At 41.7% G+C, this 72,089-nt stretch overlaps 1 protein-coding gene across 1 annotated transcript; it reads left to right on the forward strand.

Moving 5' to 3' along the window:
- The first annotated feature begins 17,339 nt into the window (after window positions 1-17,339).
- Agr3 (anterior gradient 3, protein disulphide isomerase family member) lies at window positions 17,340-35,143 on the forward strand. Its single transcript, XM_028878405.2, has 8 exons — window positions 17,340-17,410; window positions 19,967-20,105; window positions 25,966-26,029; window positions 32,697-32,749; window positions 33,313-33,389; window positions 33,591-33,654; window positions 34,056-34,139; window positions 34,921-35,143. Exons 2-8 carry the CDS (start codon window positions 19,997-19,999, stop codon window positions 34,968-34,970), a joined length of 501 nt encoding a protein of 166 aa, XP_028734238.1. The 5' UTR covers window positions 17,340-17,410; window positions 19,967-19,996; the 3' UTR covers window positions 34,971-35,143.
- Window positions 35,144-72,089: the final 36,946 nt, after the last annotated feature.

The following is a 72,089-nucleotide window of genomic DNA, read 5'->3' on the forward strand; positions in this document are numbered from 1 at the left end:
ATTAGAACGACGACGACACTGGGCGTGCATACAATACCGGCAGTGAATGGTACAGCCACCAATGGGAAGAGTTAGGCAATTTTCACTGACTCAGACTTTGACAGAGCAGCATCGTTAGAACAGAGCAGCACATGGCCACAAAGTCTGCTCCTACGTCTATTCCCAAAAAGTTACAGACGAGGTATTCAAATGAGACCTGTACAGCACTCAGAGTGTTGTTATACTCCATCCTATAAAGTGCCAAATGACAAAAACATCCACGAGTGCGTAGACAAGGTTCGGCACAGTCATGCAGTGGAGTGTGCCTTAACTGTGAAGAGATGAGAAACAGATACACACCGCCGAATGAATGAACCCTAACACTGCTATGGGAAGAAACCAGCCACAGAGGGCCACACAGTGTGTAATCCACTTCCATGTGACATCAGTAACAGGCACATTCACAGAGACACAGAGCTGGGGACCACAGCATTAGCCAAGGAAACAACTGTTCATGGGTATGTGCTTTAATTTTGGGGTGGTACAACGTTCTAGAAATAGGTCATAGATACAGCTGCACAATACTCTTTTGTTGTTGTTGTTGTTTGGGTTTTTCGAGACAGGGTTTCTCCGTGTAGTTTGGTGCCTGTCCTGGATCGTGCTCTGTAGACCAGGCTGGCCTGGAACTCACAGATATAGGCCAGGCTCTGGCTCCCAAGTGCTGGGATTAAAGGCGTGTGCCGCCACCACCCAGCTGCACAATACTCTTAAGTACTAAATGTACAAGTGCTTAGAATGATACATTTTATGTTACATGAATTTTATAATAATCAAACAGTGTATGGGAAATTACTTCATGAGATTTGCTTATTTATTTCCTTATATTTTGACACATGTATACATACATATGCATGCCTTTGTGGTAGCATAAACATAAATTGAAATGATATATAAAGCACATACAGAAAACATGCAAACATACATATCAATGGTATACTAATAGTTAATACATATTTAAGTGGTTTCTGTATAGATGCATATGTAATAACCATGTCCATAATTTGTATTGTATAATTACCTATAATTTAGAAGACTTACATAGCCTTGGTTATAAATAACCACTTCAACTTGCAGCTTTGCTACAGACACAGTAGGCAGACACTGCACATCTGGCTGTGCTCTTGGTGCGTTTGGCAGCTGGCCTGTTCTTGTCCCACAAGGTCCAGTCTGGGGTGAACAACAGCCCGATCACCGTGTGCTCTCCAACTTCATATGAATTCTGTGCTTAGCCTGGAGCTTAGAGTATGTTTCCTCTGTGGCGAAAAAGCCAGTGATTAGCATGTGTCTGTCTGTCCTGGCCTCTGAGTGAAGAGAGATGCTCAGTGCAGACCATCTGGCCTTCTGTGTCACTAGTTAATGTGATACTGATCATTTAAACTGATCCAATGATGGGAGCCAGTCAGTAAAGAGATCAATGTATTGACATTTGATACTTCAAAAGAACATCACAGGGCACTGAAAAAATAATGTAAATTTCTAAAGCAAATAACAAAGTGGCCATCTGTACTGGAAAAGACATCAAAGGAAATAGTCTTTGCATAAAATAAATTTTATTTTTGCTTATCGAAAGTCCAGAAGTGGCTCTTCCCCTTGACCAGCAGGTGGCGCTGTGAACATAGCTTTGAAATTACAAAGGCTGTTTTCTTAAATCCCTCAACTATGTAGGACATTTGAAATGATTTGTTTTAATTGAAATAAATGTCACTGTTCTTGACATTAGATGTTCCTACAATTCTGAAATCCCCCCCCCATATTAACTCAATTACTTCATAGAAACAGCTTTTAAAATATTATCTGTAAGCTTAACGAACAAAGACTGGGTGGCTTTCTTGTAGATCGCTCTTGATCACATCTTCACACACAGCTACCTACTTAGTCCTGGCAAACTCAGAGGTTATTATCCCACTTTTCAAAGAGGAAACTGGTTCTCACACGATTACATTCTTTACCCAAGTCACACACCCCAATGAGGAAAAAGAAAAAATCAGATCTGGCTTCCCGGTGATGGACTGTGGCAATACCACTGCGCTAGAGCATTTCAAAAGCGGGACTCCTCGGGGAAAGTCTAGGTAGATTGTCCTAAGTACCGAGCAAGCACAGCATTTAAAATGTTAATTTCATGCAACTCTAGATGCCGTCTGTATTCAAATCCCAGAAATGGTTTAAAACTAAGACAAGTCTGACCTTTTTTCTCTCTGGGGAAAGTTTAGGCTGAAAGGTGATATCTGGGGAGTCCAGCCTGCTGCACAAGGACCTGGAGCCACACGGCCACACTCTCCAGGATCCGTCAGAGGCCGGTGGCTGTGGAAAGGAGAGTCTCAAGCACTGAGCTGGGCTACTCAGCAGTGAAGGGGCTGTGTCATCTGCATATCGAGAATTTGACCTTTCTGTCATCAGGTAATTTTCCACACTATGAAACAGAAAAGTCAGTACTTTGCCAATTGTGAGCTCATTCTAACTTAAAAAAGAAATACAGAATGCGAATTTGAAAGATGTGTGTGAAGCAGGGGCACCCAAGCTTTCTAAACCCGATACACAGATCCAATGCGGAGAGTTATAAAGGTTATCTAGTTTTTGCTTTTTTAAGGGGTTTTGACACATTGCCCTTTTCTTTTACTGTTACTCGTGTCTGAAGGGTAACTGAGGCTCATCAGCTCCTGGCACTGCAGTTTCCCACTGTGAGCCAAACACCACTTGTCATCTGAGAGAAGGAACGCTGGGCACATGACAGCAGTATTTCGGTCTGTTGTGTAGTCTTTATTCCAGGCTCGTAGGATGGGCAGTTGTGAGCTGGACGGTTTCGTGGTGTCCCTCTGGCCAAAGCTCTCCACAGCCACACCCAAACATCAGTCCTCTGACATCTGTGCTGGCTAAACTGCCCACATAACAATCTGGAGTCCTGGGAAGAGATTCTTAACAAGGGCTGTCCAGATCGGGTTGGCTTACCAGCTCAGGAGGGGAGTCGGGGAGCTGCTAAGTCACTGAGCCAGTTTCAGGTGGTACCATTCCCTAGGCAGGTTCCCAACAGTAGGTGGGAGGAGAAGGCTAGCCGAGAGCAAGCAAACAAGCAAGCATCTGTTCTCCTGCTCTTGACTGTGGGTGTGATATGGCCAGCTGCCTTGACTTCCTCCACAGCATGAGAGCTAAAATAAACACAGTCTCCCCTAAGCCACTGGTTGTCGGGGTATCCGTCCTAGCAACAGAAATAAAATTAGAACATCTTACCTCTGTGGGAAGTCAGGACAGATTCAAGAAGAGAAGAACACCCCAGGCTGTCCTGGGACAGGGATGGTGGTCTCCTGAGCGCTTTTGAGCGAGCACAAGGACAAGGCTACCCCAAGAGTCCCTGGACCAGGAGCACAGCTTCTCACTCCATCCACACGCTGTGCCCCATAGGCCATCGTTTTCCTTCCCACTAATGTCCTTTCTGGCATAGCAACCAAGTAGGACTCATTCACAACACTACTGTTGCCTCTCTAAGTCAGTAGACATTAGCTTCCTGGAACTCCTGGGTGACAAGGTGTCACCGGGCTCACCCTCCACTCACCCTCCACAACAGCCCCTGGGACTTCCGTAGACAGTACACACTTGGATAAATGTTAGAAGCTAACACACAGCCGAATTGCAAATATTAACACATTTGGCCCAATTAAACATCAAAACCGGATCCCACCAGCTGGCTCATGTTTTCTTCACACCTAAGTTTATCTGGAACTTTCTTCCTCCTGTCTCCATCTACTTCCTAGTAAGTTGCTCTCTCCAGAGGGCTCAGTAAGGAGGAGAAGACGTGAGGCACAGAAGCTGGACAAGGAATGCCTTGCCTCAAGAGCTGCCATTTCCAGTCAGATCCAGCACCCTGGGTCTGGCAGAAGCTAAGACTGAGTATTTTATAGACTTCTGCATAGCTTCTTCAGAGAGGCCCAGCCTTAGGAGTCTCTCCTGAAGCTCCCTTGACAAGGCCGATTTGTCGCCGTGCTCCACCTCTGTGTCGCCGTGCTCCACCTCTGGGCTGTACCCCAGCTGCGGCCAATCTTCCTTGACCCATAAGAATTAGGCCTAATCTTCCAGCACCTCGCCATTCTCTTTCTGGTCATTCTCAGCAGAAATAAAATTGGCCCTGTCAGGACAGGTCCACAGGTAGCCTCTGCTGACCCACATCTCCCCCGTCTCACTATCGGTCCTCAAAATAAGTGTGGAATGTCCCGTGAAGTGGGCATATTAGAAAAGGGAGAACTGGCCCAGACAGTCTCCGCTATGTCCTCATTTCTCCCAGGATAGGAGGGCAAGAGCAAGGTGCTTTCTGAGGCCCTGGGCTGCACCAGGGTGTGATGTGCACATGTAAGATGCTGTCTGCCTAGGGCAGCCTTCCTGAGCCTTGGGGGGACCCACTCTCCAGGAATCCCAGGCAGTGAGCAAGGACTGTCCCACTGGACTCACGAAAGTGGCACAGCACATCTGTCCCTCCATCACAGCCCACATCTACACCATGTGCAACAACTGCCTCCAATGAAGCCAGGCTCGGCAGCTCTCCTGCTCTCGTCGGATGTGCAGAAAAGTCACGAGCAGCTGACGGTGAAGACACTCGTGTGCCGTGGAATCATCCTTCGTACACTGAGAAGATGTGTTGCTCTCGTTGTTAACAAAGAGCCAACTGACCAATCACTAGGCAGAAAGAGGTTAGGCGGGAGAGCCAGACTGAGAGAACTCTTGGGCATATATCCATGGATGCACAATCATTCCACAAGGACACTTGTTGTATTTTAAAAACAGCTCGGCGGCCTTGGCAGCTGGAGCCAAGGGGCACGGTGGAAAGTCACTCACACCATGTGGGCGGCACTCATGTGGAAAGTTTTACTAAGTGGGGAGTGAGAAGGGAAGAGAGAGAAAACAGGTGGGGTCTGAGGAAAAAAGAAGAGAAAGAGAAAAGGGTAGAAAGGAAAGGAGGAGGTGTGTGCTACCTCATGGCAAGAGAAGGGAAAAGGGGGGATTTCCTAAAGAGGACTTGACATAAGATGACATTGTCAGGAGGCTGGGCAGGTCCCCAAGGGGCGGGTCTGAATGCTAACAACACTTGCTCAACCATGTTCATAGCAGCATTATCTGTAATAGTCAGAACCTGGAAACAACCTAGATGCTCCTCTATGAAAGAATGAAAACTTGGTCTTGCCATGGTTGGCATCGTTGGTCTTTTCTGGCAGGCAGGCTGCTTGTCTGTGGCTAAACCTGCCTCTGCCACCCTGTCTGGAGAGTTTGGTCAGAGGTTCATTGACCAAAATACAGTTGTAAAGTTCACTTGCAAAACATGAATGTGTTCTTTATCACTTTAGCTTTAAGAACCAATGATTGTCACACCATGACTAAGGACTTTGTCCTATCAGTGTCAGGCAGTTATTGACGTCACAAGCTATACTGTGTCATTGTCTTGAGAATTACTACCTTCTATTTAAAAAAAAAAAAGGTTTATTGATTGATTTTATGTGTATGAGTGCTCTATTGACTTTATTGCCAGAAGAGGGCACCAGATCTCATTGCAGATGGCTGTGAGCCACCATGTGGGTGCTGGGAATTGAACTCAGGACCCCTAGAAGAGCAGCCAGTGCTCTTAACCACTGAGCCATCTCTCCAGGCCCCACTATTCTTACGCATTCTCATTGTATATCTGCTTCTATTTCTATCTGAATTTTTCTCTCTATATTTTATAGGTATATGTATAGTTTTTGCTTTGGTCTTGATCCTCTGTCTCTGGTGTGTGTGTGTGTGTGTGTGTGTGTGTGTGTGTGTGTGTATGTGTGTATGTGTGTGTGTGTGTGTGCTTGCGTGTGTGTGGTATATGAGTGTGTGTGTGGATGTGTTCGTGAATGTGTGTGGTACATGAGCATGTGCATATGTGTGCACATACATGCATGTGTGGGGTGTATGAGTGTGTGCTTGCGTATACACAGGTGCACTCACACATGCAGACACATATGGAGGTCAGAGCCTGAGATCAGGATGCATCTTCCATTGCTCTCCACATTATTCTTTGAGGCAGGGTCTGTCACTCAACCTCAAGTTTGCTGGTTTGGTAGACTGGGTGGCAGGTGAGCACTCAGGACCCCTGTCTCTCCCTCCTGACTGCCAGGGTTATAGGTGCACACCCCCATGCCCAGCTTTTTCGTGGGCACTGGGGATGCAAACTCAGGTTCTCATGCTTGCTTCACCCACAGAACCGTCCCCCAGCCCTGTCATGTACTTCTTCATAGGAGAATTTCCCAAATTCAACTTAATTTTGTTTATAGACAGCAGGCTGTAGAGGCTGTCTGTTGCAAAAATTGTAAAATGAAACAAAATAAACAAAAAACTCCACTCCCAATCGTAAGGTCTTGCATTTTCTCAGATAATAGAGGAATCTCCATTATCCTATACAGTTGGCTCTGTCTTCCGTAATAAGATAATAGCAAACCCATGGTATGAGAGCCTCCACTGTCCATCCCATACCGTCCATCTCACACCATCCATCCCACACCGTCCATCCCACACCGTCCATCCCACACCATCCATCCCACACCGGTGCAGACACGGCTTCCTAACCAGGGCCTCTATTGATATTGCCAGGGGGAGCTGCCACACCAACTCCAGTGTCGTCCTGTGACATGAACAATTATGTCAATAATAGCAGACAGGAGATACGTGTCCCACAGGACTAAGCTCCCTGGAGGTCCCTGGCAGAGTGCCCGTGTTATGCCTCCTTCTCGGAGGAGACGTGCTTCACAGATCATGAGCTCCCTGGGCTATGGGTTCTGTATAACTGCTTTTCTGATAATGTTCTAATTAATCTATGAAGCACAGCCAAAAATTAATGAATGCTTGGGTTGTGAACTATGGAGGAAAGGGAAAGCTGGACATGGATTTTAATCAGATATAACAGAATGAGCTATTTTTTAAGACCTCAAGCCGCTAGATAAAATAAGTATAAACACTCACCCACTAGGAATCCTTTAGGAATCCCAACTAAAGCGATTTATGACAAAAGACGTTATCTCATAGGAGGCAGATGGTGGGCCCTCCATTTAAGAAGTTCAACATGAAAAACTTAAGGACTACAACAGAACCCCTTCCCCTTACAGGTGTAAAAGTATAAGAGTCCATATTCCAACAGGTAAAAAGGTTTTGTATTAAAAGAGATATGTGATAAAAAAAAAAAAAACTTAAAGAGGGGCTATAACATCCAAATTAGCTAAATGGGTCATAAAAACAAAAAAAGTAAAAATATATAATAAACTAGATAAGATAAAAAACACAGCTACAACCACAAAAAAGTCTACTCATGTCTAGGGACTGTACTAAATTTAGAAAACACAGGCTGCTCTTTGGGTCATAAAGTTCTTGTGGGTAAAGGGATATGTCTAGCACCAATTAATAATTGTGTGCTTGCTGTTTTTTTAAAGATGTAATTAAATTATTGCCAAGCTCTTGTTGTTTTTTGTATGACTTGATAGTTTTCTTTTCTATATATAAACTACTGATTTACAAAAGTAAAATTACAACAGATTCAAACCACTTCTGAGTGTGTTGTCTGTCTGTCATTAGCCGAATCTTTGCCTTCCTGACTACCCAAGCCCTGGTCCTCCTATGGTTGTGGTACCCCCAATGGGCCAGTCCATGCTCCATTATGCAGAGGTGGCATGCTAGCATCCACGCTGGCATCCACATTGGCCCCTTTCAGGCCCTCCTTGGCTTTAACTCTTCATTCTAGTCCCTCCAGCATCCTGAAACCACTAATAGATGCTCCCGAGGTATCCTGGCTTTAGAAAACCCTGCTGCAAGATTCCAATCAGGGACTGAATATGGAAGGGGAGGAGGATTCACGAAAACAACTAAACAGCAGATCAGGTTTGACCTGTGTGAACCTGTGGGTACCACTACCTGAAATGAAATTAAGATGTTGGTATGTAGTATGTGGTGAATAAAAATCACAAAAATCTATAAACTACAGGAACACAATGTGGAGTGAAATTAAATGTAGCTTGGGTAAAGGTAAATAGGGGAAACTCTTTCCTCCAGCCCATTTATGAGAAATATTCTAGTATGTTAAATAGGGCACATCAGATTGTCCAGAAACTAGAGATTCACACTTGAAAACTAACTTTAAACTAATTCATTGTTAAAAATAACAAAGCAGGTGCTTACTAGTTAGGAGTCACCAGTGACCACAGAAACTTCTGAGACTGTGTGACCCTACACTTTCACCAGCAAGTTAGAAAGAGAGAGAAGTCAATTCTGTCTAGAATTAAAATAAATTTAGTACTTAAAACATTTCACATTACAAACTTAATAACTATAAATCAACCTAGCTACCTCTCATCTTGAGAGTACAGTACCTTTACAAAATCATGTGATTTGGGAAAATTCCTAGGGTAACATCTGCCTGCCCCCTAGTTTCTAGGCTGAGTGGGCTCCCCTTAACAGTAGTCCTATTAATAATAAGAGCTGATAAGTAACGTGACTTCATTATCAACTGTCATTTCACAGACATTTATTTCTTTTGCTCTTACAAAAGGAGCACAACTTGGCTTTGGTATTCTGTCTTGTCTCAGGAGCTGACATAAAAGCCTGATGGGAAGCCCAGCCCCATGCTCCAACTCCAACCCATCATGTACCTGGGAAGTCTCTATCTGCTTCCTGTAACTTTTTTCGTTTCTGTCTATAATCCCGAACCCTTCTGTCTGAGGCACAGTGTGAATGTCTCTGTTTACAATAGCAATCGTCTGGGGTCACAGTGACTACCAAGATTAGGACTTAAACTCAAAAGTCCTGGTCCTGACACAGAAGAAGAGCAGGAGACTGGAGGCCCAGGGGCGAGGTCCGTGATCACTGCTCCTCACACATTTCCCACAGCCACACGCTGCTATGGACCCGTGATGATAACAACAGAGAAGGATTCATGCCTGTGCTCACACTGCTCTGTGTGCAGGTGAAGAAAACTCTTCTCTCTTGTTCATGCTGTCCTTCCAGTCAGTGCTGCAGAATCTGTCCCCACAAAGGTCCACCATGAGCCACACTCAGGAACTAACCGTTCCATTTCACAAGGGCATCTATGACACACTGCTGTGTGCGTATTCCTCTCCGTAGTGAAAGTCTGGATTATCACATTTATAGACAAGCCTCTCATAGTTACCGTGAGCTTGAGCAAGTCACCCAGACCCAAGGCTGGGCTCACAGGAATGAGGTAAATGCTCGCTTTCAGTGAGACATAGCACTCTGCTCACATTCTTCTGAAGTCTCCTTTGTGAAAATCATACCTCCTGTGCTGGCTAGTTTTGTGTCGCTAACACAAACTAGAGTCATCTGAGAGGAGAGAACTTTAACTGAGAAAATGCCCGCATAAGATTGGGCTGTAGTCGATCCTGTAGAGCAATTGCCTGAGGTTGGAGGGGCCAACCCACTATGGGTGGGGTCACTCCTGGGGGATGGTCCTGGATTCGGTATGAAAGCAGGTTGAGTTAGCTGTGCGGAGTTAGCCAGGAAGCAGCTCCCCTCCACAAACTCCGCATCAGTTCTTGCCTCCAGGTTCCGGCCCAGCTTGGGTCCCTGCCCTCACCGCTTTCAATGATGAACTGTTATGTGAAAGTGTGAGTGAAATAGATCTTTTCCTCCCCAGTGTGCCTTTGGTCATGGTGTTCCATAAAGGAATAGTAATCCTGACCAACCACACTCTCTTCGAAATATAGAAGAGTATGTGTAGCCAAAGTGCGAATTCTGGGATCTCTGTAAGATAATAGAGGCTCCATCAGAGTTAGAGAGATCTGTAATGTAATACTTACATAAGGACATTCAGGAGACATAGAAGGGACCATGAAACATAGGATGGTCTGTGAGAGAAAGTGAATCCTCTTAAGAGCTCCTAGAGAGAAAATTACACCTTGAGTCTGTGCAGTCATGAAGTACAAAGCCATCCATACTGTAAATGGATGCTAGCACAGGAAACTGAGCTCATTCTCAAGGCTTAATGCTGGCTACATCCTTTACAGTGGCATCTTAGCACAGTCATAGGCCATGGGGCTTGTGGGATGGCTCCGTCACTAAGGCACTTGTTTTGCCATCACTGAGACCTGGGTTCAATATCCAACATCCATGTGAAAATCTAGAATCGAATGAGTTAGTTAGAAAAACAGCTTCAGAAATGCAGGATTCTGATGAAGATACTGAAGACTGAAAATTACAACAAATTCATAGACAATTATCACAGACTTCTAGTACATTCTCCAGAAAAACAAAGCTGAGCCATGAAAATCAATAACCAGCTGTGTAACAAGAAAAAGCATTTCTGGGAACTAAGGACAACAAATTTACTGAGTTCAGGGAAAAGGAAGGAGTGCTAACATAATTTCAGTAGCTGGATGAATCTTTAATTTCAAGAGCGAGACAAGCATCCTACAAGCACTGAGGAAACAAAAGTCATACAGTAAAGATCGCAAACTGGTCCCAAGCCCTCTTCCACACCAAACAAATGAGCCACCGGCCAAGCAGAGTGGGATGCACTGGACCACAAACCACTCAACACCAAAGCAACTGCCCCTTCTAAGACCTTCATCCTTAACATCACATGACCAGTTTCGGCTGCATTATGAGCACCATGCAGATGAGAAAGCCAACAAAAGTAAACACATAAACGGTTGAAACAAGCAAGTACAGCATTTCATCACTTTTGATGTTGCTGTCAAAAACCAGCAGAAAATCTCACTCAGCTGAATAAATATTGAAAAATATTTTCCTCTCTCTCTATCCCCCAGACCCAACCCCTCAGGCCTGTCCCCAGTGCTGCAACAAAACACCAGCTTCAGGCTCTTTTCCCCCTGCCCACAACTCCTGTGGATCCCACAGAGCATCCCCTCCTGGCCTCCCTCCCCCTACTCATCCCTGCATCCCAGCTTCCAATACCAACAGGCATTATCTGTGAACCAACCAGCTGAACAGGCCAGAAAAATGGTCAACACACAGCCAACACACTCTGAAAATCCAGAGAGGAAACAGAAAATAAGGAACTAAACACCCATCTAACCAGGTAAACTCAGAAATCAGCACCAAGGCCTATAATCACCCCCAAACCCAGATGTCTAGACGTCAGCATAAAAACACAATCAACAACAGTCAGGACAACATGTCTCCACTAGAGCCCAGCCATCCTACCAAAGGAAACCCTGAATATTCCAACATAGCTGAAGCACAAGTAAAAGACCTTAAAACCAACTATATGGAGATGATAGAGGCCCTTAAGAGGAAATTAATAAATACCTTAAGGAAAACACAAACAAACACTTGGAGGAAATGAATAAATCCCTTAAAGAAAACCAAGAAAAAACAAACAGTTGAAGGAAACACATAAAACTGTTCAAGATCAGAAAATGGAAATAGAAACAATTACACACACACACACACTGAGGGAATCTTGAAAATAAAAATTTATGAAATCAAACAGGAACTACAGAGGCAAACTTCAACCACAGAATATAAGAGGTGAAATAGGGAATCTCAGTCATTGAAGATACAATAGAAGAAATTGATAACTGTCAAAGAAAATGCTGACTCTAAAAAATTCCTGACACAAAACATCAAGTTTTGTGGGACATTACAAAGAAAAAAAAACCCTTAAGAATAATAGGAATAGAAGAAGAAGAATCCCAGCTCAAAGGCCCAGAAAATATTTCCAACAATATCATTGAAGAAATTTTTTGTAACCTAAAGAAGGAGATACCTATAAAGATACAAAAAGCAAATAGAACACCAAATAGGTTGGAGCAGAAAAGAAAGTCCCCTCATCACATAATAATCAAAACACAAAACATATAGAACAAGGAAAGAAAATTAAAAGCTACAAGGGAAAAAGGTCAAATAACATATAAAAGTAGGTCCTATTAGAAATACACCTGACTTCTCAATGGAGACTCTAAAAGCCAGAAGAGCCTGGACAGATGTGATGCAGACTCTAAGAGACACTAGATGCCAGTCCAGACTAATATACCCAGCAAAATACCCAGTCACCATTGTGGAATAAATTAGGTATAAAACTTAAGAGTCATAAAATGGAAACTGAAGAAATATTGCCCAATTCATTTTATGAGGTCACAGTTACCCTGACACTCAAACCACATAATGACTCAACAAAGAAAGAATTACAGACAACTTTTCTTTATAAACATTGATGCAAACATACTAAATAAAATACCTGCAAATCAAACCCAAGAACACATAGAAAATATCATCCACCATGATCAAGTAGGCTTTATCTCAGAGATGCACCAGATGGTCAAGCATATGAAAATCTGCCAATGCAGTCTACCATATAAACAAACTGAAAGAAAAAAAAACCACATGGTCATCTCTTTAGATTTAGAAAAGGCATTTGACAAAGTCTAACACCCCTTCATGATAAAAGTACTGGAAATATTAAGGATACAAGGGACATACCTAAACATAATAAAGGTAATTTACAGCAAGCCAACAGCCAACATCAAATTAAATGGAAAGAAACTCAAAGCAATTCCACTAATATCAGGAACAAGACAAAGCTGTCCACTCTCTCCCTATCTATTCAATGTAGCACTTGAAGCAATAAGACAACTGAAGGAGATTAAGGGGATACAAATTGGGAAGGAAGAAGTCAAGTATTGTTATTTGAAGATGATATGATAGTATATATACATAAATGACCCAAAAAAATCCAGCAGGCCACATCTATGTTTTTATCCCATAGCTGATAAACTCTTTCAGTGAAGTGGCTGAATACAAGATTAACTAAAAAAACAAAACAAAATAGTAGCCCTTCTATATACAAATGACAAATAGGCTGAGAAAAAATCAGGGAAACAACACATTACACCTTTCATAATAGCCTTAAACAATATAAAATATCTTAGGGTATCTCTAACCAAGCAAGTTAAAGACTTGTATGATAAAAATGTCAAGCCTTTGAACAAAGAAACTGAAGAAGCTATCTGAAGATGGAAAGGTCTCCATGTTCATGGCCATCCTACCTAAAGCAATGTACAGATTCAAATCCTCATCAAAACTCTAACACAATTCTTTACAGACCTTGGAAGGACAATATCCAACTTCATATGAAAACAAAACAAAACAGGATAGCTAAAACAATCCTGTACAATAACAGAACTGCTGGAGGTATCACCATCCCTGACGTCCAGCTGTACTACAGAGCTATAGTGATAAAAACCACGTTTTTGGCATAAAAACAGACAAGTGGATCAATGGAATGTAGATGCAGACATAAATCTACACACCTATTATGGACATCTGAATTTTTATAAAGAAGCCAGAAATACACACTGGAAAAAAGACATAATTTTCAGCAAATGGTGCTGGTCTAACTGGATGTCTGCATGTAGAATAATGCAAATAGATCCATATGTATTACCCCACACAAAACTCAAGTCCATGTGGATCAAAGGCCTCAACATAAAACCAGATACACTGAACTTGATAGAAGAAAAAGTGTAGAGCAGTCTTGAACACAACGGCACAGAAACAACTTCCTGACAGAACACCAATAGCATAGGCACTAAGATCAACAATTAATAAATGGGACCTCATGAAACTGCAAAACTTCTGTAAGGCAAAGGACACTATCAATAGGACAAAGTGAGAGCCCACAGAATGGAAAAAATCTTGATCATCTCCACATCTGACAGAGGAGTGATATCTGAAATATATAAAGAACTCAAGAAACCAGATATCAAAAAAACAAATGATCCAACAAATAATCCAATTAAAAAGTGTAGGTACAGATCTAAACAGAGAGTTCTCAATAGAGGAATCTCAAATGGCTGAGAAACACTTCAAGAAATGTTCAATATCCTTAGTCACCAGGGAAATGCAAATCAAAATTACTTTGTGATTCCATCTTACACCTGTCAAAATGGCTAAGATTAATAACACAAGTGACAGATCATTCTGGTGAGGATGTGGAGCAAGGGGAACACTCCTCCATTTCTGATGGGAGTGCAACCTTGTACAGCCACTATGGAAATTATTATGGCAGTTCCTCAGAAAATATGGAATCGATCTACCTCAAGACTCAGCTTTATCACTCTTGGGCATATACCCAAAGGTCACTTCATCCTACCACAAGGACACTTGCTCAACTTTGTTCATAGCAGCTTTATTCACAATAGCCAGAAACTGGAAACAACTTAGAGGTCCCTCAACCAAAGAATGGATAAGGAAAATATGGTACATTTATACAACAGAGTATTTCTCAGCTGTTTAAAGAAAATGACATCATAAAATTTGCAGGCAAATGTATGGAACTAGAAGAAAAAATCATCCTGAATGAGGTAACCCAGACCCAGAAATACAAACATGGTGTATATTCACTTATAAATGGATATTAGCCATTAAGTAAGTGATAACCAAGCTACAATCCATAGGCCCAGAGAGGTTAGGTAAAGAAGTGGCATTTAGGGAGGATGCATGTATCTCCCTGGGAAGGGGAAATAGAATAGATTATGTGGGTAGACTGGGGACAGTTGGGAATAGGAGTAGGAGGGATCAGGTCGGGGGTGATGGGATGGAAGGAGAGAGTATGGGGGTAGGTGGTTGGAAGTGGGGGCATTTGGGGTGTGGTATGGAAACCTAGTACAGTGGAAACTTCGTGGAATCTATGTGGGTAATCCTAGTGAGGACTCCTAATAATGGGGATTACTGAATCTCAACTGGCCATTTCTTATTGTCAGGCAAGGCTTCCAGTGGTAGGACTGGGTTACATTTGATTGAGTTGTTGGCCAAGAGGATCCCATGGAGATCAGCAAACATTGCAGCATGATGTTTTAGGACAGAAGGTCATACTCTGTAAACTGCCAGTGGGACCCCATTGCTGAGGACAGCATGCGCACAGCTCACAGAACATAGAAAGATCAAGCCGGTGCCTGCATGAAGCCTTCATCCTTATGTTCCAGTCCCCTTGGTATGGGAACGTGCACTTCAGGCTACCAAAAGAGAAACATGGACACCAACCTAGACAGACACCTTTGACCAACAACCTGCCCTGCCTGCAAGATGGGCAGCAGTGGTGCAGAACTTGTGGGAGTGGCCAACCAATGTCTGATTTAACTTGAGGTCTACTCCAGGAGAGGGAGTCCATGCCCTATGTTGACTGGATGGCAGGAACCTGAGACTAGCTACACCAGAGACTTAGGGTAGAACCAAATAGGTCTGGCTTTTGAAAAAAAACAGCAAATCAATGAAATGATTCCTAATGATATTCTGCTATACTCATAAATCATCCAGTCATCATCAGAGAGACTTCCTTCAGCAGCAGATGGGAGCAGGTACAAAGACCCATGGCCAGAGATTATGCAGAGAGAGAGTCTAAATCAGAGGTCCCCATTGGGTCCCACCCCTCAAAGCTCAGGGACTACTGCAGAGAATGGGTGGGAAGGTTGTGAGAGTCAGAGGGGATGGGGGACACCAGGAAAACATGGCCCACAGAATCCACTAAGCAGACCATGTATGGGCTCACGGAACCTGCATAGGTCTGCACTAGGTCTTCTGTGTATATGTTAGGGCTGTTGGCTTGGTGGTTTTGTTCGACTCCTAACAGTGGGAGCAGTGTCTCTGACTCTTTTGCCTACTCTTGGGACTCTTTTCTTCCTGTTGGTTTGCCTTGTCCAGACTTGGTGTGAGGGCTTCTGCCTTGTCTTACTGTATTTTGTTTTGTCATGTCAGGTTGTTGCCTCTTGGAGGCCTGCTCTTTTCTGATGAGAGATGGAAGGGTAGTGGATCTGGAAGAAAGGGAGGTGGTAGAGAGCTGGGAGGAGTGAGGGAGGGAAAATTGTGGTTGGGGTGTATTGTATGAGAGAAGAATCTGTTTTCAATTTTTTAAAAAAAAGGAAAACAAAAAATATTTCCCTTTAAAACCTCCCCCACTTCTCTCTCAACTAAAACATCTTTGTTTTCCTAGACACCCTTGTGATAGCAAGATGGCTGCCAGCGTTCCACACATCCCATCCAGACATGAGTCTATTCAGTAGATAAAATAGACTGCTTTTCTTTTATTTGTTGGTGTATAATAAGAAGAAGTTTTCCTAGATTGCCCCTCATAATTAATTTACCAAAAATTATACCGCATGTGTATGCTTAAATTAACAAGAGACGTAATCCCCATGACCGAGTTAACACAGACTTGGGGTTTCTTACCTCAGCACTATGAACATTTCAAGATACATAATTTGTTTGGGGGGGGGGTTCTGTCCTCTTCCCAGGAGTTGATCAGTGAGGCCCCAGAGGCTTCCCATGTAAAACAGACTATCACCATGGGTTGTCCACTAGAACTACACAGTAAAACCCTATTGCTGAAAATACCACATACTGGTATTTCCAAGATGTGGAAATCAAGCTAGAACTGAACTGGAAGCCTCTACCCAAAGATCCCTGAAGAAAGTTCAGCAGCAAGCAGCACTTCCAAGACTTACTGATCACCTTGCCAATGTTAGAAGGTGGACAGTGTCATCCTACTAGAGGCTGGAGGTGTGGGCAGCACTCGGGAGCTAACTTGCCCCAACACAGGAGATCCCATTATTAAACTCTCAGAAACGTCACTGCAAGTCCGTGAAACACAGCCATTCTCTAAAACTAAATGACATAAATTCAGGAATTGGGTCCACAAATAGTATATAACAATACCCAAAACAAACAAACAAAGATTGCACAGAATAACCAAATCAGGAAAATATTAAAAACATCTCTCTCTCTCTCTCTCTCTCTCTCTCTCTCTCTCTCTCTCTCTCTCTCTCTCTCTCCTCAAATTAAAAAGAAATCAAGCCTGATCTCTTTAGCTCTTTGTTATATTCCTGTAATCTGAGTCACCTAGAAGAATTTCTACTTGCTTTGTGTCTAATCCCAAAACTCACTGAACTCTCCCACTGGGAACAATGGTGTTCACAGAGTTTCTCCAGTCATCCCCCACCCCTGCTGGTTTCCCCTCTGTTTTCTTTCCTTTTTCTTGCAGTGTTGAAATCTAGCCAAACGTCCAATTACCTTGGAAAGTAAACTGTAGAGGAAAAAGAAGCACAAAGTCTTCGGTGTCGTTTTATGAAGACATGCAATCTTACTTTAGAGCGGGGAGAGGAGAGCTTTCTCACTGCAGGGCATGAGAACTGGGAAGAAGCCAAGTTCTTTGGACAAGCCCGTGTTTGTGAGCGCACAGGTGACAGCACTCTTGTTGCCATGCAGGGGAAGTTGTAGGTCAGGTGTGTGTGTGTGTGTGTGTGTGTGTGTGTGTGTGTGTGTGTGTGTGTGCACGCGTCTATAAATCCACGCCCCTTTGCCACGGGAAACATCCAGAATACATTTCTAACAAGATCGCCGGGCAGCTCAGGTAAGCAAGCAAAACTTCCAGACTACTCAGTATTCAATCTCTCAACCTCTGCTATGTTCAAATGATCACGTAATTGTTTTGCTATTTAAAAGTGAGGCTCTTGGTTAAAAGTGGGAAACATGAAATGTAGCTATATTTTGCTGCTGCTACTGACCTGGTTTCCTGTACTGGCTTCAGAGTTTTACTCTTAATTCATATTAATAATAGAATAAGCTAGAATTAGCCTAAAATGACATCTTTAAAAAAAAAATCTCTGGGTGCTAACAATAGTTTTTTGTTTTGTTTTGTTTTGGTGTTTTAGTCTTATTTTGTTTTTAAAATAACTTGTTTTATTTAATTCATTTACTCGTTTCATATTCATTGGTGCTTTACCTGCATGTATGTCTCTGTGAGGGTGTCAGATGCCCCGGAACTAGAATTACAGACAGTTGTGAGCTGCCGTGCTGGGAATTGAACTCAGGACCTCTGCAAGCAGCAGCCAGTGCTCTTAACCACTGAGCCATCTCTCCAGCCCCCAAAAGTTTTATTTTGGATTATAGAAGTTTTCAATATTGAAGTAAATGGCTTATGTTAAACTACTTTTCAAAAGCACAAGCCTAGTGTCAGGAAATACTAACTGGTCAGTGTTGATAAAGCTTGTTGGTAGACAGGACAGTTGGTGCTTCCCAAAGGCGTCAGATGCTGCTGTAATGTAATAATCTTCTGAATTCCTCCAAATATCTGTCCCTTGCAGCTAGAACTTAAGGACTGTTAGTAAATCACACTCCAACTAGGGAACAATATACAAGCTATATTGCTTTGAATACAGCAGTATCTTTTTTGTAACATCTAACAAAGGTTTTTAATTTTGAATACAAAAAGGTGCTTGACAATAGTACATAAATATATAATAAGTACGTAAATACTTGAAATTAAGACTTATGGGTTCCTCCTCAATCCTGAACTTGGTGTGAAAATACCACAGATGACGGAGTTGCACATCTCTCTCTTCTTGATGTAGAGTCCACCTGTCCATCTCTGTTCCTAACATCAAGGACTTTCCGAATACTTTCGCCAGCTTAACTCTTCTTACCTCTTCCCTCTAAGACCCCAGAAGAATCTGAAGCAATTTTTAACCTTCTCAAGGAAGGTGAAGCTTTACAGACAATCTCCAGGGTTTTTTAAATTTATGTTTTTATTATTTTTTGCCACCTGTAGCTCATCTGGAGACCTTCTAGAAGCTGATAGGACTCTATTGTAGGTGGTTCTTCAACTTCTCTACTGCAACTTTCAGCCTGACTGAAGCTGACCTTCCAAGTTTGGTTTGTGACCCCAGGCTGCCCACATTCCCTGCTAAACCTGCCTTAGCTTTCCCTCAGTCTTCCAGGCACAAGACAGCCGGACCTAAGGGGAAAAGATGACATTCTAAATGTTTTATGACTTAATAAACTACAAGAACTGAAACGGACAGTGTTATCGGACATGGTTACTGTTTAACAGGATTTTTAGAGCCTGGGCACAAAGAGGTAATAAAATGGTTCTCCTGGAGATTGTGGATGGAAGTAATTCCAATAAGACTAACTGAGGATGGCAAACTTCATCAGTTCAGGGAGGGGACAGAAGAGACATCCCTGAGAATGAGAACATACTGGAAAAGAGGGATAAGAAAGCATCTAGAGAAACCAGGTTCTAGAAACTCCACTGTGCTGTTGTCCTCCAAGATCTCAGATGCCACTTTACATTAACGGTCACCAGGGGTTTTGCTGGGACCAAATTGTTATGTCTTTCCATTTCCCACAATTCCTAAGAGAGCTAAATACAGCCAACCCAAGCAGAATCAGTAAGCAACCATTCATTAAATTTGGGCTAGGAAATGTCATTATTATGATGGAATTCACTGCCAAATAACACACATCTGCAGCAAAAAAAAAAAGTCTTAAGAAATTTTAAAATAACAAGAAGACTATCTGTATATTTACTTCTACTATGTTATCCAAATGTTTAATTTTAGCAATGTGACAATACATGGTAGCTTCTAAAGAGAAGAGCCATAAATGGAAGGGAAAAGCTAACTGGCTGTTGGAAAGCTTCAGGAGGTTATGTGACTCCAGAGCACTGAAGAACAAGGCTCCTCCACATTCTAGTTCGCTTCTTATTTGCAGCTGAAGCAGTGTTCTTTCTTATCTAATCTCACTTTGCCATAGAGTTCAGATGTTGTTTTCAGCTACCAGGCCCAGAAAGATGGAGAGACAAAGAATCCCTGTGCATGCTGAGTCAGCTCTGGTTTGCATATTGTATTTTGACGATGATTAATGAACAGGATCCTGTTTAAGTTTCACTGTGGAGCTACACACACCTGCTCCCCAATGTCACTCTGTGCCAGAATATCCAGAACCTTCAAAAACTTAATATCTACTAAGATAGCTCAACATTTTTAAATGTTTTAAAAAACGATCTTGGAAGATCTCTAATGTGACATCAAAAGAAGCACCTGTCAGCATGGGGTTTGTCCAAATAGCCTTTACTAGCAGGCTGTTGAAAATGGCCAGATTCTGAAAATTATTTTCTGCCATCTAGCTGCCTCTGAGTGACTTTCTAGAAGACACGATGATGCTACAGTCCACTTTGGCCCTCTGCGTCTTGCTGATCACGGTTTCTTCCAACCTTGCCATTGCTATCAAAAAAGAAAAGAGACCTCCTCAGACACTCTCAAGAGGTACTGTAATCTCACTGGAGTTTCTAAACTAAGTCATTTCAACTGTTCTCAAAATAGTTAGTATAGCCATCTATAGTCTGATTGTAAGCAAAAAAAAAAAAAAAAAAAAAAAAACCCTAGACATTTGCTATGTGACTTTAAAATAGACATTTCTTAAGAAAGATCATCCATTTTAGACAGTAAATAACCAAATTTCAAAGAAATAATAGCCCTTGGGTTGGGGTGTTTGTTTTGTTTGTTTGCTTTGTTTTTGAAATAGGGTCTCATTAGAACTTGTTATGTAGACCAGGCTGGCCTAAAACTCAGATCTGTCTGCCTCTGTCTCCCAAGCATTGGGATTACAGGTGTGCACCACTCTGCTAGCTCAATAAGAGCATGTTGATGCACCTGTTGTAGACATTATAAAGAATTGGCTTGATGTCCATAGCTTCGATTGACTTAGACGTTTGCCTTTCTCTTCAACTCCAGAAAATTCTATTTTTTTTTATATACTTACAGTTTTACTTTGGTCTAAGAAACAAGCAAACCTTCATATCCAAAAGGATGATGAAGAGACAGTTCTCAAAATTGGTTTTTATATTTACAAGGAGCAGAAAAATGCTGAGAATTATTTGCCCCCACACCACTGATTCAAATAATCAGGATAGCCATGCAGTGCTTGGCTGCTCTTTAGAATGGTGCTCTGAGCAGAATGAACAGTGACAATAATACCCTGCAGATGGCTTCCACGATGTTCATTTCTTCAGCTCTACCGAGTGCCAGCTGTGTGTCCATATTGTTTACCTAAGTGGATTAATTCAACTTTAGCCTGGCAATCACAATCTATGTCTAGAAAGGCAATATACACTGCAAAATAAATAAAGGATGGCAACATTTCCCTGGATATAATTTATCACATAACTCTCCATACAAACTAATAGTTATAAAGTAAGTAGCTTAGTGACCGTCAACAACCCAAGCCAAACTACTCACTGCTCTTCAAGCCCTTCTATAGTGGAGCTGGGTGGCATTGCTATAACTGTATGCCAATGTCTTCATTGGCATCCTGGGAGCCCATGTAGATGTTGATCTAAACTCTGCAGCAAGGTTTTATTACATCTATCTATCTATCTATCTATCTATCTATCTATCTATTCATTCACGTGTCAAGATCAGAAGACAACTTGATGAACTTGATGAACTAGCTCTACTCTCTCTTTCCACCATTTGAGTCTAGGGATCAAACGCCAGTCATCAGTTTTGGCAATATGAGCCAGTGCCTGCTAAGTCATCTTGCTGGCCTGCTTTTTGACAAATTTTATGAAAATGAATTGGAATACATATGGATTACTTTAAGCAACTTGATTCTACTACTTCAGTTATTAAGATACTGTTTTAGTAGAGAAAATGACTACTAACACTGAGGGTCAGTGTGTTGAGAGCTGGTTTATATTTGTCGGCCCTTTGGCTATTTCTATGGTAGAAATGGCTCAGAGAATGAGGAGGAAAGGCAGGAGCAGGTGGAAGGGGCCTGAGTACAGTGTGCAGAGTGCAGCAGAAGCAGGGCCAGACAGCTCAGGACAGAGACAGACAGACAGCTCAGGACAGAGACAGACAGACAGCTCAGGATAGAGACAGAGACAGGCAGCTCAGGACAGAGGCAGACAGACAGCTCAGGACAGAGACAGACAGCTCAGGACAGAGACAGAGACAGGCAGCTCAGAACAGAGACAGACAGACAGCTCAGGACAGAGATGAGTAGGGAGAAAACAGATTAATGAGGAAAGGAATAGCGTTAAAAAACACACTCATATGGAGACCAACATTTTCTAGTGTCCTTTTAACAAAAGAACTGCCCAGGACCCAGTCAGTTCTAGCTACAGTAGACTGGCATACAGCAGATGCTCAGTAAATGCACAGCTGGTGAATGAACAAAATCACAGAAGACCAAAAACCATAGCCAAACTAAAGACAAAAGTGCAGCCATGAATCCAGGCCTGGAAGAGAATTTAAATTCTGTCGCATTTGGTCCATTGTGATTATGACCTAGACTGTATGGAAACAGTTATGATACAATATGTTCCCCTGAGAATTGTATCCATACCCTATGGATATTTGGGGGGTTATATTGCTTTTTCTTTGTATTCCCAGGGACTAATGGATAAACAGAACAGAAGATTCATTAATCCATGGAACTAAATTGAGCAGGAAATGAGAACTGGGATGTTTCCATTGCTAAAGCTCTAGTATTTGTGTGACATTTACAGCAGATGAGAGGAGCTGGAGAGGAGGCTCAGCAGTTAAGAGCACTGGCTGCTCTTCAGAGGACCTGGGTTCAAGTTTCAGCACCCACAGGGCAGTTCACAATCCTGTATAACACCAGTTCCAAGGAATCTAACTCTGAACTCCATGAGCACCAGGCACACATGTGGTGTATACACACACATGCAAGCAAAACACCCATACACAAAAAATTTAAAAATATAAATAAATCTAAAACCCAAATACAAGCAAAGAAAGAAAAATACTCAAGGGCTCTCCCATATTTCTAGAGAAAGTTAATGTGAAATGTACTAAAGCAACCTCAGATCGTCTTTCAGGATCATTAGGGAGAAGACTCCAGGTAGGGGGAGGTACCAAAACAACAATGATGTCTTCCAAGGTTGAGATATTAGATCTAGCACAAACAAATCTATTATTCTCTCATTACTGTAAAATGGCACAATCTTCGTAGAACAAACTAACAATTCCTCAGAAAGTTAAAACGTGCCAGGTGTGGTGGCACTCACATTTAATCACAGCACTCCCCATCAATAACTAATCTTAAAAAACGCCCTACAGCTGGATCTTACAGAAGCATCTTCTCAACTGAGGCTCTCCTTTCAGATGACTCTAGCTTGTGTCAAGTTGATGTAAGACCAGCCAGGGTAACTGACCCCTTGCCAACTTGACACTGAAAACATATCACTATTAAGCCATAACCATTCTCTCCTTTTCATCCGCAAGATCACACATTATTATCAACATCACAGCGAAAGCTGTTACAAACTTTAAAAGTTTCACAGTCTTTACAAATTCAAACACTTTAAAATTCAGTCTCTTAAAAAAAAAAATCTTGTCTCTTTTAAAACCTAAAAACCTCTTTTAAAATTCAGTCTCTCAACTGTGGGCTTCTGTAAAATAAAAAATAAATTAACTACTTTCTTACTTCAAGAGGAAAGAACCAGGGCACAATAACAATCGGAACAAAGCAAAAACAAACTTCAACAGTATAGATAAATCAATGTCAATATCTGGGATCCACTCGAGATCTTCTGGGCTCCTCCAAAGGGCTTGGGGCACTTCTCCAGCTCCGTCCTCTGCAGCACACACAGCTTGTCTTCTAGGCTCCACCTGTTTCCACTCAATGGCTGAGGCTGATCTTGGTGGTCATCCATGGTACTGGCATCTCCAAAATGCTGGGTCTTCTGCTGTAACTGGGCTGCGCTTTCACCAACAGCCTCTCATAGGCTCTCTTCATGGTGCCAAGCCTCAACTTTTCTGCCTGGTCCTTTTCCACTTTTCAATCCTGGGTCTTCAACTGCCACTGAGGCTGCACCTTCACCAATGGCCTCTCCTGGCTTTTTACAGCGTTAAGCCTCCATGACCCCTTCATGCCTTCAAAACCAGTACCACCTGAGTGACTCTTACACATTACCAAGTCCAGCTGCCAGCACAAGGTACAACTTTGGCTGCCTCTGGAACATAGCTGTAGTATACAGACTCTCAGGAAACACTTCCTAGAAGATTTCACCTCAGTGATGCTGGGCTCTTCTTAATCATTGCTAATTTCTCAGCTCCAGTCAACCAGCATCAAGTATCCCAGCAAAGCAAAGGTTCCATTCCAGTAGTTCTGGTATCTTATTAATCAGCTGATTATTCAGCCTCAGCTAACCAGAACCACAGATTCTTCACACAGAAAGTACATCAGAGTCTTTGCTTCCCTCTGAAACTTCACAGGCCAGGCCTCCATTGTCTACACTGCTCTCAACATTCTCATCTCCAAGTTCCTATGGAACAGCTCACCGAGCTCCCAACACTCAGTGATTTTCTAGCACAATGTTCCAAAGTCCTTCCACAATCGTCCCCAAAACAACATGGTCAGGTTTGTCACAGCAATACCCCACTTCTGGTACTAACTTTCTTCACTGCCTAAGCTTGGCTCTGTAGGATGGGATAATATTAAGCTATAGAAAGGTCATTAAGTATTAAATACATATCAAAACATAAAGTTTGAAAACATGCTAAGAGAAATAATTCAATCACAAAGACCACATAGTGGATATTTCCACTTCATGAAATCCAGAATAGGCAAACTATAGGGGTAACCACCCGATTAGGGGTTTCTTAGAGCTCAGGAAAATCTAGAGAACAGAGGGTAAATACCCGCTAAAAAATGTTTAGTGTTTAGGACTGGCAAGACGGCTCAGCGGGAACAGGTGCTTCCTGCCCAGTCTGGTGACCTGAAGTCAGTCCCCTCAAGTCGTCCTCTGAGCTCCACATTAGGCTCCATCCCCACATTCAGATGAATGCATAAATAAATATAGTTTTTTAAAAATAGAGTTTACTGGGGCTGGAGAGATGGCTCAGCGGTTAAGAGCACTGACTGCTCTTCCAGAGGACCTGAGTTCAATTCCCAGCAACCACATGGTGGCTCACAACCATCTGTAATGAGATCTGGTGCCCTCTTTTGGCCTCAGGCAAACATGCTGTATACATAATAAATAAATAAATCTTTTAAAAAATAGAGTTTACTTTGTGGTGTTGAGAATGTTCTAAAATTGATTGTAGTGTTGGCCTCGTAACTCTGGAAATACACTACAAAGAATGTGCACTTTCTATGAGTGAGTTGAATCATATGTGAAAAATACCTCAATAAAGTTGTTACCAAAGAACAAATAAAGGAAACAAGAAGAAACACAGAGTCATGATTATCTTACTCCGTGATTCTCCCTTTGATAATGGCTGTTACAGACCTGTGGTATCAAACGCCACAGTCTGGCATCTGAACACAGGACAACTCTAACCTTACTAGCCCCCAAATATTTCTTTCATGATAATTCAGTCTTTCTCATCCATGTCTGGGGCATGCTTTAAATACTCTGCAGTATTCCTGGATGCCCTGTACCTTCTACTTCTTGAGGGCTTTATTCTTCCATCTTTAGCACTCTAGCACGAATTCACAGCTGCTTCTGTCTCTTTTCTAAGGCCAGTGGAGTGTCTCTACTGCAGCCACCGCTTTCGATTTCCACTCCTTGTATGTTTCTAGAGTGTGTGTGTGTGTGTGTGTGTGTGTGTGTGTGTGTGCGCGCGCGCGCGCGCGCGCGCGCGCGCGCGGGCTCAAACATGAAATTCTCATCCTTGAATGGTTTTCAAATGAAAAGTCACAGTGGAACTTGGAACTCCTTCCCCTCAACATGCACTGTCCAGGAGCAGTCCCCATCCTTTGCTGTTCCAGATACAGGGGACACTTTGTAGCACAGTCCAAAGGACTCCTGGATTGTCTAGAAGTATGCTAAGATAACTGTTAGTTCGTGTACATTCTGAAAGCTGGAGCTTTTGCATGACCAGAGATGTCTTCGCAGCCACCATCATCCATCATCCAGCACTGACCAGTACTTAGGAAGTTCAAGGCTGGGTTGAGCTTTCATGCACACTCCCAAGTCCCCTAAAGTACAATCTGATAGGGCACCATGTCTTCATATCCAGATATAATTACTGTCTTTCGCACTGTATGTCAGTCAACAGCTTTGGAGGCATCATAGGTCTGCAGGCTTACATCTGCTCATTAGACAGAGACCTGTAGCCCTGGAATAATGCATTGGTTTCTCTCTTTCTTCAGGGTGGGGAGATGACATCACTTGGGTACAAACTTATGAAGAAGGTCTCTTTCATGCTCACAAAAGGTAAAGTCCCTCTCAGTTACTGTTCACGTGCCATTTCTCATGGAAGAGCCAGAAACAGCCATGTTAGCTTCTGAAGGAATGCCACAGTTCTTGCTCCGTTATTGCATGCCATGTGGAGTCATAGCTGTTACCACAGTAGTGTTTTAGCTATTCTCCTCATCTCTGTAATCAGACCCCTGACCAGAAGAGACATAAAGGAGGAAAGATTCGTCCTGGGACAGGATTCAGGGATAGACTCCATCCCTGTGAGGAAGGCGTGGCAGCAGAGGCAGCAGGTCCTGTCACACCGGCAGTCAGGAGACAGAGAGTGGGGCCAGATGCAGGCCAGATGTAGTCTGTGAGGACTGCCCACCAGGCCAGATGCAGGCCAGATGTAGTCTGTGAGGACTGCCCACCGGGCCAGATGCAGGCCAGATGTAGTCCGTGAGGACTGCCCACTGGCACCCACTCTCGCCACCTTCTGAAGGTTCCACAACTTACAACCACGTCAAACAAACAAGCCTATAGGGAACATTCCACATTCAAACTGTAACAGACGGTATTCTTTAGATGTAAAAGCTCTAAATACCTCTATGAATGTATTACACAGGCAAACTTTTAAATGTAAGCTGTATAAATAAGACGGCGTCTCACTAGGCACCACTCAGGCTTCCTAGGAAAGCAGTTTACAGGAACAGTCCTCCGGCCTGGTCAGCCAGACACCCTGTGGAGCTTCATTTCCCACTCACAGTCATAGTTAATCAGTCAAGTACTAGTTGACCATCAGCTGCTATGTGTCAGGCACGGGCCCGAGCCCAATGACCAAGTGTGACATCATTTTTATCCTTAAAGATCCACTGAATCCCCTGTCAATATCTGATGAACGTTCACTTCCCATTAAAGTGAGAATTATGGGAAATTAAATTAAAATTTACTTAAATGCTCTCAAAACTGAATAACAATTATAGAAAAATCTCATTTCCAAATATGAGTGTAAGACACAACATATGACAAATTATAGACTCAGAACATGCAGAGAATCTGCCCAGATAGGGTAAGATTTCATCTGGAAATTCTAGGACCATTAAAGACTGAGAACTCAGGTGCAGCATGCACCATACACACATACCACACACAACACTCATGTGCAGCACCACACACACAGATCTGTGTGTCAAATGGGTCAAAAAGAATATTAAGAGGGAAGGTTTTTTTTTTTAATATTTTGAGGCAAATCAAAGTGGAAAGTCAATAAACTAAAACTTATGCAGTGTATTATAAATGGTTCAAGTGGAAATTTTCTGAATAAATATCTTTATCTTTTTTATTTGAAAAAAAGAAAGTTTCAAATAATCCAATATTGTGCCTTTAAAACACCCTTCATACCCCCAAAAGAAAAAAAATAAGGTCAAAATTACTATTAGGAAGGACAAAATAAAACCAGAGCAAACATAGGCAAAAAAAGTAAGAAAGAAAGCAATGGGCAGGGCACACAAATAAAAGCTGCTTTTTCCTTTCTGGAAGAGAGAAAACCAGCATAGCAGTAAACATGCCAGCAAAGAAAAAGAAAGAATTCCAATAAAATCCGAATGAAAGGGAGAAATGGCAGATGGTACCACAGGGGTGGAGAGATGGTCGGGCACTTACCGCTTTCCAGAAAACCAGAGTTCAATTCCCAGCACCGTGTGCCTGTAACTCCAGCTCCATGGGATCTAGCACCCTCTTTTGGCCTCCCTAGGTACCTGCACGCACACACGCACACACACACACAAAAGTAAAAATAAACAAAACGCAACCAAACAAATTGATATCACAGAAATAGTCATCAGAGACTATTTTGAACAACTATTAAGTCAATAAATTAAATATTCTAGCAGAAACATACTTCCCATGTACATAAAACCATCAAGATTTAATTATGAATAGAGAATTTGAACAAGGCAGTGAAGAAATTTTATTCATGATTTTAAAAGTTCTTCCATCAAAGTAAAGCCCAGTATCTTTGTTTGGTTTTGAAACAGCATCTTATGCCTCCCAGCTGGCCTCAAACTGTGCTCCTGCCTAAACACCCCATAGACTGGTGTCACAGCCGTGTGCTAACGCTCCCTGTTGCCTACTAAACTATTAAACAACTAATACTAACCCCCCTCAAATTTATCAGAAAAAAAATGGAAAGAAAATAATATATTTAAATTTTGTTAATGATACTAGAATTACACTGGTAAAAAAAAGTCAGGAGAGAGAAAAAAAAACTATAGACCATACCCCTTTGGTGGTGTGAATAAGAATGCCTCCACAGGCTCACACGGAGTGGCTATTTGAAAGGATTAGGACATGTGACCTTGTTGAAGGAAGTATGTCACTGGCAGTGGGATTTGAGGTTTTAAATGCTCAAGCCAAACTCAGTGTCTCTCTTTCTTCTGCCTGTAGATTCAGATGTAGAACTCTCAGCTACCTCTCCAGCACCATGTCTGTCTGAATGTCACCATACTTCCCACCATGATAATAATGAACTAAACCCCTGAATCTGTAAGACTGTCCCAATTAAATGATTTATTTTAAAAGAGTTGCCATGGTTATGGTGCCTCTTCACAGCAATAAAACATTGACAGAGATACACTTGATGAATACAAATGGAAAAATCCTTAACAACACCCTAGCAAATAGAATCCAACAGCATATTAAAAACACCATTAGCCATGGTTGAATAAGACTTAACCCTAGAACATAGGATCAATCAATATGCACTAACAAGCATGGTGCCTGGACTGGCAGAATGAAGAACCATAGCATCTCTCAATAGATACTGATGAGCATCTGACAGAGCTTAACATCCACACACAGCAAACTAGCTCTAGAAGGGCCATCTCTCAGCACAAGAATCATATGACCTTGGGTCACATGCCCAGTGGAGAGCAGTTGAAAGTTTTCCGGAGAAAAGGACAGGAGATCCCACTCCTCCTTCTCTTCCACACGGTATGATGATCTCTGGATGAACTGAACAATCTAACTAAGCAAGATAAAAACGTAAAAGGCATCCAAATGAGAGAGTATAAATGAAATCATTCCCATGTGCACAGGAAATGATCGTGTACACAGAAAACCCCAAGGGCTGTTAGAGCTAATAAAAGATTTCAGGTATTATAGTCACAGTGATGAGAAAGTAAGTAAACACAGAAACCGATATTCCTGATTATATGGCTTTTCTGCACGGCCCAAAGCCATATGCGAAGGGAGAGGCCAGGAACTGAGGATGGGGAAGGGAGGCGGCATTCACAAGAGTGAATTTCTCTAACTCCAAGGCTTCTTTAGAATTAAAAAAGAAATCTCAAGTCAACACAAACAAATGAGTGAAGAAAGTAATAGTTCAGAACAAATAATACATACCTGGAATACATGAGGAGAACTATTTTGTAGGAAGGCAAAATGGCAATCATCTCTTTACTTTTTGCTTATTGGGTAAAGTAATTTAAAACTGCTGACCAATTTTACCAGAGGTCCAGCTTCTGTGGAGAATCAACCAACAGTGTGAATGCACAAACTCTTTGGTGCACAGAATCTGCTTCTGGAATCTATTCACAAACATGCACGCTCAGATGCAAAATCATACACAAATAACAAGTGAATGTTTACCAAATAAATGTTTATTCAAACGTAAGTGGGAGATTGGACGTGATTTAAATATCCATTTTAAGGAGATGAACTAGAGAAGTTCAAGTATATTTAGTGGAATACGATATTTAAAAAACTAGAGTAACCTCTAAGACATAAGCTACATTGCAGACATGCAGATGCATGTTTGGCAGCCTTGTTTCATGTTTGACTTTGGAGAGGTCTCCAGTTTCATGTTTAACTTTAGAGAGGTCTCCAGTTTCATGTTTATCTTTAGAGACGTCTCCCTAAACTGCCTTTGCTTCCTTCACATCTCAGACCTGCTTCTGGAGTCTCCCAGCAGCTCCTGCTCAGGTGCTTACACTGTACCTGTCTTGTGTTCTTTTAGAAACACACCTACACACATGCACACAGGTAGTGGGCATGTCTATGGATATAAACAAGACACATCAACATTTGGGAAACTGGCCCCAAAACCTCTGGAAGATGGAATGATACCACTGCTTCCTTATGGGAGACGGATCTGGGAGGAGGAACTCTCACCTTTCCAAGTTTTAACTCAAGTGAATTTAAAAATTATTTTAAAAGGAAAAATGTACAAATGGAAAATACAGTCTGCCAAATGATAATAAGCAGTGAAGCCTGGGGCAGCCTCTGATTTCAGAGTCTCAAACGTTCTCTCTCTCTCTCTCTCTCTCTCTCTCTCTCTCTCTCTCTCTCTCTCTCTGTTGCCTCTCACAGTTGGACATGTGATTTCAAAAGATTTTAGCTCAAGGATCACGGGATATGAACTAAGAAATTATTTTTTACTTTAAAAATATGAGAAAGCAATACAGTATTTTGTAATGTGAAAATGAGGCTAAACTCACATTTTAGTGTTCACAAATAAAGTTTTGTTGAAGCACAGCTGCCCCCCCCCCCCCACACACACACACTGCTTTCAGCTGCTTCTGCATGGTAACAGCAGAGTTAAGTTCTGTGAAAGAAAATGTGGCCACGAATTCTCATAGTCATGCTCTTGTGCTGAAGAACGCAACAAAACAGAAACTGAAAGCCTTGTTTTAGATTGTAGCTACTTCAGTTCCTGCCAGAGTCTCTGTGCTTGTCTTTAATGGAGTAACAGCCCATTGTAAACTGTTTAGAGTGAGTCTTCCACATAAATGATGTAAGTTTACCTTGGATGCTAACTGCTACCATCTGATGCTGGAGTTGATTTCTCTAGACTTCCCTCAATCACCTTCCATAAGCACAGGCGCCCCTTCAAGATGTCTTGTATATGCTGGGAAGAAGTGACAGCCAGTCAGGAAAGTCAAGTGACCCCTGCCCCTGCCTGCGGTACCTCAAAATGCCTACCCCCACTGAAGCTTGGTCAGAAGAGCTATGTAATAGAAAACTTCCTCGGCTGATGCGTACAAGGCTAAATATAGACCTGCCTTGAGAGCATCATTAAACATCTTAGGCTCAGGAGGTCTGACTCTAGCTTGATCTGCCTGTGTGAGCCTCATTGAATACCTTTAGGCTTAGCTCATTGCTCATAAGAAGTGGGTATGACATTTCACTCATCACAGCTCAAATCTACACTTTACCAATGTCTGACGCTGGCGAGTGGCAGCTTTCTAATTAGCCCATAAACTCTAAAGGTAAGTTAGAAGGGTCTTACCCAAAATGTACTTCTAATTCAAGTTTGAGAAGTAAATAAAATTAATCATTCAAAGTTTGTGTTTAACATTTACTGAGATTAAAAAATGCTGGATACAGCATAGATTTATGCAATCACTGAATTCATATAATTATATTTTGTAATTGCTTTTGAAAAGATTTATGTTGCCCTGGGAATGTAGCCAACTAGTAGAGTGCTTGCCTAGCATGTCCAAAGATTGATTACCAGCATCAGCAAATTAATTAATTAACTAATACATAAAATTTTTGTTGAATAAATATGTCCTAAAATCACTCTCTTTTGATGTCTAGGATTATCTTATTATTAAAGCCATATTTGAAAAATCATCCCATATATCTGTCTTAGTCAATTTTGTGTTGCTGTAATCAAATATATGAGGCTGGATAATTTGTAAAGCAAAGAAGTTTACTTAGCTCTGGAAATTCAAGAGCTTGGACATCAGTATCTGCCTGGCTGGGAAGAGGCCTCATGGCAGATGGCACCACAGGATATGATTGTGTGCAAAGAGGATTAAAAGATTCCAGCCTCACCGCAAGGCATTCTTGTGGGAACTAGTCCAGTCCCAGGAGACCAGCTCCTCTCCCAGGAGACACGTTAACATGGCATGAGGACAAGCCATCATCTACCGTGTTATTCTCTGCAGCCATGAGTCCCTCCCTACCCTTACACTTTCCACCGCTTCGTCATCCGACTGGGGCCCTGCTTCTCCCATAAGAACCTTTGGGGAAAAGATGAAACCCAAACCATGCAAATATCTACCTTGTTATCATTTTACTCCTTCTATAATTACTGTTCTCGCTGTGCTCTTAGACTAGAGTTAGGAAATAAATTAGTTAGTATAACTATTTCAGAGTTAGGATCAAAATGACCCTGAAAAATATATTAATGGGAAACTTTCACTTGTAAATTTAGGTTGGCACATGAATAAAGGATATGAAACTGGTCAAATAGGACTATTTTGTGAAAAGTTAAAAGATAAACCAAGAATATTTTAAATTGACTTCCTGAATTCAACATCATGTTTTCATTAGAAATAAATTTTGTTTATAGCATGCCTTGAGCCCTGGAGATAGCAGTATTTTCTAATTATCTACACATGCTATAGTGGACCCAAGTGCCATCTGTTACTCTAAGCTGTGGTTCCTGTACCCCGACACAAATTCTGACTCAGTATGTTATGAAGCCTGTGAGCTGACATTTGTAATACTGTACTTGGTGAGTTCTGGGGCCACATACTGGATGGCACTACCTAATATAGACTTCATTGACATGAATTATGAGTCTGACATTGTTATTTAAGTATTATCAATAGTACCAAAAATTTAAATCTAATTCCATTTTACAATCGTATTCAGTATTAGTCTCTTAACTTCACTCTATGCTTTCTCTGTCTAGTAACAAGCCATTGATGGTTATTCACCACCTGGAAGACTGTCAATACTGTCAAGGTAATTTCAGCTACTAGGATCTTACTGTATACCTAACATAAGGTGAACTTGTGAGAATTGTTCAGAAGGCACACAGGCAAATCCCATTTTAAAAATACAATTCCCAGAGTACCACCATTCTACCAAGATGCTTAAAGACCAAGTGAGAGCCACCTAGGGGTGCCCTCTGGTAACTGCAGCAGAAGATTTGTGAGTCAGAAGTCACAATGATTGTTCCTATCTGCTGAATGTGAAACTATGATATGCTCTTTGGAATGTGATACCCATTTCTTCAAAGAATCAAAGTGATTAGGAAAACGTGCTGACAGAAATTGTTCTAACCAATGGGTTACTGAGCAGTGTAAATTATAAAGCTAGTGTCTTCATTAATGTGATTGTCCCCTGACATCTCCGTAGACATACTCTAGCTCATTGCTTCCCAATGAGGGACTAAATGTTAAGAGGACAAGAAACCATTTACACCCCTGTCATTGATGTAAATGATAGAAAAACACACTAGCTTTGATATTGCATTGACAATGTCTTGACCCTTTAAGCTAACTGACATTATGTCTCCCTCACAGCACTAAAAAAGGAATTTGCCAAAAATGAAGAAATACAAGAAATGGCCCAGAATGGCTTTGTCATGCTGAACCTCATGGTACATGAACTCAACAGTGTTTTCTTAATGTCATAAAATTCCATGGAAAGTTTAACTTTTTTTTTTTTTTCAAAAACATGCAGGGTCAACTATTAGTTACTACGGAATTTAAAAGGACCTAATATACAATTTCCTGAAAATTTAGCTTCCATTAGAATGCTACACAGTCCAATATTGTTAATTGATTTCATCTTCTGCTAGCATGAGACCACGGATAAGAACTTGTCGCCGGATGGGCAGTATGTGCCGAGGATCATGTTTGTGGGTATGTGTACCATCTGTCAGATGTGCAAACTGGCAGGATCTCAGCATCCTCGCTTCCATTTGACTTGCTCTGAGGTTCTAAGTTAAGCAATGTTCTTTTTAAAGGGGGTCATTTCTAACGCAATCAATAACATTGTGTTCTTGTTAAATCTACAGCCAAAATTCACTATATTACTGACAGATTTTAACATTTAAAAGCAATTTATGCTATTAAATCAATTTACCAATGCATTTTCATTACATTACAATACCCCAAAATAGATTAAAAGAGAGCCATGACTCAATGATGAAGACTAACCTTGCTTATAAATTTGCCTGCCCTTGTTTTAGAGTAGGGAGAATGAACAACTTGAAGAATATGTGGTAATGTTTGAGTGACTTTGTTTCTGTTGTTTTTCACAGACCCTTCTTTGACTGTCAGGGCTGATATAACTGGAAGATACTCTAACAGACTGTACACATATGAACCCCAGGACTTACCCTTGTGTGAGTATTCATGAGTTCCACCGGGCAGTGGTGACAGCTGATCCTGTACACCAAAGGGTCAAGAGTGGCTTTTATCAATGCTCTCCCCAATTCCGATCTCTGGTGCTGGGCATGGGGTTTAAAGCACAGATTCCCAGCACACACACACACACACACACACACACACACACACACACACACCAAAAAAAAAAAAAAACAGAACTTCCCAGAGGACTCAGAATCTCTTTTTTAGCAGGGTGGCCTACATCTTCCTCTGATCACTGAATTGTGAGATCTTAGCACACATTGAAATGACACAAACATTAACAGAGTTAACTATCTCCTGGTGTCAAAGACCCCATGTGCTTTTCTTAGATGACAATAATGACAATTTTGCCTGATTCTAATGCCTATAAATAATGAGGTACAAATTTACTTAGGACTTTAACCATTTTTAATAACAGTCAATATCAGCCATATTTAAGAAGATGCTATTAGTCTCAGGTCCAGCAATACTGGATAAATTCAATAGCTAACTAAAAAGAAGTCTCTCTCAAAGTTCACTGAATAAAACTGTTTATTGTTAATGAATCTGATGAGCTACCTCTAATTAGTGTAATTCCTGAATTTACAAATATTCCTTTAGCTTATAATATAGTACGCTAATGAGCCAACTAATACAAAAATTCAACAATCCAATTTTATATATTACCATTTATAAACTATCATTTATATATACTATTTATATATTACTACTACTTTCATTTACTAAGAGCACAGCATGTGTCTCCTCCTGTTTCAGTGGTGGACAACATGAAGAAGGCACTAAGGCTTATCCAGTCAGAGTTGTAAGGGAGGATGGGAAGATGATTCAACTCTAAGAAGTCAAACGTGTGACAAAAAGCTCTGGCTCACTAGCAAACACCAAATGTCCAAGCACACAGATTTTGTAACATTACTATTCAGATTTGTGACATGTCTGTGATAGTTTATGAAGGTAAAATTATATTTTAATAAATGCTGACATGCGCTATGATGCTGTGGCTTGATGTTTACTTATATCACTAGAAAAGACAGTTTGCCATGAGCTCAGAGTTGCTGTGCTTTGCGTATGAAATGTCCTCACTGCCTCGAGTTTTGCAGGCTTGGTTTTTCGATGGTAAAGAAGTTCTGGAAACTGTGGAAGGTGGGATCCAGCTGGGGGTTATAGATCATGATGGTAGCTCATTGAGGGTTTCTTGTTCCTGACACCTTCTTATCTTGCTCTCTACTTTTAAAGAATTTCTCCAAATAATTATCAGGGAAGGATGATATGCCCTCCTGAAATTACCAGGTGACCAATTTCTAATCCAGTTCTTTGCAGAAGATGCCATAAGGTCAATAAAATGTTGTGTGTTCTTTTAAATAATAAGAAAATTTCTGCCAAAGGAGCACTGTGGTCATGAAGGAACAATTATCAGGAGGCAGGACATCTCTGGATAGTTAGCATTCCTAACCCACAGACACTGGTTGCATTTCAGAGGTGTCTTGAGAAAAAAAAAATAGTGTACACGGGCTAGATACACACTAGAAGCCATGATATCCACATCAAGGACAAGTATTATTTAAAGAACAAAACAAACAAAAAAATTCCCTGTGGTAGTTTGAATTATAATTGGCCCCTATAATCTCATAGAGGGAGTGGCACTATTAGGCAGTGTGGCTTTGTTAGAGTGGGGTGGCCTTGTGGGAGGAAGTGTGTCACTGTGGCTTTGAAGTTTCCTATGCTCAGGATACTGCCCAGGGTCTCAGTCAACTTCTTGTTGCCTGCAAGATGTAGGACTCTCAGCTACTTCTCCAGCACCATGTCTGCCTGCACGTCACTATGCTCTCTGTCATGATGATAGTGGACTGGACCTCTGAAATTGTAAGCCAGCCACCCCAATTAAGTGTTCTCTTTATAAGAGTTGCCGTGGTCACGGTGTCTCTTCACAGCAATAGAAACCCTAACTAAGATACTCCCTAAAACATTATGTGACAAAGAACCTCCAAAGATGCCATTGAGTTCCTTTTCTGTTGGCCATCTATTACTAGGAAGTGGGCCTACCTTTAAAAGTGGTTCGCTTTCCCAGTAAGATTCCCTTGGAGAAACCTAAATTTTCATTTACAAGTATTTACCAATGGGAGCTAGCTTGTGGGTCAGGGATGAGGGTGTTTTTCCACTTCTTCTCTCAGCTCTAGGATCCCATTTGGTCCTGTGAGGGCCCAGTGCATTCTGCTTCAGCGTCTGAGTTCATCTGTGCACCAGCCCTGTGTCTAGAAAGCCTTGATTCTATGGTGTCCTCCATTTCTCTGGCTCTTTCATCTTTCTGTTTCCTCTTCTGCAGAGTTCTCTGAGTCCCAAGGAGAGGGATATTATAGATGAACAGTCTTATTAAATAAGAAACACAGAGCCAAATGCAGAGTTAAAAGCACAAGAGGTCAGAGCAGTAGCTGAGAGCTAATACTAAAAACCCTTTCTTACCCTTTGCTGCCACTATCATCCTTCCCCTCAGCAAGAGACCTACTTCCTGTGTATCTGTCTTTTTATTGACTTTCTGTTCTGCCTTCTCATTGGTTGTAAACCCAACTGCATGACCTCCTAGTCACTGCCTGTCTATACAGACCTCCTGGTCTCTATGGTTGGTATTGAGAGAAAAGGCATGTGTCTCCATGCTGGCTGTATCCTTGAACACACAGAGATCTGCCTGTCATGTGATCTGGATTAAAGGTGTGAACCACCACCGCCCAGCTTCTGCTATGGCTTGCTATTGGCTCTAACCCCCAGGCAACTTTTTTTATTAACATACAAATAAAATCACATTCCAGTACAATGAAAATATCACCATAGGATTTGATAGAGATATCCCTTTGGGAAATGAGTGTTCCAGGGTCTCTCACTTTCTACATAATGTCTGGCTATGGATTTCTGTATTTGGTCTCACCTGCAGCAATAGGAGACTTCTCAGATGATGACTTAGCAAAGCACTGATCTATGAGAATGTCACATGGAGTCATTTTGTCAGGGACAAGGACAGAATCTCTAGTTAGTGGAAAAATACAGACCCCCAATAAGACAGGGAACTAGATCAGCTTACAATCAGGTTGCTTAGCAACAGGACATTGAGTCAGAGCCCTTGACCCTCTCACCCTGTAAACATCCTATACAAACATCCTGTTAGCTTGCTTCACCTTATGCAGATGACAGCTTCTTGCTCCCCCCCCCCACCCTGCAGAACTATATAAACCTTTCTGGAAGAGAAATAAAGTTGCACCTTGATCAGAATCTAGACTTGGTGTCTTTTCCTTTGTATCTCCTGTCCCTACATTCCCTCCTTAGGGTGGTCGAGAACCCGTTGTAGCCCTGCAGGTGGGGCAGTTTTATTGCTGTGTTCCTTTAGGAGAACAGTACTATTTGGTTTTCTCATAGGTGCCTGGCCTATCTAGTCTCAGGTTCTAGACTACCCAAGCAGCTCTGATTATGGGTTACCTCTCATGAAGTGTGTCTTAACTCAAATCAGATATTGGTTGGCTACTCCCATAAGCTTTGTGACACTATTGTACAAGTATATTTTTCAGGCAGAACACTATTGTAGATAAATGTGTTGTAGCTGGGTTGGTGTTTACCTTTCTCCTTTGGTAGCATGCAGAGTGCCTTCCAATACCATGAATACTAGTCCATAGGGGTAAAGGCTCAATGTAGGCACCAGCTCGACTTCTCCATGTTCAATGAATTGTGTACATGTTGTCTTCAGCAACGGGGCCTTACCATCATTTTCTGAAGAGCCACTGATAGCCTTAGCAATAGCCTGTGTTGTTTGGGGGTTCCTATGGTACCCTCTTGGCCAAGAACTCAGTCAGATGTAACTGGTACTGGAAGCTTTGTTTGGTTCACTTAGGGTTCTAACTCCCCCTGTTATTTGCCAATTTCATTTAGATCATCTTCATATATAGATAGATAGATAGATAGATAGATAGATAGATAGATAGATAGATAGATAGCAGTGCTGGGTGGCGACATGTAGATCTCTGGGGCTCACTGCTCAGTCAGTCTACCTCCAGCTAAGCAAGCTCTAGCCCCAGGCCAATGAGAGACTCAAAACAAGCAGACAAACAAAAATGAGCATTCTCATGCAAAGCGTACACACAGAAAGACCATATTTTTAAAATATTTACTTTCCTTATTATCCAACATCTATTTTCTACTTTGTGCCAGATATGGCATTTGCTACTGTGTATGCAAAGATGGACTGGGAAAATTACAGCATCTCCCTCCTCTGTGGATTGCGGTCTGGCTGTAAGATGTGCACACCATCACCTATGGAAACAATCCCTTTCTGCAGTCTGTGGATTTCGGTCTGGCTGTAAGATGTGCACACCATCACCTATGGAAACAATCCCTTTCTGCAGTGTCATGGATGATGTGGGACCAGTACGGGGAGCACAGCTTTCTCACCGAGCTGTCAAGCTCACACAAGCTTCGGTGCCGGTGAATCTGGAGTGGTATGAGAACGTGTTCCATCTCTCTCAACTTGATAAAACAGAAAGTATACTAGAGAGCTAAAGATTTATTGACTTAACCTGGAAACACAAAAGTATACACAGATTTGTTTTGTTTTCATGTTTTAGGATTTTATAATTAACGATGTGCCAGGCTACAGGAGAACTTACCTTTCCAGCACAGTATACACATATACATTAAGATTGCTAAGGACTTCACAGTGATAGCTCTTAAAACTTAATTATATACAATTATCTACATATTCAGGACCAGTCTTACTGAGTAAAGGAAAATGAGAATTTTCTTTTCTGCTTTTTAAATGTGTTTCTTGCCCATGTGTTCTTCATTAAGTAGAAATCCCTGGGAACAGTAAATCTTTCCCTGAGACTCCCTGACTCTCTTACACATTTACACAGATACGTAATGTCACAGAATCATTTGGATGTTGGGAGGGGACAGGGTTGTGGAGCCCACGTGAAGCCAGAAGCCACAAACACTGGACTCACCTGCTCTTTGCCCAGGTTTGGTTTAGGACTACTGCACACACCTTGTCTGGAACAGATCTACTGGAATGCAACTGGACTACACTGAATACTGGTTACTGCCACCTGCAGGAATACACTGCAGTGATTTTCCAAGGGAATCCACCATCACCCGAGCTATGCTCATTTCTGCTGTGATGAAACACCTCAACAAAAACCAGCTTAAATAGAAAGGGTTTGTTTCAGCTCACAGTTACAGCTTACAGTCCATATTACAGCAAAGTCAAAACTGCAGAAACTTGCAGCAACTGGGCACATCACATCCACAGTCAAGAGTAGAGATAAATAAATGCATGCATGCAAATCCTCAGCTTTCTTCCTCTACTCTCACACAGACCATGACCCAAACCCAGGGGATGGTGCTGCCTACAGAAGGCTTGGTCTTCCTACCTCAATTAAGGCAATCAAGATGATCTCCCATAGACATGCCTATAGGCAAACGGGAAGTAGACAATTCTTTATTGAGAGTCTCTTCCTGAGAAATACTAGGCTGTGGATAACTAAAACTAGCCATCACATACAGGTTGAATTATACCACTTTAAACCTTTGCATGTTTAAGTCCCTGTCCTTAGTACCTCAAATATCATCTTACTTCACCAACAGAGTACAAGAGATGGAAGAGAGAATCTCAGGCATTGAAGACATGATATAAGAAATGGAAGCATCAATCAAAGAAAACATTAAATTTAAAAAATACTGGCACAAAATATCCAGGAAATCTGGGACACTACAAAAAGGCCATATCTAAGAATAACAGGAATAGAGGAAAGAAAATAAACATAGCTCAAAGACATAAAAAATATTTCCAGCAAAATACTAGAAAAAAATTTCCTGGCCCACAAAAGAAGAAGAAAGTCCCCTTGGCACATAATAATCAAAACACTAACTCTACAGAACAAAGAAAGAATATTAAAAGCTGCAAAGGAAAAATACCAAGTAATGTATAAAGGTAAACTGATTAGAATAATACCTGATTTCTCAATGGAGACTCTAAAAGCCAGAAGGACCCACATAGATGTTTGACAACATCTAAAAGACCACAGGTGTCAGCCCAGTAAAACTTTCAATAACCATAGATGGAGAAAATACGATATTCCATGATAAAGTCAAATTTAAGCAATATCTGTCTACAAATCCAACCCTACAGTAGGCTCCAGAAGAAAAACTCCAACCTAAAGAGTTTAACTACACCCAAGAAAATATAAGGAATAAATAATCTCAGATCAGTAAATCAAAAGATGGGAAACACAAACACACAATGCTGCCATTGCCACTACCACCACCACATAATAATAATAATAATAATAATAATAATAATAATAGGAATAAGCAAACACTGCTCATTGATATCTCCCAACATCAGTGTCTCAATTCACAGTAAAAGAACGCAGAATGAATGTGAAAAACAGGCTCCATCCTTCTGCTGCATACAAGAAACACACCTTAACACCAAGGATAGCTATTATCTCAGAGCAAAAGGTTAGAAAAGGCTATTCCAAGCTAACGGACCTAAGAAACATGCTAGTGTAGCCATTTTAATGTCTAACAAAATAGACTTCAAAGCAAAACTAATCAAAAGAAATGGCGAAAGACAATACTGTAGTTGGGTGTTTTACTCTTTTACTCTTTTGAGGGGTCCACCACCCAGTTCCCAAATAAATACACATGGAGACTTATTATTACTTATAAATGCCTGGCCTTAGCTTGGCTTGTTTCTTGTCAGCTTTTCTTAAATTAGCTCATCTACCTTTTGCCTCTGGGCCTTTGTCTATTTCTGTATATCTTTTCTTTCCTTTCTATTCTATGTGTGGCTCATTGACTGGCCCCTGGAGTCCTCTCTGCTTCTCCTTTCTCTCACTCTCCCCTTTCACATTCTTCTTTCTCATTCTATTTATTCTCCCTGCCTTCCAGGCCTGCCTATCATTTCTCCTGTCTACCTATTAGTCATTCAGTTCTTTATTAGTCCATCAGGTGTTTTAGATAGGCAAAATAACACAGCTTCAAAGAGTTAAATAAATGCAACATAAAAGAATGCAACACATCTCTACATCATTAAACAAATGTTCCACAGCATAAATGAATGTAACAATTTTAAAATAATATTCCACAACACACTACATACTCATCAAAGGGAAGCCTATCAAGAGGTCACTGCAATTCTTAACATCTATGGCCCAAGCACAAGGGCATCCAAGTTCATAAAAGAAACACTACTACAGCTTAAATCACTTATTGACCCTCACACACTGATAGTAGAAGACTTCAGTACCCCACTCTCCCCAATAAACAGGTCATCCAGACAAAAACTAAACAGAGAAATTCTGGGGCTAACTGATGTTATCAACCAAATGAACCTAATTGATATTTACAGAGCATTTCACCCAAACACAAAAGAATACACTTTCTTCTCTGCACTTCATGAAACTTTCTCCAAAATTGACCTTGTTGTGGGGCACAAAGCAAGTCTCAACAGTTATGAGAAAATTGAAAGAACTCCTCTCTGCATCCTTTCTGACCACCGGGGATTAAAGCTGGATGTGAACAACAGAACACTCACAAACTCATGGAGATGGAGCAACTCTCTACTGAACGAAAAATGGGTCCAGAAAGAAATAAAAGACCTCCTAGAACTCACTGAGAATTAATGCACACCATACCCAAACTTATGGGTCAAAATAAAGGAAGTACTAAAAGGCAAGTTCATAGCACTAAGTTCCTACATTTAAAAACTGGAGAGAGCTCATGCTAGCAATGTAGCAGCACACATGAAAGCTCTAGAACAAAAAGTAGAAATCACACCCAAAAGGCTGAAATCAATAAAATGGAAAACAAACAAAATACAAAGAATTAATGAAACAAAGAGTTGATTCTTTGAGAAAATCAATAAGATTGAGAAACCCTTATTGTAGCAGGAATCTTAAAAGTTCTTATTAATAAAATCAAACCCGAGGTTATTAATAAGAACTTTAAAGATTCATACAACACCTTATCACGTTAAAAAAAATAGAGATGGGGGAATATAACAGCAGACTCCACGGAAATCTGCAGAATCATAAATATCATAAAAACCTGTATTCCACCAAATTGGAAAACTTAAAAAAGTGAATAGTTTTCTTGATACATGTCACCCACCAAATCAAGACCAAATAAGAAAATTAAACAAATCTCTGATCCCCATTGAAAAAGAAGCAGGCATTAAATGTCCACCAAACAAAATAAGCCCTGAGCCAGATGGTGGTAACACAGAATTCTCAGAGACTTTCAAATAGTTAATGCTAACAATCCTCAAATTATTCCACAAAATAGCAACAGGAGCATTGCCCAGTTTGTTTTATGAGGCCACTATTACCCTGATACCCAAACCACACAGGATTCAACAAAGAAAAAGAATTATAGATCAATTTCCCATATGAACATAGATGCAAAAATTCTCAGCTAAATACTTGCAAACTGAATCCTAGAACATATCAAAAATATCATCCACCATGACTAAGTAGGCTTCATCACAGAGATTCAGAAATGGTTTGCCATATGTAAATCAATAAATGTAATCCACCATATAAACAAACTGAAAGACAAAAACCATCTGATCATCACATTAGAAGCAGAAAACGCCTTTGACAAAATCCTGCAACCCCTCAGTCCTGGAGAGATTAGAGGTACAAGGGACATACCTCAACATAATCAAAGCAGCCTACAGCAAGCTCATAGCCAATATCATCGAAAATGGAGAGTAATTAAAAGCAATTCTACTAAAATCAGGAGTAAGAGGAAGTTGTCCACTCCCCCCATACATAGTCAACACAGTACTTGAAGTTTTAGCTAGAGCAATACAACAACTGAAAGAGATCAAAGTTATAAAAGTTGGAAAGAAAGAAGTCAAAGTATCTATATTTGTAGACGATATAATAATGTACGTAAGGGACACTAAAAATTTCACCAGTAAACTCTTATAGCTGATAAATGCTTTCAGTAAAGCAGCTGGATACAAAATTGCTAACAAAAATTGGTAGCCCTCCTATATACATACAAATTGCAAATGAACTGAGAAAGAAACCAAGGAAACAACACCTTTAATAAATTGTGAGATGGATGATATAAAATATCTTGGGGTAACTCAGTCAAAGCAAGTGTGCTGTGAGATGATCCTTCTGCATGCTGTGAATACGTATTACTCTCATTGGTTAATAATAAAGTTGTTTGGCCTACGAAAGGCAGAATAAGGTTAGGCGGAACAATCAAATTGAGGACTCCAATGAAGAGGGGTGGACTCAGGAGAGAGATGGGAGCCAGCCGCCCAAGAAGCAAGAGGCCAGAGGACTGGTAAAGCCACGGGCCATGTGTCAATACATAAGGGTTAATTTAAAAGTAAGAGCTAGTTAATAATAAGCATGACCTATACAGGCTGAGCGTTTTGTAATTAATATAAACTTTTGTGTGTTTGTTTGGGACCAGGTGGTCAGGAGAGAAAACTCTACCTCCATTTACACAAGTTAAAGACTTGATGATAAAAACTTTAAGACATTGAAGAAAGAAGCTGATGAAAACATCAGAAGATAGAAAGATCTCCCATACGCATAGATCAGGATTAATATAGTAAAAAATTACCATCCTACCAAAAGCAGATAATGCAATCCTCATCAAAATTCCAACACAGTTCTTCACAGATCTTGAAAAGACAATTTTCAGCTTCATATAGAAACACACACACACACACAAAAAAAAAATACAGGATAGCTAAAACAATCCTGAATAATAAAAGAATGCTAGAAGTATCACCACCCCTCACTACACATTGTCTTACAGAGCTATAGTAATAAAAACAGCATGGTCTTGGCATAAAAACAGACACATTCATCAGTGGAATCTAACTGGAGACTCAGACATAAATCTACACACAGCTATGGACAACTGATTTTTTATAAAGAAGCCAGAAACACACACTGGGGGGGGGGGGAAGACAACATGTTCAACAAATGGTGCTGATCTAACTGGATGTCAGCATATAGAAGAATTCAAATCGATCCATATCTATCACCCTCACAAAACTCAAGTCCAAGTGGATCAAAAACCTCGACATAAAACCAGATACACTGAATCTGATAGAAGAAAAAGTGGGAAATATCCTTGAATTCACTGGCACTGAAAAAGACTTTTTGAGCAGAACACTATTAACACACTCACTAAGATCCACAAATAAATGAGACCTCTTGAAACTTTAAAGCTTCTGTACAGCAAAGACACCACCATTTAAACAAAATGGCAGCCTCCAGAATGAGTTTTTACCAAATCTCCATCAAATAGAGGGCTATAATAAGCATGAGCTATTATATAAAGAAGTCAAAACACTAGATATCATGAAAACAAATAAACCAATTTTAAAATGGGATACAGATTTAAACCTACAATTCTCAAAAGAGAAAACTCATATGTCTGAGAAACACAGAAATGTCCACCATCCTTAGTCATCAGGAAAATGCAAAGATTTCAAAATCTACTTTGAGATTCCACCTTACTCCTGTCAAAACAGCTAAGATCCATAGCACAAGTGACAACTCATGCTGGCAAGAATGTGATGGGAGGTGGGGGTACAAACTCATCCAGCTTCACTCAGGTAAATGGGTGGAATTAGAAAAAATATCCTGAGTCAGGTTACCCAAACCAAGAAAGATAAATAGGGCATATATTCGTTTATATGTGAATATTAGCTGTTAAGTCAATGATGACCAAGCTACAATCCATCACAGAATCACAGAGGTTAAGTATAGAATAAGTGGGGGGGGGACCAGAGAGAGCTCCCTAGGAAATGGAAATAGGATAGTTATGGGTGTATGGGGGAGCTGGCAAAGCAGGATCATATGGAGATGTGGAGGGAAGAAGGGTATGAGGGAGAGAATGTGAGAAAAGAGCTAAAATTAAGGGCCTTTTACGGGGTTGTATGGAAACCTAATACAGTAGAAGCTTCCTAAAATATATAAATATAAGAATATGATCTAAATGACATAGCCAAGTAATGGGGGAGAGAGAGCCCCAACTGGGCATCTCTTACCACCAAATGAAGCTTCAACTACCAGGATTGGGTTACATATATATGACTTCTTGGCCAAGGGGGTTCCCCAAACAACCCAGGCTATTGCCAAGACTATAAGTTGCTCTCCACAATTCACTGAACCAGGAGAAGTTGAGCTGCTATCAACAAAGATCCTTCACCTATATGTGCTAGCATCTTTAGTGCAGGAGCATACTCTGCAAGCTGCCAGAGGAGAAAGGTAAACACCAATCCAGTTCAAATCCTTTGATCCAGTGCTGTCCTGCTTGTAAGATGTGCCAGTGCAGTGGTGGCACAAAGCCTGCGGGAGTAACCAACCAGCATCTGATTTGACTTAAGGCCCACTCCCCAAGATGACATACCTGAGACTGCTTGGTTGGCCAAGAACCTGAGTCTACTGCTGGAGTTCATGAAGGGGCAGGTCCTGTGGATGATGCCCACAGGATCTCCATGACTACGGGCTTCTGAGTGGTATCACAGAGGAGTCGGGGTAAGGATCTAATGAGGTGGTATACAGAAACCAGGGGCCTTGAATCAACCAATGACTCATTGCAATGAACATTTGCTAGTAAAGTTGATAGGACAAAAGAGTGTACTGCGTGACACACAAGCTCCCAATGCCACCAGGATGAATGAAGAGGTGTTGGAGAGGCGGGAAAGATGGAGGAGTGAAGAGGTTTTTTGGTTTTGTTTTGATTTGATTTTGTTGGTTTGTATGTTTGCTTGCTCTGTTTTGTTTGGTTTGATTTTTTAAAATTTTCTTTTGGGGTGGTACTGCAGAGGTGAGGGGAGGGGGGACCAGGAGGTAGGCGGAATGAGGGTGCATGATGAAATTCCCAAAGAATCAATAAAGAAATTAAGTTGAAAAAAAAATTAAAAAAAAAAAGAATCTGAGTCTAAAACCACAACAATAACAGCAAAGGCAGCAACAAAATGATTCCCAATGACATTCTGAAATTCTCATAGATCTGTGCCTTGCCCAGTCATCACCAGAGAAGCTTCCCCCTGCAGCAAATAGGAATAAATGCAGAGAACCACAGTCGTACAATATGGAGAGAGAGAGAGAGAGAGAGAGAGAGAGAGAGAGAGAGAGAGAGAGAGACCTTGAAGCAATCAGTGCAATGGATGTCTCAATCAAATCCCTCCCCTCAGGGCTCAGGGACCCTTGCAGAAGAGGAGGTAGGAAGACTATAAGCACAAAGGAGAAGTGGACACAAGGCCCCTTCCCCAATCCAGAAGCTAGTTCCACTTCATAACCACTTGCAAATAAACACTTGGTTTTCTAAAGGGGAGTCTCACCGGGAAACAAACCACTCTTAAGGGCAGACCACGCCCAGAGTGGATGCCAACAGGAAACAAACTCAACAGCATCTTTGGAGGGTCCCTGTCTCATAATGTCATGTCCAGGCTTTACATTTTTCTTTTTGTCATTACTTTTAGTATTTTTATTTGATTTTCTTCATATTTTTCCTTCTCTCTTTTTACCCTACAGGCTCTTTGCATATTTATTATGGTTTCCAGTTTAGTGTTTTGATGAGATTCCTGAGTGTGTGAAGATAACTGGGTCTGTGTCTTGTGCCTTCCCTTTGGCTCTTTTCTTTATATGTTTGTTTTGTCCTAATCCACTGTGTTAGTTTCTGTTTATCTTATTTTATTTTATTATTTATTTTATTTTATTATTATTCTTTAGAAGCCTGTTTGTTTTATAATGAGAGTCAGAAAGTGGGTGGATCCAGATAGGAGGGGATGTGGGGAGGAACTGGGAGGAGTAGAGAAAGGGAAAACAATAATCAGAATATATCATGTAAGGAAAAAAAAGCCACTTCAATAAAAGAGAGAAATTTGGATATAGAGGCGTCCACACACAGAATCCCAGCATCTCGGTCCAAGCCCTCCAGTCTCCAGCACAGCAAGCCAATAATTGTTAAAGTCACCGGTGGGCTACTTCACTATGACAGCCCTAGAGCACTAGTACAGCTGTTTGTCCCTCTCGTGTCCAACTTGCAGGATTTCCACCAGGGGTAAGGAAACGCCAAAACTTCCCATGATGCACTGCAAAAGAAGCCTTGCTACAGGGAAGCAGCCATGTCTCACAGTAAGTTTGCTGGGTCCTATTTCTAATCTCCAGACAAATTTCTGCCCAGTTTTATGTGATCTCTGGACTCTGAGTTAAGTTTTAATAATGTTTATGGAATACATAAAGCCAATGCTGTGGCTTTAACTCAGAAGCAAAAGTCATTCCTGGGGAGCAGCTGGTTACTCCAGTTGATGTGTTTAGATGCAGCACTGACTCTTTCTATGCTCCGGGCACAATGGTGACATCTTCACATGCATTAATAATGCACCAGTGGGAATTCTGTTCTTCTCTCTTCGGTGTTCCATCACTTGGCTAAAAGGTCACACTGCTCATTAGTGGAGCCGGAACTCAAACCCAGCAGATCTAGGTCCTGCGTCCATGGACTCAACTTCCTAGTATCCTGCGTTTGGTTTGTGCGATACGAAGAACATAAGATTAAATTAAGCCCGTGTTGTATGTGTGCATGTGCATACATGTGGGCAGTTGACTGTGTAGGCCACGAGAGGGCACTGTATCCACTGGACCTGGAATTACAGGAGCTGTGACATCTCTCACATGGGTGTGAGGCACTGGGTCTTAAGAATACTGTTAACCAGGAGAGGCCTCTCTCCAGCCCTGCTCTTCCCTTTCTTTCCAAGAGCCTCTCCCCTCCGCAGACCTCTCTACTAATTTTGGAAGCATCTGCTTCCAAAGCCATCTGCCCTGTGCCCACCATTCCCTGAAGGGATCTGGTTACCGCAGCGAGGTAGACTGGCCTCCCTCCAGGTATTGTGATCAGCGCTGCTTCTTTTGTAATTCCCTTCGTGCTTCTGCTTTGGTGCTGCTGTGATTTGTTTGCTTTTCAGACAGGGTTTCAGGAATCCTGTGCTGGCCTTGAGTTCACTGTGTGGCTGGGGATAGCCTTGAATTTCTAATCCTCCTGCATCTGCCTCCAGAGCTGAGGTTACAGGGGCACACCACCACACCCACTTATGCGGTGGTAACAAACTCAAGGCTGCATGCCAGGCAAGCCCTCTACCAGCTGAGCTGTGCCCCCAGACTCCATGTTCAGCGATAGGAAGCCAAGGGGACCAAAGCCTTCCGGGTGCCGGGTACCAACACAAGAGCGGAGTAAAGTTGGGGCCTTCAGCTGTCTCTCAGACTCTACGCCTTCACCTGGGTCTGTCACCATGTTGAAATCATAGTCTCTTTATCCTGTTAGTCCTATGAAATACTGCTGAATTTCATTTACACCAATCAGCATGCTAAGAGAATCTTCCTTATTAATTTACCCCAAATAAGCAAGTTAAACTTAAGGTGTTTTCATATTGGATTTGGCAAAATTTGTACAAGCTGAGAGAAACCACCGGGAGTCTGAGGAGATAATTTTGTTCCTGGTTCAGGCATGGGGGTATCAGTCTAGCATCTTGGTACAATAAAAATGCCTTTGCTGTTTGTTCCACAACTTTCAAGTTCCAAAACCCAGAAGTGAGTCAATTTTCTATCTTCATCTTGTATATGGATTTTCCCATAGAAGAACCATGCCAGAAGCAACCCTTCCGGGTGACACTTGGTGTGAAGTAGAGAGCTGAAGGCTGTGTCCCCTGAACAACAGCAAATGGCTGCTTCAGGAACAACTCTCCAATCCAGGATCACTTTCCAGTTCCGGTAAACTCACTCTTAAGTGCCAAAGCAAACACTTCAGGGAGAGCTGTGGGATCGAGTTCAGCTACACATCATCAGTCTAAAATAAGGGCTACCGATCATTTTAAAGACACACACCACTGTGACTAGAGGTTTTCTTTGTTTGTTGTTTTTTATCCCATCCCCTCTGTCCTTCTTGGGAATGGCGATGAAGATCTCCTTCCCCAGAAGCCAGCCCTGCTGACAAGCTCACAGCCAGGGCAACGTGCCAAATGGTTTCTTGTTACATTCGTTATTCCTGAACATTGGAACACAGAATCCACAAAGGCATCCATTTTCCTAAAGCTGATGGCGACACAGCTTCTTTCTGACTCCATTGCTGTAAGAAGATTTGTGTAAGAGAACCTGAACGCAATCTTTATGGGCTGTGACAAATACACACACCCTATCGGACATTTTATCCGGCAATCTTAGCATGGGGCAGCTCAAACAAAGCAGGGCCCCATCGCGTCAATCGCCTTTTCCTGAGAGCAGGAGAAACAGGCTACCCGCCTGGATCCGGCTCTTTACAGGGGGTGTTGGCTCTTCGTAAGCAGATGGTGGGTTTATGACTTCAGTATGCTGTATATTTCTTAATAGACAAATATTTGCATTGGACCAGAGTAAATAATGTGAAAAAAATCTCCCTGAGCTAAGCTTTCAAAGAATGCCTGAAGTTTAGGACACCTCAGCATTCACAGGCCGGAGGGAGGTGAGTGAATGAGCCCCAAACCCTGCCCTTCCCGTTTTAGACCTAAATCCTGTCCTGGCAGATAAATCAAACATTTGGAAGGCACAAACATAGTGAGGTGTATTTGGGAATCAATATGTTTCCTCCATTCAAAGAGACCTGCAAAAATGGACAGTAGAAGCATCTTAGTGCTAAAAAAAAGGGGGGGCGGGATGTAAGTTACATTACCAACCGTACCTGCAAATGTACCTGTTGAGTTTCTTTCTCTTAATACTTTATGTTGTTTCTTTCCATGGTACAACAGAACTCGCTTTCCCCCTGGATATGAATACACTGCTCAGGAAATTTGAGTAAAATGTTGAGCTGCTTTACGAGAATTTCGGTTTCCGCTTACATCTTCAGAGCAAGGGTATGTGGGCCTGTCTTTGTTTCCCGTGCACCTGGTCAAAAGGGCGGGTGCTAGCATTGGCCCTGGCTTCTCGGCTGAACTTAACAGAGTTTCGGGCTGCGGGCCTGGGAGATGCGGATTTCAGCGCATGCGGGGAAATGACAAGACACGGGGTGTGGAGGAGGGGGTACCACGGGAAACATGGGATCTTATTAAAACAATAGCAAAAGAAAAGCAAGATTCAGCTCCTGGAATATAAACGCACGTCATAGACTCGGGATGGTTTTATTCCTGATCAGTTGGAACATTTAAGATAAATGCTCTCTCCAAAAAGGAAGTCTGTGGAACCATAAACTCTCTCCTCCAATATGGCTGGAAATTTAAATTTAAGACAGAAGACAATTTGACTCATCCGAGCTTCTCTAGATGGGAAAATTCTTAAGAGTAAAATAAGAAACGCAGTTTCCAAACTGCTCCTTGTGCTCCCAGAAGGGAGGTCCAGAGAAACGCAAGAATTGGGTCTTTTACTCAAGGATGGACTCAGATGGCTGAGATGGGACAGAAATTTCAGAAAGCTCTATAAACAAAAAAAAAAAAAAAAAAAAAAAAAAAAAGGAGCGTGGGGGGTTGTGGAAGAAGGCAGGACCCTGAGTACAGCTGAGAAATTGAGAGATATTGAGGAGATGTTGGAGAGAAACAAATGTATGCATACACCCCCTCATCACCCCACATCCTGCGGCACCTTTCCTGCCTGTTCAAGACAAGAGGGGATGTGCACAGCAGTGTGGCTAGAGTGTGGATCTACGTTAGTGTTCTTTGAGAAATGCAAAAAAGTGGGAACTTTTTAGGTCTCTTTTGTGGAATGGAGTGATATGATGCCTGAGTTTTGTGAATTAGAATCAGGCCTTTGGTCAGATATTGTGGTTAATTGTGATTCTCATCCACAAAATTTTATCTTCAATGTATAGATATGAAAACACAAACGAAGAGCATAGTTAAATTATTGCACAAATATTTAAGAATCTTCTGATAGCTCAGATTTAGATCATGGCCGATAAACTGACAGTTACACTACCCCACCCCACTCACTCAACTGGCCAGGATTTCAGGGTTCAAGCCTCTTTTCAACATGCGTCTATGTTTTGCGTGTGTGCCTGTGTGCGTGCACAAGTGTGTATGTGCCATGATGGAGATGTGGAGGTCAGAAAACAACTTGCAGGACTTGGTTGTCTTCTTCTATGATGTGGGTTCAGGGATTTAACTCGGGTCATCAGGCTTGGTGGCAAGGGCCATCTCACTAGCCCTGAACAATTCCCTTATATGTCAGTCACTCGCGTAGCTCCTGATGCTCGCCTCCTTTCTGGTCGTAGCATTCTCTACCACTCTCCCAGTCTGTCTCCACACCTTGAACGAACTCCAACCTTGGTTCTCTTTTAGTTATTATTTAATCTTGCAGTTTACCTCATCTAAATCCACGGACTTGGAAATCTACTTTTATGCTGATGACTTACAGATTTTTTTTCTCCAGCTGTGATTTCTCCACCCAATACCAGACTCATGTGTTAAAGTATATACTCGACATGCCTCATCATAGAAAGAGAGGTTCTCAAGCTTCAACACAGCCAGAACTGAACCCCTTGTTCTCTACCCAAGCTTAGACTTAGCTCTTTCTCATATCGATGATCAGCACCATAATAAGTTTTCCAATCCAAATCTTCTCATGGGTTGTGGGAGGTTACCTATGCTCGTCCTATCTCCCACAGCATGCCCTTCATAGGAACCAGTGATTTTCCCCTAAGTGAATTTATTTTCTTATCTACTTCCCTCGGTCTGCAAGGCCAACCAAGACACATTCACTACAGTTTATCACATATATTACTACAATTGGGATCTACTTTTCCTCTTGCTCTTCTGTTTACTGCACACATCAATAAAGCCTCTTATTGTTACAGCTGCAATGATCTCTTTTTAAAGTAGAACAAGAACAAGTCACAAAACAACGTGATAGCATCCCAGTGGACCGTAACTCTGCATGCTGATACAAGAAAACCCAAGTTAACTGCCTTCAAGAAGAATAGATTCATATTGTAAAAATCGTCAAAGAGAACGGCTCAGGATGCCTTCCAAGTCCCATCTTCTGCTTTCTTCTGCTGTGCACAGAGCTGAATTTCTCCTCACGGGAGTTCATGAGAATATTTGTGCAGAATAATGAGATATTTTGTTGTTTTCCGGTCCAAAGGAGTTGAGGAGTTAGGGTCATTCTCTCTCTGTCTCTGTCTTCATCTCTCTCTCTCTGTCTCTCTGTGTCTCTCCCTCCCCCCCCCTCTCTCCATAGGATCACAGTGAGTTGACCATAGGCTAAAATAGCAAGGGTAGCCCAAGTTGACCCATTCATGAACTTGGTACGTGTTAGCTACCCTTTGAAGCACGTGGTCGCTATGTAGAGGCGATGAGATGGGAAAACAGAGTGAGGAGAAGGGAAAATGGAAGTCATTGGGCAATCGACAGCAGCAATGACCTGTGCAGGTGCTAACAACCCTCCTTCTTTGCAACAGCCTCGAGGACCATTCTCTCCTTCGTTTCCATTCCTGGGTCTGCTGGCAGCCTGTGTGGCACTGTCACTCTGAGAACGTCTTTTGCAGCTCAGATTGTTTGGATTTGCTCCTCCTGCCCAGAACCCTTTCCCAGAGCTCCTCAAATAATGGACTCCCTCTGCTGCCTTCTCTGTTGTGACCTTACAAACTGTGATAGTGGCTGTGTTAGGTAGGGTTTTCTACAGGAACAGACTGATAGAATGAACATATATCTCTATCTATAATGTGTGTGCGTGTGAGCATGTGTGTGTACGTGTATGTGTGTGTGTGTGTGTGTGTGTGTGTGTGTGTGTGTGTGTGTGTGTAATTTAATAGAGTGGCTTACGCTATGGTCTGGGTAGCCCAACAATGGCTGTCTCCCAATGGAAAAGCCAAGAATCTAGTAGTTGTTCAGTCTGAGAGGATTCCTAGAGAGCTGAAGGCATTCAACTTACCTTGAACTCAAAGAAGTGTGTTCTAATGTTGTGGAGTATTCACCAGAGAAGATTGCTTGAACATGGGTCTAAGCCTACAGAAAGTCCTTGGTAGCCAGTCTGTTGGTTACTCCTCTGGGTGTCTGGGATACCAGTGTAGCACTGAACTTTCCTCAGGGTGAGCTTTAATCACAAAAACCATACTCTAGGTTGACACCCTTTAGTTAACAAGAACAATTACAAGCTAGGAGCAGAAATACAGAAGCCAAAAAGCAAGGTTAGTACATTTAGAGACTTTCCAAGATCTGTGGACTTTGATGGATTGGGCCTTTGTTTTGTTTTTGACAGGTGGTGCTGTCTACATGCTGGGTGCATGACCTGAATGGTACTTTTATCATGGAGTCAGTTGTGCTAAGGTCTAGGGGCCTTGGGAACAGGACAGATGAACTTAACAGTAAGAATGAAGGCAGGCAGACAAAAACAAAAGCTTCCTTCTTCGTGTGTGGCTACGTGGGCTGCCACCACAGATGGGCCCAGATTTAGGGTCTTTCCACTTCTAATGACCCAATCAAGAAAATCCGTCATGGGTGTGCCAGGTACTTGGGTTTTAGCTGATTCCAGATGTAGTCAAGTTGATAGCTGAGTTCAGCCACCACAGTTTCAGAGTCACAAAGAATTGCCAGATTTGTACATTTCATCTCTGTAGCTCGTCTCACTCTAGACAGATGGACCTGAACAAGGCCACCTGACAGTAATGGGTGCTACCTGCTTTATGTAAACATGTGGGCTGCTCCAGCCTAAGCCCTGAAAAGGGAAATAGCTTCAGACCCTGATCCTCTATAAACATTCACCCTTCTGCAATTTATAACTCAAAGCCCTTTATTTTCTTCAACTTGACTTCAAAATGCAGAGAATGCTCTCTATTGGAAATGAGCATTATTCATTTTCTCTAAGTACCTAAATTCAGAGGTACTGTTGAAGCCAGACATGGTGATTCATACCTATTATCCCAAGTCTCCAGAAGCTGAGGCAGGAAGACCATGAGTTTAAGGCCAGGACTATACAGGAGACTTCCTCTAAAAAACAAAACATTGTAATGCCATTGCTGAGTGGAAGTAATATAAGCCACCTCATCAAGCTCTGATTTGGAACTACAAGTAAGGAGTGAGAAGAAGACAACTGGTCAACCCACCACCATTTGCTGGGAAGAGCTTCAGAGAAGGTACCTGGTCCCCAGGCTTTCCAGTCTATTCACTGTTATAGAATAAGTGTGTGTGCGTGTGCGTGCATGCGTGAGTGCACACGCATGTGTCTTGTTGGTTGCCTTCTGAGTGTGCCCACTCCACCTCTACTCCTTACCCCACCCTCACCTCATAGATGCTCATTAATAAAGTCAGTCAAGTGCTGAGATCTTGTTAGATTGATTACCAGATCTGGAACTCTCCCAGATACCCCAGTAAACACCTCAGCCACCACAGAAAATAGCATAAAGTGGATTACATACAAAGAAACAGTCTATCTTCAAATTCAGACAGTAACTGAACAAAGTTTACAAAACTGTGATAAAGTCTTCTCACCATGAAGTCTTTTCAATGATTTTCTTTTAATATAAATATATATAATAAACTACCTAAGACATTTATCTCAATCACTAATATTTAATTTCTTACTAAACTGTTCAAGTTTTTAATTAGTGTGTTGTCTTGAACTGGTTGGTTGAAATCTTACTTATACCATTTTTTATCAGAGACTCACTTTTCCAAAGACCTATCAAAGCTTAATGTCGAATAGCCAGCTATATATTATCATAAACTCCAAGTTAATGTTGACAGTGTTCCTTCATAGCAATAAAAGAACACTGTTTCAAGATGGGGTGAGACAACATGCAGCAGCTGGGCCTGGTAACACAGACCTAAAATCCCAGCACTCAGGAGGCAGAGGCAGGCAGATCTCTGTGAGTTCAAGGCCAGCCTGGGCTACAGTGTGAGTTCTAGGAAACACTCCAAAGCTACACAGAGAAACCTGTCTCAAACACACACACACACACCCAAAAAAAGTATTCAACTCAAAGTTAATTGTCTTTGTCCTCTGCTTATCTAACACTTGACTACTCATTAATTCCATTTTCTCACAAATGTCATGATTTCACTTTTCCTTACAGTTGAATAAAATTCATTTTATGTACATAGTGGGTGGGGGAATCTCCCTTGGAGCTGCCCTCCCAGATCCCACCCAAAGAAAGCCCACCAAGCAGCACCTCCCCTAAAAGGAACTTAAGGCCCCTCCTCGGGAAGAGCCTTGTGGTTTTCCCCTCATGGTTTCTCCTCTTTCCCTGGGACCACCGGGAATACTCTGCTCATTAAAACCTGGACTTTAGTCGGACGGTGATGGCACAAGCCTTTGATCCCAGCACTCGGGAGGCAGAGTCAGGCAGATCTCTGTGAGTTTGAGGCCAGCCTGGGCTACCAAGTGAGTTCCAGGAAAGGTGCAAATCTACACAGAGAAACCCTGTCTCGAAAAACCAAAAAAAAAAAAAAAAAACCTGGACTTTAATTTGGCCTGATCTGATTTATTGCATCAGTGGAGTTACTCACTATGGGGGGATTTTTACTTATCAATGTGTTTTCTTTACCTGTTCATCAGCCATTGGATATTTAAGTTGGCTCCATTTCTTAGCTAGTATGAACATTAAAGCATTAAATATAGATGTGCAAAGTATCTCTGCGGTAGCAGATGGAGTCTGTAGTGTATGCCTGGAGAGGTCTAGCTGGTCATATACTCTTCCATTTTCAGCTTTTTGAGAAACCCCCACGCTGATTTCTATGGTGACTAAGCCAGTTTAACTTCCACCAGCACTGAAGAAAAGTCTCTCCCTGCCACATCTTTTGTTTGTTTAATGTTGACTATTCTGACAGGGATAAGAGGGAATCTCAAAGCAGTTCTGGGTTTCTCCTATGGCAAAAGATGTCAACCATTTTAAACATATTAGTCATTTGAGAATCTTCTTGTAGAAAATGTCTATTCAGTTTATTAGCCCACTTATGTATTTATGATTGTTTAGATTTACTTGCTTTATACGTCTCAATGCTTTGCTTGTGTGTGTGTGCACCTTATGTGTGCCTGGTGCTCATGGAGTTCAGAAGAGGGCATCAGATCCATTGGGACTAGAGTTATGGATGGCTATAAACTGCCATGTGTGTGGTTGGAACTGAACCCAGGTCCTCTGCAAGGGCAACTCTTAATTCCTGAGCCATATCTCCAGCTGCTAGCCCATACTGGAAGAATTGTTGCTATTCATCCTAATTCTAAGACATTAACCCATGGTGTGAAGCACAGTTAAGGCAGCTGTCAGAAAGATAATCTAAAAACACTTAACTCTTGAAGCAAATGAATTAGAAAGGCTCAGCAAATAAACAGGATACAAAGAATCAAGTGGAAATTTTAAAATAGAAATGTGCGATGATTAAACTAATAAAGAAATAATAAAACAAAAACCCTCAAAGGATAGGGTCATTTACCAGAATGGAGACCCAGAAAAGAATGAATGAATTTAATAATAGAAAGGGGCATTCTTGTGATTGGCATGTTGAAAGGAAAAGAGAGCAACAGAACTGAGGAAATTCTTTTTTAAAAAAGTAATTTAGAAATCCCAAGTACTATAAAAGACATGACTTAAATAATTAAGGTAGAAAATTTCAAAATAATGCTCCTGACAGACAATAATCATATTTCTGAAGACTACAGAGAAAATATTAAAAGCAGAGAGAGAAACAATGGAACGTGTTACATATAAAGGAAAACAAATGAATGATAGTGGATTTCTTTTCAGAAGTCCTGGGAGTTAGAGGAAGCAGGCAACAATGATCAGAAGTTGAAAAAATACATAAACCTAGCATCCTGCTGCCTATGAAATAGTCTTCAAAAGAAAAACAATTTAAAAGAAGCCAGGCACTCAAGAATATGAGGCAGAAAGATCATGATTTTCACACACACACACACACACACACACACACACACACACACACACACCATCACGTTACATAGTAAAATCCTATCTTAAAACAAACAAAAATACAGAATTAAAAAAAAAAATGGAGACATCTTTCTTCAGCAAAAGAAACTTAAGAGAAGTGGTTGTTCACACCCCCAAAAGATTGGTTTTGAAGTAAGAGACCTGCTTTTCAATATGGCCCTGGATTAAGGGAGAGCATAAGAGCTGAGGTTCTTGAGCTGTGTTGACATGTGCCCACACTGCCCTCTCCACACACACAGAGTAGAAATTAGATTATACCTTGGTAGAAAGCTATCGGCTGCAGGAATGTAAAGACTTTTCAAAGAGATTGTCATACACCTGTTATTAACACTAATAATGTTGATATCTTTCATTTATTGGGCACCTATTACATGGCAGACATCTTGTAAATAAATAATCGTTAATCCTTAAAACAAGTCCTGCAAGGCAGCTACAAGTGTCAGTGCCAGAGGATGAGATTGTCTATACTCAGAATATGACTATACTGAGAATTGTACTGCGAGGTTAAAAAAAAAAGTTTCACAGTGTTCTCTTAAAGGAGATCACAGAAGAAATTCCAAGTTCAAGAGAAAACAATTGCTAACAGGAATTAGAATGCCAAGACTAGGCATTTGTGGTTTTTTGTTTGTTTGTTTGTTTGTTTGTTTTTGTCAACCTGACACAAGCCACGGTCAGGTGGGAAGAGGGAATTTCAATAGAGAAAACGCCCTCATCAGACTGACATGTGGGCAAGATTGTGGTACGTTTTCTTGATTGATAAATAATAGGGAGGCCCCAGTACCCGGGGGCAGTGCCACACCAGAGCAAGGGTCCTGTGTAGTGTAAGAAATCATGCTGATCAAGCCATGGGGAGCTGGCCGGTAAGCAACATTCCTCCATGCCCTCTCTTTCAGTTCCTGCCTCCAGGTTCCTGCCTCGGCTTTCCTCAGTGGACTGTGACCCCAGATGTGGAGGCCAAATAAACCTTTTCCTTCCCTTTTGGTCATGTCTTCATTAAAGCTATGGAAAATTAACTAAGACAGCATTCTAGGCAACCCAAAGTAATTAGGATGCATGACTAAGAGAATAGATAGAATCAATGGATAGCAAAAGACAGAACAAGAAAGAAATCTGCCTCCCTATCTTGAAGTAGGAGAGGAGGGTCACACTAGCCAGAAACTGAATCCAAAGTATTGTACAAGAAGATTCAAATGCGCTGCTTGAGTAGAACCATGTATGAATTGGAATTTATGGAAGAAATTAAACAATTTTGTATGCAAAAAAAATTTTTAACTGAAGGAACAAGTTTTATAGGCAGATTTGGATGCAGTGGTTGAGTTTATCTTCACTTTCTAGAACATTCTTCAAATATTTGTATGTCAGGAACATTCCAGACCTGACTTGTGAATACCTAGACTCTTTCATTATAACAGCCTTTCCTTACAGGGTGGGATGATGCAGGTTCTCACTCGATTTTGCACTAAAGCAGTAGCCTTTGATATAAATCCTGTAACTCCTAGCCAGTATCCCCACTTGCAAAACAAGGTACCTAAAATCAGTGACTTCTGAAACTATTCTCAAGTGTAAAACCTTATGATTCCACTGAAAATATTTTAGAGACAAACCAATATGGACGTTTTTTGAAGACCATCAAGAGTAATTTGTGGATTAGAACAGGGTCTAGTCATTTTTGTAAATATTAATACAATGTCATAATGACCAACTTTTATCATCTTTCCAGTTCTTTAGCATTATTTCATTTTTTTTCAATTGCCTAGAACACAAAACAATACCAGCGGTTTTTTCCCAGAATGTTTATTTTTCTATTTTGTTTCTGTATAAAGTTGTCTTTCCACGGCAGCTAGATGGTACCTAAGATGCTTTAAATTATGCTTAAAGAAATACCACAGAGGATGTTGCTTGATCATCACACACCAGTTTAAGAATGCAACCTGAACAAGAATCACAAGAGAAAAAATTATTTGACACATTTGTAGACTAGACTCATCAGCCAGCACAGCTCCGGCTGTCTGAGGAGCTGGGATGGCACTGTCTTTTGAAGTTACATTTTCCTTAATGAGATGGCAAAGAAGGACAGTGACAGGAACTTCTGGAGCAGTGGTCTGGAGAGCGAAATGATACAATGTGCATGAAGAAAATGAGTGCACACTGAGGGGGAACACCGAAGGGTGCAACTCCACCTGCTGAGAATCGGTTGCCATAGCAGCAAAACAGTGCACACATTCAACAATAGATCTATTTCAGTGCGACACTGTCATTCCTCAACTCAAGAGCTCCTGAAATTTGTCCCCTGGAAAGCTCGTGTCTTATCAAATGATGCGGGATGGTTTATTAAGGGACAGTGGTGAAAACCCTTCCAAACATCATTCATTGAAATCACCTAGAAGAAAGCTTAGCTAAGCAAAGTTAAACAGACTTCCTTCTTGCAGAACTTCAAAGGGCTTTTAATATGCTAATGTCCAATCCTCCCCAGGCACACCATTAAACCCTGATTTCCAAGCCTATTCAGCCGGAGAACCGGTCTCCAGAGGGCATCTCTTGGCAATAATGTCTAGCAAGTATCATTTAGGAAGCACAGGACTAATAAGCTGTTTTCTTCTGTTTAACTTGCTGAATGAGGCAGAATCTGTTCAGTTTGCACCCAGAGCTGCAATTCCAGACACGAAGAATGGAGGCAGGCTGTAAACGCTGAATCCAGCTGGGCTGAGTACTTTCCTAATAACATTAAAATAAATAGGGCTTCTGGGCAGCAGATCTATTAGAGAAGACACATCTTTGGATCTCCAGGTTTTCAAGTAAAACCATTAGGTAGGTGAATGTCATTCTGTCTAACTAAATTCACCCACACACATCACCAGATCAGTCTGGCTTCTCACTTCCTGCCCTTCTTCTAGGGGCTCGTGTTTTAATGGTTTTCTTTTCCTCTCTATTTTGAAGTGTAAGACTCTAAACTTCTTGGTAAATAATTAGGAATTTTAGCGAAAGACAGGATAGAAAGGTAAACAAGAACTTACTTGGGAGCCAGATTTCCCGGGTAGGAGCCACAGCCAGTATCTAAATCTGACCAGCTGTGTGGCCCCGGAAAGGTGAACTTACTTCCCCTGGCTTCAGTGTCTCCAGTATAAAGTAAACCAAGGATATAAGAATCCTCACTGTAAAACTTGAGTAGCTGAGGAAGTCAATGAACTCTTGTTCTAAATTCCCCTTGCTCATCATCTGAGAGTGGGGAACCAAGCTGAATAGAATGTTCACCACTTCCCAGTTTTTCTACCCAAACGGAGTGATTTGATTTGATGGTGAAAGCGTGGCCCACAGCGAGACCCAGCCATTGCTATTATCCTAGTTCATAGGGCATAATCTTTCTCCAATTCATATTTGACACACGCTCTTGCTACTGTGACTCAGTTTTAAACGAAGAGTTATCCTCACATTTTGCTTGTGTGTTCATCTGTTTTTGAAGCAAACTTTCTCTTTTTGGAGACAAGGTTTTATGTAGCCCAGGCTGGCCTGAAATTCACCATGCAGCAGCCAAGGATGATTCTCCTGCTGGGGTTACAGGCATGAAACACCACACAGCATATGCAATGCTGGAATCAAACCCAGGGCTTTGGGCATGCTAGGCACCAACTCTATTCACTGAGCTACATCCTCAGAGGACCTTTTTCAAGAAAGAAAAGAGCACAAAACTCTGAGCTTGCTGGCCTCATTTGGGCCAACTTTGCAGAATCCTAATTGTAGCATTTCAGATAAGGGAGAACTTCCGAACTTTCCATTTATCCTTCGGAGAAGAAACAAATACCTACCCTTTATGTTGCATCAATTGGCAGAGAAAAAAATCACTCTAAAACTGCTCTGTGATTGGCAATTTGGGGCACTTAGAAAAGATATTGTGAGAAAGAAAAAGAAAAGAAGATAATGTCACCCCACTTGAGTTACTTCTTGTTCTATTTGTGGATTATAAGATCAAAATCTCAGTCTTGATCTCCAAATTCACATGCAGCTCATGGTCATCTTTGGATGCAGGGGAAACCAGGGTTTCACACTAATTGGTGGACCAGTGATTGCACCATAGGGCGTATTAGAAACCATACTCACTGAAGCAGCCAACGTGCACGGAATACCTTCTAGATGCCCAGGCGCTCTAGTCCAGCCGGTGCCGTGAGACTCACTACCTCCAGAACTGGCTTTGTCTTAATGGGCATTTCTCCTCTCACCTACCTTGCTGCTGATGCTTATTAAGTCACATCAGTCTTTGCTCAATAGTTCTTTGTCTGTAAATGGCCGTCCACCTCAGGAGACCAGGACTATTGGTAAGTTCCAAAGGGTTTGCATTTCCTCCAGTGGAAAGCTTCACTGAGACCTAGACGACTTATCGATAGTGTATCAGGGACTGGGTCCCGGCGGCAATGCCCGCTTTGTTAGCCCTTCCTTCTCCTCCCGCGGAAATTTAATAAACATTATCTGAAAGGTCATGGGTCCTTCCTGTACAGCAGCACCGAAGGCATTTGGGGAGCTTTTAATATTTAGCCAACCTTTACAATCTCACTGTTTATTTTCCCTTAGCAACCCTAGGTGGTTTGTTACCATCACACTCTTTGGAGATGAAGAGGCCGAGGCCCTGGCATGTACACCAGTAATCAAGCGTCACCAAATGACAAATGGTCAAATAACAAGTCAGCGGTTAAGTGGAACAACATTTTAAGATTTAAACATAATTATCCTCCAAACATAATTTACCCTGGAGAAACTTAAAAATAATTGCTCCAGAAAAATAGATAGATAGATAGATAGATAGATGATAGATAGATAGATAGATAGATAGATAGATAGATAGATAGATAGATAGATAGATAAATGGCTCTGAATCTACCACCAGGACACAATAAGAAACATCCCTATATTAATATTAAAGTTTTCTTTTCTCTTTTTTCATTATCCTTTTCCTTATTCCGCCTAAATTCTCCATATTCTTTGCAAAACTATGAAAATATTTGGTTGCCATCTTTTCTCATACAAATATGACTTGTGTAATTGAAGAGCAGTTTGGTTTTCTGAGGAAAGGTCATGAGCCCCGGCTGCCTGAAGCCATCTCGCGATCGTGATTTCTGTCCCAGAGCGGAGCTGGACGGTCACTGGCTCACTTCTGAGGTCATCCCCACCACGACTGTCACCTTGAGTCTTCTTTTGCCAATACCCAGTTTCTACTTAGATAAAATCACTTTCCATTTGCAAAGGAGATTAAAGTCCACCTCACTGAATTGCATCACCTTTCTCTCCCACCTCCCAATCTCTTTCTGCTGGACAAAGAGAGCTCGTCCAGCTTCTTGTTAGGAAATACCCTTCCAGCACATTCTTCTCGTGTGTCCTTCATTCCTGCCGCCTGTAGGGACCCATTGACCACAACTGAGTCTCCCCATGCTTTGCTCACAGTGAGCCTACTCACCTTTTGTTCCTTTCTTCCCTCCCATGGTTGTTTTCTCTGTAGCTTAGCTTTCTCATGGGTAAATGAGAGGTGAAATTGTAGGTAACGTACGAAATGTATAGAAGAGTAAGTGAGCATTTGTAATATTCTAAGAACAGCGCATGGAGCTCATTAGGAACTAAAAGCTGTTATGTATTACCTCTACTAGGGACTCTGCTTCCTCCTCTTTCTAGTCTTTCTCAATATACAATCTCACTTCACAATTGTGACTAGAAAACAATAGAAATCCTTTGCCCACCAAGCTTTCCAATAGGCAGAGAAATTCTGTGTATTCTGGGGGGCGGGCAGACTCTCTGTTATTTAGCAATCTTCCGATCTATCTTCCTTTTCATAGAATATTTAAGAACTAAGAATAATTAGGAGCAAGACTACAAATACATATTTAAAAACTGTGCTGTGTAGGCATCCAAAATTGAAGTGTATATCCCAATCTCACCTGCATCTACAGGGAATTTTTAAAGCCTTCCTAAGGCTTTAAAATCTATAACATAGGCCACACAAGGAAGCAAAAAGTGGCCCATTTCTTAATAACTCATGCTATTGTTGTAGACCTGTCCATGTATGCCTCACATCTGGAATCTGAGAATAAGGCCATCCTCACAGCTCATACTCAGAGAGTGCCCAAGTTTAATAAGAGAGCGTCTTCTGTGGCTGTTACCGAAATTTGGCTTGGTTCCTATGAAGGAGCATGGGGAAGACCAAGCACAAAACCTATTGGCCAAACTTCAGGAGACTCATGGGCTATAGTGTGTGCATGTGTGTGTGTATGTGCCTGTGTTGTGTATGCGTGTGAGCATGTGTGTGTGTGTGTTTTCAAGGGGCCTTCTGTATGCACATGTCAGACAACCACAGATAGAAAGTTTGAAAAAAAAAAACTATACTGAGCATGTGCAGACTTTACTTCATGTCACTGTCTCTACCCCAGTGTCACAGCCGTCTGCAGAGCCCACGTGTGGTACTACGTATCACCAGGTACCTAAGGGAGGTGGCCACAGATCACATGCAAAGATTAAACCATTCTCTGTAGAGGCTTGAGCACTCCTGGATTTGGGTGTTTGTGTGGGTTCCAGAACCATCTCTGGAGGATACTGATGGATGACTGTATATTTGCAAATTATGGGTGCCCATGGATTTCCTAGTGAGAAGTTTCTTTTGAGCATTGTCATAGAGACGAACATCTGGAAGCTATTGGTATGGGTTCCACGCACTGTCCTAGGAAGTTATAAATGTTCATTTACCTGTTGTTCTGAAACACTCGGTGGATTAACCACTCCTTCGCCTCCAGTGCACCCGTGAGAAGGATGAGCTACAGAGAGAGCAAGCAATTTACCAAAAGGTCCTTGGCTAACAGCCAAGGTCAAACCATGGCACAAGCACCTATCACACTGCCCAGCAGGGCGCTGGTGACACAGCCACCCAGCCAGCTTTACTATTGCCTGTGTTCTTACATCTTAAAAATTACTAGTAAGTGTTCCCTCTGCGAAAATGTCTCTTACCCATTAGTCACTGTGATGGTGAACATGAATTGTCAGCTCATTGGGATCTAGATGGCTCAGGAGACAAACCTCTGGGGAGGTCTGTGACAGAGTTTCAGGACTGGGTTAGCTGAGATGGGAAGACCCACCCTGCTAATGATGGAAGCTCCCATTCCCTGGGCTGGGGTACCTGACTGAGAACAAGGGGAAAAGCAAGCTAACCACCACCTTCCTCTCTCTGCTCCTGGACTACTGTTGTAATGCAACCAGCTGCCTCCTGCCTCCAGGACCCTGACTTCTCCACTATCGTGGACTCTACTTGCAAACTGTGAGCCAAAACAACTCTTCCCGCAAGGTGCTTTCATAGGGCATTTTGTCACAGCAGTGAAAAGAGCGATGAATAGAGTAACTATGTCTGAAGCTCTGTCTGTAGTGAGGTTCTGTGATTGTTTTGTGCCTGTCCTCCTCTCCCCTCTCTTAGGTATTCAGTTCCCTGATATTTCAATCATCTGTATAACTCACGGAGGTACCTAGCACAGTGCCACACTTAGAGGCAAAAGTAATCTTCTGTGTGCAAGAAATCACATTCAGTTTGCCTGTTAAAAGAAGTGTGTCTTCGAGCATCTTAGATATGCAATGTTGGTGACTATCATATAAATCAGTGTTGCTGGAGGGCTTCTCTCCAGGTTCCCCAAGCCCCGCAGTCCCACAATCCACTTATAAAATAATCACTCAGACGCTTATATCACTTATAAACTGTATGGCCGTGGCAGGCTTCTTGCTAACTGTTCTTTTATCTTAAATTAACCCATTTCTATAAATCTATACCTTGCCACGTGGCTGGTGGCTTACCGGCGTCTCTACATGCTCTTCTCCTGGCGGTGGCTGCAGTGTCTCCCCTCCTTCTTCCTGTTTCCCCAATTCTCCTCTCTCTTTGTCCCGCCTATACTTCCTGCCTGGTCACTGGCCATCAGTGTTTATTTATATAGAGTGATATCCACAGCACTTCCCCTTTCTTCTTTTTTTAAAAAGGAAGGTTTTAACTTTAACATGGTAAAATTACATATAACAAAACAATTACTGAGCAAGAATTATAGTTACAATATTAAAGAAGATGTCCTATCTATCTTATATTTGTGAGTTTAAGGTTTTATATCTAACTTATCTTTTATCATAACTGAGGAAATTACGACTATCTAGTCTTCAACCACATCAAAGACCTGAGAAGGAACATAATGGTACCTGAGAAATGGTAGATGGATGCAAGCAACTTTCGGGATTCTTGCAAAAGTAGACCAAGACAGCTGGCAGCCTGGACAGTCACCTAATGTTTTTCAGCATTGTTGGTGCATTCAAATTGGCTACAGGCCTAGAGTATCTGACAGACCATTTTTAGAAGCAGGAATTTTAAGAGACCATCTTACCCTGTCTTGGCAGAGTACAGTGGTCGCTTTTCTTGTGTCCCGCTTGTCCAGAAAGGACAGCATTGCATTTGTACTGTCAGCCATCAAGGCAAGGGCAGTTCTTTGCCCAGTAGGCCATTTTGTGCCAAAAAGACAAACTTCCAAATGGAAATGTCTTAGAAGCCCAACATTCTCTCGGGATCAAATTGGTGCAGCCAGGAGCAATTATGTCTCACGTCAACAGAATTCTAAGTTATTTAAATGCCATATTCTCCAGGTCTATGAAGTGTTTGAAGATTACCTATCTATCTGAAATATATCTATGTATACCTAGAAGACTTAACTAACATGGCTACAGATATGATTATCATAGATGACTAATTATTAATCTATTTTTTAATTATCCATTACAATTTAAAATGAGTTATATAAACATAATACCTCAAACAAGAATAGAAATATATATATATATACATATATATACAGTATAACAAAATTAACTCCAAGTTTGTATCAATGAACTAAAATTTATACCAATGTAAAACATTTTAAACATAAACTAAAATCTATACCAATGTAAAACATTTTAAACAAGTTGTTCTTTAAAAGTAGGTTCATTAATCTACCCTTTTATCTTATCATCTCCATATCCTCCTATATATCATATCCCCTTTTCTTTTTTAGAAAGAGATCACATTTATAATCAACCTGTTTTAAATAAAAATATTGGTTTTTCTCTGTCCCACACCAGAGGGCTCTTCTGATTTGGGACACAAGAATCCCTCAACCATTTTTTTTTTTTTAAAGCAATATGTCTGGGTTTAGAGGGGGAGTGAGCCAATTCCACCTCTAAAGCCAGCTTGGTATATTTGGGAATTTGGGCGTAGCATCTCTTACTACTTCCTGCTGGAGGGGGGCGCTGTATCTTATGGGGACGCAAAGAAAATTTTAGACCTATGGGGTAGTCCGTGAGGCTGTATTGTGTGAACCAGTTGCCTTGAAACCGATCTGGATGTTGGATCATCTGGGCCATGGTGTCATCGGAGTCCTTTCAGGGGGTCTTGGCTGGTGAAACCTGATGTATCTTAATCTGGAACAAGTCCACAGCCTCTGGCTTTCTGTGGAAACAAAAGCAGAACCTCTTTTCCAAAGTAACATATCCTTATATCCAAATTTTGAAGTCAAGGTACCTTTAAAATATACATTTTGGCATAACTCAACAGCTTTTGTAATCAAATGTTTTTCTTTAGTTATGAATATCAAAGAGAACATAATCCAGATTCTCTGTGTGGTAGCCATCTTTATGTGGCTTATGTTTTATATTACCTTGAGCCTTGAGCCTATTGCTTTAAACTGTACCATTGTAAGCCCGAAACGGCGCTGTGGCTGCTGGCTCCGCCCACTTCAGCTTCCCAACATGGCAGTGGTACGTTTTCTGCCAGCTCTGGGAGTCATCAAGTCTCAGAAATAGTGGGTCTAAGCTTTTATCAAAGCAGCGTGTAGCCCAGAAACCTCTTTTTTTTTTTTTTTTAAATAATAGTAAAGACTAAATCTACCACACAGCTTAATTTGCCGCTGGCAGATGCCTCATTTCCGCCATACTGCCGGTCAAACGCACCCGCCAGGAACCCGCCAGTGTCCAAACCTGCGGTTTGCCGCATCTAGCTGCCCGTATGAGACAAGAAGCAGGAGCCTGGTTTTGGCTCTGTTTAGAATTGGTTATTAAATATTCTCAGGTTTAAGGTGGAAACTCGAGCCGTTGGGCGCCATTTGTTGCTGGAGGGCTTCTCTCCAGGTTCCCCAAGCCCCGCAGTCCCACAATCCACTTATAAAATAATCACTCAGACGCTTATATCACTTATAAACTGTATGGCCGTGGCAGGCTTCTTGCTAACTGTTCTTTTATCTTAAATTAACCCATTTCTATAAATCTATACCTTGCCACGTGGCTGGTGGCTTACCGGCGTCTCTACATGCTCTTCTCCTGGCGGTGGCTGCAGTGTCTCCCCTCCTTCTTCCTGTTTCCCCAATTCTCCTCTCTCTTTGTCCCGCCTATACTTCCTGCCTGGTCACTGGCCATCAGTGTTTATTTATATAGAGTGATATCCACAGCAAATCAGTCTCAGCCATGTCCTGGACAGGAACCAGTTTTTCAGATGGTTTAGAGTCATCCCAGATGGACTGAGGATGCTGCAGAGGTGCTGCTGGGATACAGGACAGGCTCTGAGGATGCTGCAGAGGTGCTGCTGGGATACAGGACAGGCTCTGAGGATGCTGCAGAGGTGCTGCTGGGGTACAGGACAAGCTAGGCTTGCTATAGAAAGAGATGGGACAGGCTTAAAGAAGAGTTTCATAGGCTCTGTCACTCCCAGAGGTGACACTGGGGACACCTACCTACAGCCAAGCTCTGCCCCTTCAATTCTAAGTACTAGTTTATCCAAATACTACCGCATTTTGCCCTGGTGTTGAAGCGCATGGAGATTACAATGTGTGTCTTCTGTCAGACAATGGCGCCTAAGCCCTTCTAGTTCTCTGGTTGTATCTCCTGCTCTCCCAGCTTCCAGCTCACATGGCTTCAGCCCAATCCCCTGCTCCAGCACCAGCAATCACTGTTTCTTGGTGCTCCTTCTTCTGCCTGTCTGACAACCTTTCCTTATTTTATGTGAAGCCTTTCCAAAATACTCAAAACTATAGACACAGGGACCCACAGCCAGACATTATGCAGAGAGTGGGAGACCTTGGAACACTCCTAAACTCGATGTCTACATCAAAACTCTCCCCTCGGAGCTCAGGGAGCCCCACCCCCACCCCGGGAGCCAGAAAGAGTGTAAAGAGCCAGAGTGATGAAGGACACCAAGAAAACTAGCCTTCTCAATCAACATCAGCCAGGCTCCTATGAACTCACCGAGACTGAGGCAGCATGCACACAGGATGCACAGGGTGCACAGGCCTGCCCCGGTCCTCAGCACATAGATTATGGCTTCCAGTCTGGTGTTTCTACGGGACTCCTGAGCGTGAGGGTGAGTGGGTCTCTGATTCTTGTGTCTTCTCTTGGCCTCTTGCCCCTCTGTTGCCTTGTCTGTCCAACTGTGATGCAGTAGGTTTTTGTTTTTGTTTTTTATCTAATTACATTTTATTTTGTTATATTTTTAAAAAATAAAAATAAATAAATAAATTACAGATGCTTCCACCCACGACCCGGCCCGACTCACCTTTCTTCCCCTCCTCTCTCTTGCCTCTCCCTGAGACACTACATCTGTCATATAAACTTGTTTCACTGTCTTTCTCTCTTCCCTGAGATGTGTGTTCCAGAAGGCCAGCAAGTTTACTGCTTATTCACGGCTGAATTTCCTATGCCTAGGAAAGTGCCTGGAAAATGGCAGGCACCCTAACTATTTTTGTGATGGAATGAAATTTCCCTCAGCTTTTCATCACCAACAGTACAGAAGTATTAGGTATACCACACCCACACATTCATGTGTGTACTTTGGGTGCCATATTGAGCATATTAAAAAAAAAAAGCATGCCAAGTTTTAGACATTTTTTCCTCAAATCAAGATAATACATCCTGGGTAATATATTTACCATCTGTATCACTGGCCTGTTCCTTTTAATGTTTACACTAGTGCAAACATATCCTGGATGTTATCATGTCTCATTTCGGAAGAAATACATAAAAGCAGGAACCTAATACAGGAAGCGTGGGGGCTGCTGGATTCCGCCCAGCCTGCACCAGGCCTCTGCCTTGGCACCCATCTGCTGCCTTACAGCTTTGCCGTCGTCACCACCTGACTCTCGGGCTTACCCACAGGTCCCCCTTATCTACTCCCCACCTAGTCTTCCTTTCCAAGGTCGGTGTGAGCAAAGCCAGGCAGGGCTGTCCCCAAGACTCCAAACAAAGCCACTCCCGTGTTACCATGGAAACAATCACTCCTCAGACAGAACTCTTCATGCCATCTTTCTGCTTCCTCCCTCGAAGGGAATAAATACTTAGACAACCACATCTGGAGTTTCATTGACACAAATCAATCCCAGCCTGACTATTTCCTGACTACAGGAAACTGCTTTTATCATCTGCTCAGACTGACAGTTCCAGAGACCATTCAAAACTGTCAATGGACGACTCAGAGCATTTGCCTGCCAGGAGAGACAGTGGCCTGAATACAAACCCCAACACTGTTCCCTCACCACCCCCAACTCCCAACCTGTCCAAGACAAGGGCAAGTGAATTTAGCATGATTTTGATGACAGTGAAGACATTAGAATTAGCTTCATCTCTACTGAAATGAAGGAGCCTGGAAAATACCACCAAGTAGCCAAGAAATGTGTACTTTGTAGAAACCTGGTAAATGCAATAAAAATATAGTAAGATACATTCTTATAATAAAACAGTAAAATTCTCAGTCTGTCCTTGGTGCAGGTATAGAAATGGCACTTCCACACCCTTCTTAATGTGGAATCTGCTAAAGAAACTGGCATATGAATGACTATGGGCCAGAGACACTGTTCCGGTATCTGCTTAGTGCTAGCTCAAAGGCTTTCTAGAGGGCTGCAATGTGGTTCAGTGGTAGAGCTCTTGTTTTGAGTGCAAGGGGTACTGGGTTCAATCCCCACTACCAAGAAATAAATAAAAACAAAAATAAAACCCACAAAGGCTCTTTAGAAACCTGTCTACAACCCAGCATACTAGACTCCAATAGAAACATAATCCTCCAAATGAGCTCACAGACAAAAAACTTAGAGTGCTACATGAAATATATCTTCCATGGAAAGTAAAAAAGCAAAGAAAATGGGCTTCTTCAGCACCAGTAACTCAGGGATGCTTAAATTTATGAAGGAAATGTTTATAAGAAAAGACACACTGTAAAAAGGTTAAAAGATAGGCAGGCAGATTGAGAAGGATGCCAATAAAATGTCTAGAAATGAAAACTGAAATTTTAAATATGTTGAGAGTAAGCAAGCCCAGGTATCGGGGGCGGGAAGTGGAAAATGATCCTGAGACACCGGGAGGGTCTTTTGCATTTATGAAAGGGAAACCTGGGATATCAGAAGGACAGCACCCTGCCCAGATGCTAACAATGGTGAGGTACAAGAGTTCGCTCCGGAGTTCCTAGGGCAGTGTGCTCACAGAGACCAGCCTGGAAGGCTCCTTAGACAGTCCCTTTGTAACAAGGCACCCCACATACTGAGTGCACAGGCATCCTTTCCAGACCAGCTGCCAAGACACGGGGTCTAGCAGAGATGCTGAGGGCAAAGATGGTCGGGGAGACTCATTAGGTCACAGTAGCTGTGGGAAACACCATCTTTTTTCTCTTCCTTTAGCATTAAGACTGAGTTCATGCACGATCCAGGAACTACTCTCTTGTACTTCCTGTGTCAAGACAGACAGAGCAATGTACTTTTCTGTCCATGTTGCTGCTGCTGAACTGAGGTTGGAAAGGATTATGAAACACCTTATACTCAGCCAGCACCCAGAATGTTGGCAGACATTGCCCCTGTGGGTACCACTTTCATAGTGGTAACTTCCTCTTCCCGAGATTAATAAATCTTTGTGACATTATTGCCTAACCTGAAATGTTCCTCCACGGCGCCTGGCAAAAGGGAAGCAGCTACACAATCAGAGCCCCAAATGGTATGCACAGCCCTAGAGGAAGAAGGTGATGTTTCCAAGTAACAAGATGTGAGAGGTTGTGCTATTGTTCTTGTATAAAATGCACTGAGGATTCATTTTTAAGTTTACTCTTTCTTGGATCACACATGCCTGAGTAAATATTAACTGACTTTAGACATGGCTACCAGTTTGTTCTAGCTCAGAACATGTAGTCAGTCAACAAAGAACAGCCAAAATGCAGTCTTGCCAAAATGCAGCAGCATGTACTGTTCAAACAGGCTAAGAAAGGTAATTTCACTTTACTTCTAATAATAATTTTATGGATGAAGAAATTCTCTCTTGAAATTTATACCTTGGTTTAGAAATCTTTTCATCCACTGATCTGCATATGTTATACATTAAGGACCTGACTTTGGAATAGATTCTGAGGAAATAAAGGAAATGTGGTAGATATATATACAATGGAATTTTATATAGCCATAAGGAAAAATGAAATCATAACTTACAGGTAAATGGATGCAACTGGAAGTCATTACATTAAGCAAACTAAGGCAGACTCAGGAAAAAGAATACAATGTGTTTTTCTTACAGGCAGAACCTAAATTTAAAACTATGTATATATGCACATATGTGAACGCACATGCACATATGCACAGGTGTGTTTTCTTACACATGTATGTTTGCTGGTCATGGAATTAGGTAATCATGAGAGGTAAAGATGAGACTTTTTTTTTTTTTTTTTTTTTTTGGTTTTTCGAGACAGGGTTCCTCTGTGTAGCTTTGTGCCTTTCCTGAAACTCACTCTGTAGACCAGGCTGGCCTCGAACTCACAGAGATCCACCTGGCTCTGCCTCCCGAGTGCTGGGATTAAAGGCGAGCTCCGCCGCCGCCACCACCACCACCACCACCACCACCACCACCCCACAAAGATGAGATCTTAAAGGAAGTAGGAAATAGAGAAAGGATTGAAGTACGTGTAACAGGGAGGTAGAAAAAAAAATCTGTGTATTTGTTTAGAATATTAAAATAAA

The sequence above is a fragment of the Peromyscus leucopus genome, chromosome 14 (assembly GCF_004664715.2).
Source record: "Peromyscus leucopus breed LL Stock chromosome 14, UCI_PerLeu_2.1, whole genome shotgun sequence".
NCBI classification, from domain to species: domain Eukaryota; kingdom Metazoa; phylum Chordata; class Mammalia; order Rodentia; family Cricetidae; genus Peromyscus; species Peromyscus leucopus.

Excerpts from the sequence above, each read along its gene's own strand:
- Agr3 (XM_028878405.2), top strand. The coding sequence starts at position 19,997 with ATGATGCTACAGTCCACTTTGGCCCTCTGCGTCTTGCTGATCACGGTT. Across the intron at positions 32,750-33,312 it reads AGACTGTCAATACTGTCAAG|CACTAAAAAAGGAATTTGCC; the intron begins GTAATTTCAGCT and ends TCTCCCTCACAG. Across the intron at positions 33,390-33,590 it reads TTGTCATGCTGAACCTCATG|CATGAGACCACGGATAAGAA; the intron begins GTACATGAACTC and ends ATCTTCTGCTAG.